Source organism: Gossypium raimondii, chromosome 10, assembly GCF_025698545.1.
Source record: "Gossypium raimondii isolate GPD5lz chromosome 10, ASM2569854v1, whole genome shotgun sequence".
Taxonomy (NCBI): Eukaryota; Viridiplantae; Streptophyta; class Magnoliopsida; order Malvales; family Malvaceae; genus Gossypium; species Gossypium raimondii.
In genome coordinates this window covers 7,406,082-7,476,560 of record NC_068574.1, presented here as the reverse complement: position 1 = coordinate 7,476,560, position 70,479 = coordinate 7,406,082, and the positions used below count along the sequence as shown (strand labels likewise).

General features: G+C 33.7%; 7 protein-coding genes and 1 non-coding gene across 27 annotated transcripts; 3 read left to right on the top strand and 5 right to left on the bottom strand.

Moving 5' to 3' along the window:
* Positions 1 to 3,056: 3,056 nt before the first annotated feature.
* LOC105777747 (protein MLN51 homolog) lies at positions 3,057 to 9,363 on the bottom strand. Of its 10 annotated transcripts, XM_052622635.1 has the most exons (13): positions 8,625 to 9,362; positions 7,387 to 7,489; positions 7,048 to 7,253; positions 6,563 to 6,954; positions 6,116 to 6,445; positions 5,506 to 5,620; positions 4,989 to 5,111; positions 4,159 to 4,214; positions 4,027 to 4,084; positions 3,848 to 3,913; positions 3,682 to 3,760; positions 3,464 to 3,550; positions 3,057 to 3,369 (listed from the first exon to the last, which is right to left on the bottom strand). In XM_052622635.1, exons 1-10 carry the CDS (start codon positions 9,158 to 9,160, stop codon positions 3,886 to 3,888), a joined length of 1,947 nt encoding a protein of 648 aa, XP_052478595.1. In that variant the 5' UTR covers positions 9,161 to 9,362; the 3' UTR covers positions 3,057 to 3,369; positions 3,464 to 3,550; positions 3,682 to 3,760; positions 3,848 to 3,885. The 10 variants fall into 10 exon arrangements, with proteins under 10 accessions (XP_052478595.1, XP_012456605.1, XP_012456610.1 ...); XM_012601151.2 differs by having other exon boundaries at positions 3,459 to 3,550; positions 6,116 to 6,954; XM_012601156.2 differs by having other exon boundaries at positions 3,057 to 3,336; positions 3,459 to 3,550; positions 6,116 to 6,954.
* Positions 9,364 to 14,572: 5,209 nt separating this feature from the next.
* Positions 14,573 to 25,127, bottom strand: LOC105775786 (coatomer subunit beta'-2). Of its 9 annotated transcripts, none has more exons than XR_008189899.1 (26): positions 24,969 to 25,126; positions 24,568 to 24,588; positions 24,386 to 24,447; positions 24,236 to 24,290; positions 22,772 to 22,808; positions 22,330 to 22,655; positions 22,093 to 22,224; positions 21,851 to 21,999; positions 21,171 to 21,239; positions 20,655 to 20,805; positions 20,465 to 20,530; positions 20,132 to 20,320; positions 19,621 to 19,761; positions 19,460 to 19,534; positions 19,164 to 19,340; positions 18,967 to 19,058; positions 18,743 to 18,859; positions 18,179 to 18,293; positions 17,953 to 18,024; positions 17,300 to 17,496; positions 17,124 to 17,217; positions 16,454 to 16,560; positions 16,050 to 16,179; positions 15,689 to 15,924; positions 15,113 to 15,179; positions 14,573 to 14,852 (listed from the first exon to the last, which is right to left on the bottom strand). XR_008189899.1 is itself a non-coding variant. In XM_052622018.1 (26 exons), exons 1-25 carry the CDS (start codon positions 24,969 to 24,971, stop codon positions 15,160 to 15,162), a joined length of 2,736 nt encoding a protein of 911 aa, XP_052477978.1. In that variant the 5' UTR covers positions 24,972 to 25,127; the 3' UTR covers positions 14,573 to 14,852; positions 15,113 to 15,159. The 9 variants fall into 9 exon arrangements, 3 of the variants coding, with proteins under 3 accessions (XP_052477978.1, XP_012453749.1, XP_012453750.1); XR_001127716.2 differs by having other exon boundaries at positions 14,573 to 14,849; XR_001127717.2 differs by having other exon boundaries at positions 14,573 to 14,835.
* A 10,696-nt stretch (positions 25,128 to 35,823) lies between these two features.
* On the bottom strand, positions 35,824 to 38,184 carry LOC105775790 (coatomer subunit beta'-2). 2 transcript variants are annotated; one of them, XM_012598300.2, is made up of 10 exons: positions 38,072 to 38,184; positions 37,777 to 37,797; positions 37,577 to 37,638; positions 37,447 to 37,501; positions 37,274 to 37,310; positions 36,851 to 37,176; positions 36,648 to 36,779; positions 36,403 to 36,551; positions 36,253 to 36,321; positions 35,824 to 36,167 (listed from the first exon to the last, which is right to left on the bottom strand). In XM_012598300.2, exons 1-10 carry the CDS (start codon positions 38,150 to 38,152, stop codon positions 36,089 to 36,091), a joined length of 1,011 nt encoding a protein of 336 aa, XP_012453754.1. In that variant the 5' UTR covers positions 38,153 to 38,184; the 3' UTR covers positions 35,824 to 36,088. The 2 variants fall into 2 exon arrangements, with proteins under 2 accessions (XP_012453754.1, XP_052477979.1); XM_052622019.1 differs by having other exon boundaries at positions 37,777 to 37,869; positions 38,072 to 38,179.
* A 6,605-nt stretch (positions 38,185 to 44,789) lies between these two features.
* Positions 44,790 to 47,365, bottom strand: LOC105775791 (uncharacterized). 2 transcript variants are annotated; one of them, XM_052622020.1, is made up of 4 exons: positions 47,202 to 47,365; positions 46,515 to 47,066; positions 45,618 to 45,844; positions 44,790 to 45,246 (listed from the first exon to the last, which is right to left on the bottom strand). In XM_052622020.1, the coding sequence occupies exons 2-4, from the start codon at positions 46,736 to 46,738 to the stop codon at positions 45,239 to 45,241; spliced, it is 459 nt and encodes a 152-aa protein (XP_052477980.1). In that variant the 5' UTR covers positions 46,739 to 47,066; positions 47,202 to 47,365; the 3' UTR covers positions 44,790 to 45,238. The 2 variants fall into 2 exon arrangements, with proteins under 2 accessions (XP_052477980.1, XP_012453757.1); XM_012598303.2 differs by lacking the exon at positions 47,202 to 47,365 and having other exon boundaries at positions 46,515 to 47,195.
* Positions 47,366 to 47,691: 326 nt separating this feature from the next.
* LOC105775789 (trihelix transcription factor ASIL2) lies at positions 47,692 to 49,951 on the top strand. Its single transcript, XM_012598299.2, has 2 exons — positions 47,692 to 47,907; positions 48,011 to 49,951. Exon 2 carries the CDS (start codon positions 48,479 to 48,481, stop codon positions 49,679 to 49,681), a length of 1,203 nt encoding a protein of 400 aa, XP_012453753.1. The 5' UTR covers positions 47,692 to 47,907; positions 48,011 to 48,478; the 3' UTR covers positions 49,682 to 49,951.
* Positions 49,952 to 52,053: 2,102 nt separating this feature from the next.
* LOC105775228 (serine/threonine-protein phosphatase 7 long form homolog) lies at positions 52,054 to 52,512 on the top strand. The gene has a single exon (XM_012597758.1). The coding sequence runs from the start codon at positions 52,054 to 52,056 to the stop codon at positions 52,510 to 52,512; it is 459 nt and encodes a 152-aa protein (XP_012453212.1).
* A 5,937-nt stretch (positions 52,513 to 58,449) lies between these two features.
* LOC105775788 (heat shock 70 kDa protein 14) lies at positions 58,450 to 63,854 on the bottom strand. The gene is made up of 10 exons (XM_012598297.2): positions 63,557 to 63,854; positions 61,258 to 62,472; positions 60,753 to 60,974; positions 60,515 to 60,610; positions 60,197 to 60,418; positions 59,810 to 60,004; positions 59,576 to 59,722; positions 59,346 to 59,495; positions 59,136 to 59,266; positions 58,450 to 59,037 (listed from the first exon to the last, which is right to left on the bottom strand). Exons 2-10 carry the CDS (start codon positions 62,425 to 62,427, stop codon positions 58,803 to 58,805), a joined length of 2,568 nt encoding a protein of 855 aa, XP_012453751.1. The 5' UTR covers positions 62,428 to 62,472; positions 63,557 to 63,854; the 3' UTR covers positions 58,450 to 58,802.
* A 2,507-nt stretch (positions 63,855 to 66,361) lies between these two features.
* LOC128034266 (U1 spliceosomal RNA) lies at positions 66,362 to 66,522 on the top strand. Its single transcript, XR_008190396.1, has one exon. It is a non-coding gene; the product is annotated as a U1 spliceosomal RNA (small nuclear RNA).
* Positions 66,523 to 70,479: the final 3,957 nt, after the last annotated feature.

Below are 70,479 nucleotides of genomic sequence, written 5' to 3'. Positions count from 1 at the left end.
TGATGCACCTTGATTGTTTTATATTAGTCTTATCACTTATTTATATTTTGTTTTGCATGATTATTTTACTTACATTATCATCATCATTTCATTACACCCAAATTTTTAGATTTCAAGAAAGAATTTTAAAATATAAGTAATATTCGATATTTTAAATCTTCGAAATAATCGAGCCCGAACGTATTGGGTTTCGATTTTCTTCGTTGAATCTAAATAATCGAGATTACTCTTTTAAGAATAATAATAAAAAGCTCATTATCGGGAATTCAATATGTTATGTCCTAACGCATTGGATATGACACGCTGTTTTCCTGATATGAGAATTTTTTCTAAAATTTTTTTTCTTCAAAATAAGGCAATATTTAGCGTTTGGAAATTCGAGAAAACGTGCCCTAAGGTGCTGGGTGTCGATTTTTCTCGCTTAACCAAATGGCTTAATATCCTTTAAAAAATTTTAAAATAATTTTAAAAATAAGGCAATGTTTTGCGTTTGGGAAATTCGAGAAAACGTGCCCTAAGGTGCTGGGTGTCGATTTTTCTCGTTCAACCAAATGGCTAAATATCCTTTTAAAAAAAAATTGAAATAAGGCAATGTTTTGCGTTTGGAAATTCGAGGGACGTGTCCTAAGGTGCTGGATTTCGATTTCTCGTTTAAACCAAATTGCCAAATATCCTCTTGAATTTTAATCCATGCCATTCGAGTTGTTTTTAAGGATCGTATTTTAAATTTCTTTAAAGTTTTCAATTTTCGACATTAAGACATTAAGTAATCAACTAGGTACCAATTTTGGGCGTATCGAGGGTGCTAATCCTTCCTCGTATGTAACAACTCCGAACCCGCTTTTTCAATTTCGTGGACCAAAATCGTCGTTTTAATAAAATTAAATTGTTTATTAAAACAACCACTTTTCAAGGTGATCCGATCACACCTTATCAAAAAAATGATTGGTGGCGACTCCCGTTTCATTTTTCAAAACCTAAGTCGACCCCGTTTTTATCCAAAAAAAAATGGTGTCAACAGTGCCCTCGTGGACGCCATTTCAGCACAGTTGGTCATGTAAGAAATAATTTTTTTTGACGTTTTCAGAGCAAATAGTATAAAATCGCTGATACCATGATGCTATATGAGAAGAAATTGTGAAACCGCCTCCCAGTTGCTAGATTGGGCAGACCCGGTGACTGGGTGCCCGTCCACCAGCAATCTCAAATGCAGATGGACATCTTCTAGAGTGATAGTGCACTCTCCACATGGAAGATGAAATGTGTGCGTCTTGGGTCTCCACCTCTCGATGAGCGCACTGATCAATTTCGGCTCCAACTTGCATCCCCGGCCTACCGTCGCCACGTGCCAAAATCCCGCTTCCCGCAGGTAGTTCTCTACTAACGGTGATGGAGGACCATGCATATTCCGAATATTGCATTCCAATACCCGATCTTCAAACTATTATAACAAAAAATAAATTAATATTTATCAAAAAATACATAAATAAAATTATCTTAAATAAAATTTAAAATTTAAAATACTTACCATTTTCATTTGCTCCACCCATATGTGATTCCTATCAAGACGAATCAATGATTCGGCCATTGCGAAAATATTAAAAATTTTAAAATTATTTAAAAAATAAAACATTTAAAATTTTCTTTAAAAAACTGAAATTGAATGGAAAAAGAAATTTAATATGGAGTTTAGAGATTTTTGAAGGAAATTGTGAGGATTTTGGAAGGAATTGAGAGTTTAAGAGAATTTTGGAAGAAAATTGAGAGAATTTTGAAGGACTTTGAGAGAATTTTTGAATGAAATTGAGATAGGATTTGTTTGTGAAAAATAAGAGGTAGGGGGTTTTATAGTTTAAAATTTCGACCGTTGGGGTACTCGTTTTCATCTTGGGTGTCATCATCGTCCACGTCAATGTGACTGCGGACGTGGAAGGAAATCGCTTCCTCAGGGACGTGATTTCCTTCCTCGTCGGCAGGTCGCTCTGACGTGGACGCGATGACCTGTCAAGTTCCCCGACATCGCACTGACGTGGACGCGATTTCGGGAAAAACGGCCCATTCTGGTAAATAATTAAAAAACCGGCCTATTTCGGTAAATTTAAAAAAAGGGCCTTTTTTAGTGTTTTGCCCCTTAAATCTCACACATTAAATCTTTATTAATTATAAAGCATATTTATTAATTATTAAATATTATCATATTTATATATAAAAATCATAATTAATTAATTAAATTTTATAAATTTTAATTTATCCAATTATATTTAATAATTTTATAAATTTATTAATTAATAATATATTATATCAATTTAATAATATAAAGAATAATAAGGAATATTCTCAGTTTATTCAAACTCATGTTTTTATATATTTATTATTATAGATTATAGATGACAAGATGTGTGTTGTGGATGGTCAGATTACGCGAACTGATGCTGTTTATGTAAATCAGACGGTGTACAAGTTCTGATGGTGAATTATCAGGGGGCGATGGCGTGTAATAGCTGGAGTTTGCTTTGCTGCTGGTCTCAAAACAATTTGGCAATTTGGCTTCGGGTATTTCGGGTTTTGTTGTGTGTTTTTTAGTTGCATTATTAAGAGGCGTCGGTTGGATTTAATTTATTTTTAATTATGGGTTGGAATTGCTTTGATTTGATTATCGAAGGTTTACCAAACCAAACTCTGGATGAGTAAATTTCATTACCTACATTTATTTATTTTATTAGTGGACAAATTGCAACTCAATCAATTCTAAATTATTTGGGTACAATTTGGCTTTCAATTTAAAAATAAAAATAAGAAAAGAAGATTTTATTTTCTAGCGGCTTATGCAGCATCAGCATCAGCTTCAGCTGGCAGCTGGCTGGCTGGCTGGCGTTGTCAAATGTCAAAACGGAGAAGGAATCAATTGCGTTGGGAATGAAAGAGAAAGGGCAGACCTTACCTCACCAAATTCCAAGACCTTTCTATCTGTAACGGTCCGACTCAGAAAGTCAATTCATTCATTTAAAAATCAACACCCCCTGCTTATTAAATGCCATCATAAATAATACTCCAAATACTGTAATGCTGAAATCCATATTAAGATGTGGTTTGAGTTTATATAAACCAAAATACACATTCATACTCAGCCAACCTTCAAATAAAAATATGAAAAATCTCAAACATTCATAATCTACTCTCAAAAACTAAAACCACATACGTAGGCTCACCAAAGAGAAATAAGAACCGCCATAACCATCAATCCAAACAGCTGCTGCTGCTGCTGCTGCTGCTGCTGCACTGCACAATCATTTCTTCATACTTTTTATGGAGAAGCCTGCTGAAATTTCTCTTATGCTTCATTGCAAAATCAAGCCACAAGAATAAAACCTGTTAACAAATAATAATAATAATACCACTTTTAGGAACTTGCACTGTAACTGAGAGAAAAAGAAGATTAGTTTCTCTGATATGCATACCGCACATTTAAATAAAGGAATGCCACCCGTCAAGCCACAATAATATTCTTAAAACTGAATGTAGCGTGATGAGGCATTTGTCATACACAACTCTGCCAGAATGAGAGAGGTTTAGGTTTAGAATGAATGAATGAAGGGAGGTGCATCTATATAAACTGCATTGTTACTAAAGATTTTCATTTTTCTTTTTGATCAAGTAGAGCATTAGTCAACCATGATTTACCTACAATATCCAGGAATAAATTGCAGCCCAAAGTTGTGCAAGTCAAAAGCTGGACGTCAGAAAGGGACTAGAATAAGGTCTGCACCACCAAGTAATCCACAAAATAAGAAATTTCAAACATCCACAAAGATAGAAAAAGCTTTCTTTGCAAAACTTTTACTTATACCAGTTTACTGGGGCAGGCTCCATCTTTAAATAAGAAAATCACTTGCTAAAGCTCATCTCTGAATATCTGCATGGAAATGAAGGATAAATAAATAAATTCACTTACATATAGCAGATGATAGAAACAAAGAGAATTTTGTTGACCCAGTCCATAGAAACAGCTTAAGAGTTTCAACTTGCCTGCGAGGCTGCTTATTAGGGTTATTTTGTCGTTGGCCAAGTTCATCACTCACAAGCTCTGCATAGGAGTCAACTTGTTTAACAACCAAAACATAAGAAACCAGACAGGTCTATGTTCAGAACTTCCCTTACCTGGTCTTTGAGAAGGCTTCCATTCATTATTTGGTTTTTTAGAAATGTTTTCTTTGCTGAAAAAGGAAATTTAAATTTTATTGAAAAACGATCAGCAAGTAACAAAAACTACATGTGATACTTTGTAAATAGAAAAAACATAACCAGTTACACTGTCAGTCATCTTAGATTTCATTAGTTATTTTGCCTCACTCTCCCTCACATAAACACAGGACACCCCAAGTATATAGAAACGAAAAAAGTCTGAGATATAGCCCTTAACGTCCATTATATAAACATCCATCTACCAGGGAGCAAGACTTTTTATCATCAAACAATCTACCAATAGAAACATTGCAATATGAAAGGAAACATCAGTGACCATTACAAAGATAAAATAACCACTAAAGCTTCCTTTAAAACATCTTTGAGCAATTATTATCTGTTTTGAACTTAACCTCTGTAAAATGCCAATAGTTCCATGTAAACTAACAATATTATCATCCTCCAAATGACCCAGCATTTCACACCAAAAGGATTGATGAGGTTTCTATAAAGATGAAGATATAGGTAGACTGAATAAACAAAACCCTGCACATAGCTAAAAAACACATTCGACTGAACTTAAACATGTCTAAATCCTGACTTCAGGGGTTATCTTGCAAGGGCTTTCCAACAAGATGCTATTATTGAAGACTGATAACAAAAAGGCAAATTTTGAATGCTACAAGTTTCTAAGACTAATGACAAAGTTCATATTTTCTTTCCCACTCTGGCAAGTAGAAGGAAACAAAGACAACAAAGGCTATTTGAATCAAGCAGGTTGCCGAAACCAAAACCGTGATACTAACCTTGAGGATCCCGTTGAAGATGTCTGCCCTGATGGACGAGCATTATAAGCCCCATCGACTGCAATATAAGGTGGACAATATGTTGGCCCTAATGCCCCAGCAGCACCAGTGAGTACAGGTAGCCTAAACGAGAAAATGAAAATAAACACTGCATTTAGCTTAAACAGATGAATAAATTAAAATAACAAAAAAGTGAATAAGCTATCAAGAGAGATTTAGAATTGCATTGATCGTCAAAAAATGTCCATGCTCAGTGTCATTCCCGCATTTGCCTTTCACTACTAGCAAAAAGTGCAGGAAATTGGAGAGTAGCCACAAAAGGCTTATCTGGTAGCTATGGGGAGTCTGATACACTGATTGATAATTCCAAGTTATGTTTTATTATGGGGATGTAACTTCCTCCATAACAAAATCAATTGGCCAGTTCAAGAGCTGACTAAGACATCACCCTCATTCTCCAAGGAAACCAGATGTAATCCACACAAGTAACTTTCCTACAGAAAAAGATTTACTGTACCATGTCATTTCTGAATTTCTTGTTCCAAGTTGTGGCTGGGCAACATATCCTGGAAATGCCATGCCAACAGCAGGAACACTAAGGCCACCAGAGTGCTGGCCCCCAAATTGCATTACTGCATGCCAACCATTCAGGAGGAAAAAAAAATGAAAAAATTGAGGTCATAAAAAAGTTTTACCAGGAATTAAGAAAGCAGAGAACGGTCCACAGAATAATAGAAGTGAACCTAAGCAACTATGTAGATAAAAGCTATTTCCAAACACCACATAGTATCAATTCCAAATACAAATGAACTCAAACAAACTCCAACCTCCAACCACCCCAGAAAAAAGCATATCCCTAATCAAAACAAACTGTGTTCAAGGAATTATATATCCATCTGATCTTAGACAAAAGGCAACTAAAAAAATGTTCAGATGAAAACTACCTCTTATATTTACTAAAACATTTAATGTAATCCATAGAAATTTCAGAAAATTGGGATTTGGTGCCCGGGAATTAGTATGCACTTTTCCAGGTAAGGCAATTTTCTCCATTACAAATTTTACCTTCTATGGTAGATATGTTATCCAGAAAAAATTGACGGTTAAAAACAAATGAAAAGCTTTACCAGGCAAAAAGGCAGGAAAGTTTTGATCACCATGGCTGATAGACATATTCCCTGTAGCTCCAATAATCTGAGCTCCACCATACAGATAAGAGCCCCTTCCAGCTCCTTGAAGATTGCTTTTTCCCTTGTTCACCAATGCACCCTCAGGTTTACTTGTTTCTGAAGATTCAACCTCTCCAGATTCATAGGAACTGACTGACATAGCTGTCTTTGGTGGAGAGGCAGCTTGAGACCCAATACTAGGATGCTGGCCTAACTGCTGAGTAGCTGCTTGTACAGAAGAGTGAGCCCTGCCTTGAGCAGGAATTCTCTGAACAGCATTGACCTGCACTGGTGGAGAAACTCTGTTGACTTGGTTATGATGTGGAGCTGGCTGATAAGCCTTGGGTCCTGGGTTAGCTATGACTCTACCCTGTACCCTGGATTGAGAGGGTTGACTAGTATTACCCAATGAAGATCCAGTAGGCAGCATTTGCATGTTGGCCAGAGGCTTCACAGAAGCCGATGTGGTGGAATCATCTATGTAAAGCTTTGCCATGCCGAGAGGATCAAGTACATTTTTCCCACGTAATGAATTGGATTGAAATAGAGAAAATTTCTCATCTGTAACAGAGGGGCGAAGATCCCTGCTGACACTTCCAGCTTGAGCATCCTTCCTCTGAGTCAAAGAAATGTCTTTCTTGGAAGACCCTGATGGATAAAAGGGTGGGGACGCAGAACTCAAACTTGATGCAAAAATATGTTTCTTAGAAGGAATTGATACAGTGTCTGCATTTGTTGCAGTTGTGGAAGCTCTACTTGAATTGGCTTGTGAAGTTTTCTCAATAGGCTTCCAAGAACTGAATTATTTAAATCATTCAATGTCATGCAAACTTAGTTTTAGCAGGAAGATATGGAAAACGAAAGAAAACAAATGCCATAGTAATGCTCACGGTTTGTTCAGCACTGGAGATGCCTGACAGCCATTTTTCATAGTAGGTTCGTATCTCTTAGGTCCTCTTCCTCTCACAGCCTTCGGAGCCTGGTTCTGATTGTAGTTTTTCCCGAATGCTTTGGACCTACTTCCTGTAGAATAACCATGATCTTGAACCGCATTCTTACTACGAGCACGATATCTACCTCTAGAAGATCTTCTTCCCTGAATGCAGGAGAAAAAACATATCAATATAGGGAAAAAATATCAAATGAGATTAAGAAAAGAAATACTGTTCAGGCAACCAAAAAAATAAGAAGCTCTAATCATGCAAGTTGAATATGTATGAAACCATTACCTCTTTATAACGCTTTCCTTGCAAAGTCATCTCCTCAAACTTGTCATGTCCCCATTTCCTATCATCCTTGGATTCCCACAATTTTCTTCCACCACGCATTTGCCTAAAACATACAAATCTGATTACACAACTCAAGACATTTATAATAACTTGAATGGAAGAAAAAGGAGAACCTAAGAATTGTAAAGAAAAACCAAAATATAAAATGAGGATTGAACCCATTAGAGCACAAGACTATATCATAGCTAGTCTTTACACACAAGCAAACACCCATATAACAATGATAAATGCACTAGAAACTATGGATATAAATAAAGATTTGGAGCCAAAAATAAGCCTACCATTGTTACTATTTTGTATGATTGTCACGGTATTGACAGTATAGATGAAAAGCATGTTTAGAATTATAACTTACTTTTCCCTTCTTATAAGCAAACAAAGTCGAGGATAAGTAATCATAACTCATAAGCACTTATAATGTCATCAAATACCAATGTTCCATTCTTGACCTATCAGATTACATTTGCTCTTATGTTGGGCCAGTCAAATATTTTACAATAAAGGTCCTGATCGACTAGCTTATGCCTGGATCAAATCTGGTAGCTTTAAAAGGTCCTAAAATGAATAAAAAGTGGCACAAAAAAAAAAGAAAACTCCTGAATAAAATATGAAAGCATCTGGAATGTAGGTCTACTCATTTAACATTAAACTAGATCATTATCACATTTCACGTCTTCACTGCTCATACCAATCCCAACTGTTAAAATTACGTACTTAAATTTATCAAGTCATAAATGTGTAGATGAGCAAGTAAGCTAAGCTCTCATGTTCATTACAACCTTATAATTCCTTATACCAGAAGGATCATGGAATGATTCAAGGTTCACGATAACAAAACATAAAACAGCTGCATGTAGAGCATGGGCATCATAGGGTCAAAAATCTAATAAGCACATTTCTTGCCTAAATGAACACGCTCAAAAGTAATAAAAAAAATCATTTCTACTATCTTCAAGGAGAAGTACAAGGTGTGACAAGTGAGCATTCCAGTTTCAACCATGACATGTAAAGAAAAAAAGAAAGCTAAAATAGGCATAAATAATTAGTCCTATAGAAACGCACCATATACTTTTCTATAAATTGCTAATTAATTACTCGAACAGTTAACAAACATTATAAATTAGCATAGCAATTACCACCCAGAAAAGCAACGAAAGCAAAAAAACAAAACTGAATACCTATGACGACCGCCAACATTGTCTCGAAATCTATCATCGTGCATATAAAACGCCCCAGCAGTTGGCACAACAAATGGCTCATTCTCCTTCTTTTCGTCTTCATCTTCCTCTCCCACATGATTATTACCATTACTAATCTCCACTCCCTCATCCACATTCCTATTCCCATTATCCATCACTGCTGCTCCTCCAGTTCTCTCAGCATTCCCTTGCACTTCCCTTCTTCTCATTACTTCTTCTATCTCCTCCTCATCAACATCCTCTTCCTCCACTCCATCATAATTTTCTTCTTCCTCCTCTTCTTCTGAGTACAATTCTTCTTCTTCGTCATCGTAATCTGCAGCACCGCCCTGACTGTCGGATTCATCGGAATGAATCACGGCCCTCGGATTCATCCTCACTGCATTATTATTATCCACTTCCCCTTCGCCTTCCTCATCATCACTGGCAGCCTTTCTCCTCTGCATGGTCAGCGAACACTTCACCTCCTCTGGATCACTATAGTACTCCACCTCATCTTCTCCCGTCGTAGCCATCACTTCCACAGGAACCAAAGTCGCTAAAACTCCAAAAAAATTATTACGAAGAAAAAAGGCGCATTCAAAACCAATCGCCTAAACACTCCAAGAGAATCAGAACCCTAAGAGCCTTGAAATTGAAAGAACAAAAATTATTTGATTCTTAAATTATAAATTTCGTTGGAGAGGTCGCGGTTTTTAGAAAGAAGGAGCTTTTTGGATAAAATTGAAGGGAGATTGGGGGTCGTGGATTGATTACGTGGAAAGCATAAGGGTATTTTAGGAAATTCGAGAGTTTGATTCTGATACGGTCGTAAGATCTCCTACGGAATATCTTTTAAGGGAGTTTCATGGCTGATAACCAATGGCGTGCCGCCACGTTTTCATATGGAATTTAGATTCCTTCCACTTTAGTTTTAAAGTTTGCATTTTTCTCCAATTCTTTCACCCGAATAAATAGGTGTTCAAAACAAATATCTTAATTTATTGTAAAACTAAAACAAATTATAGTAAAGTATAAGAAACAAAAATTTAAGGACAATTTTGTTTTTTGATGCAATAAATCTATATATCCGAGTTTCAATTATCATAAATTACAAATATATAATTAATCAATTAATTAAACCATCTTATAAATCCTTTTGAGATTACAAGAGAGTAATTTTGTAACCCTCTATTATTATCAATTGATTTATTACATTTTATCAAACCAAAAATATGTCCAATTAAACTTTTGTTAGACAATATCTCAGTGAGTTAAAAAATTAAGGAAAGAGTCGATTGAATATTAGCTTGATTGGTATGGATATTGTTGTCAATATAGGAGGACATAGGTTCTAGTGCATTGAAACACATTATCCTCCTATTTATGAATTAGGGAGGAAACATGAATAATTCTAAGTATTGTATATAAAAAAATCTTTTTCTTGAAATCTCTGTTCTAAAAATTTTTATTCAAGAATGAAATTTTATTGGAACTATCCAATTTATCATTCGAAACTATATCATATTCGAATATAATTAAATAGGATGAATTAAGATTATGCAATAATTTTAACTTTTATTATAAGCTAGCTCGCTAAAAATTTTTACTAAAAAACCTCAAAGAAAGAATAGAAAAAGAATATACCATATTTTACTCTCCCAGTAAAAACCTTTCAAATGTTGAAGTTAGTAACGCTTCCGTGAACAAGTCTGTAACTTTTCTATCATTTCTCTTCTCATGGCAAAATAATTCAATGTGTCTTGTACTTTGGACCTTTAACTATCGACACGTGGCAATTTCCAGAAAAAAGTCTGACATTTAAAACCTAGGGGCTTGCTAACAAATTGACCATTTTGTTTATGAAAGCAAAAAAAAAAAAGGGGCGGACAAAAAACGATGGGACATTCCTTGAAACAAAACAAAACATTTAATATCCATCAGAAAAAGTGTGACTGATAAACAAAACACAAAAAAATTAAATCAAGTTTCATAACCTTTGATCTGTAATCCCTAACCATTCCCTTTCCCCTTTTTCCTTCAATCTGAAATCCATTGTCATTCCCATTCCTTCTCATGCTCTTGATTTTTTTTCCAACCAATCTAACACCAGATAACTAAGATTCACTACTGTTGCATTAGGAAAAATGTTCCAATGAAAAAAGAACCCATTTTGCATGTTATTCATTTCGAAATATCCCACCTTTATTGATCTTTCAGTGTTTTGATTATTGAAAAATCTCGTATTTTGGTCGAACTATATTTCCATCTATCGAACATTTGATCAGTTCACCACTGAACCGTACTTTCAAGTTGCTAAAAACCCACCTTCAAGTGAAATACATTTTCATATTTCGAGAAAACCTTACTGAAGTGAAACCCTGCTTTCCTTATATTATGGTAAGACCCTATTTTCGTTATGGATATGCGATCAAGTTTCGTATTATTTTGGTAAAAAACCTAATTTGTTCCTTCTTTTTTACAGTGGTTTGTCTGTACAAGGTTATTAAAAAAAGAGTATAGTGGGTTTGTAAGTGTACATAGGGATATAGACAAATTAGGCCCCTTTAATTTATCAAATCTGCCACTTATTTATGCAAAAAAATAATGGACTTCTAATCAAATGTTGTGGATGATGCATGTGTAATATTTAATTTAATTGTTAAATTATTTTCTTTTGGTGTGTTTATGTGTTTATTTAATTGTTAAAATATGAATCTATTTGTTTATGAATACCGGTGTGTTGATTTAATTATTAAAATATTTTATTCTGATAAAATGTTGTGGATGATGCTTGTAATTGATTGTGCAGTTTGAGATGGCCTTCACAAAACTCATGCATTTAGGTGATACATTTGTTGATAACCCTAAGGTAGATTATACAGGTGGGGTTGTTGAAGTGTGGGATGTATCCCTGATTATTTGTGACATGGAGATCTGTGTGAGTTGGTTATAGAGTCACGGTGTAGGGGTGTTAAAAATTTGTATTATTTAACACCAAGGAGTAGTTTAGATATTGGTTTAGCTCTGTGTTTGGGATAATAACTCTTTTAATCACATGTAGATGTGTGAATAAGCGAGAGGTCAGCAGGGGGAGCTTGCAGCATTAGCTTGCACACGCTAAAGGGAGTTTGCGGTTTCAGCCCGTGCATACACAAGGAGTACATGTGTCCAATATGCCCGAGGCTCGCTTAGAATGTCAGTCCTATGAATAGTGGAGTCAAATTATGAACAGTGGAATCAAGTTATAAACAGTGATAACATGTATAAATACTGGATTGTCCCCTTCAATAGAAATGAGTTGCGAGCTCCTCCTGTTGACCTCTTGCTACATGCCTCGCGCACGTTCCTCTGGCAGAGTCTATCCGAGTTGCGGGTAGACGACCCAGATCTTATTTGGGTTTCGGGTTTGTGATCCTTAGCGTATAACAACATTAATGAGAATAGCGAGGGTGTAGATCCAAATTGTGAGGGACGTGAGGAATTTCTTAGAGAGTGCAAGGGGGTTGCGTGTGTTATTATTGTTTTTAGGTGCAGGTTTCACATGGTCTAAGACACAGCTTGCGACACGGTCGTGTGTCTTAAGTCAATATGTAACATGGTCTGGCAAACGGTCTATGACACGGTCGTGTGACCCAACATCGAATGCACACACGGCTTGCGACACGGTCGTGTGTCTTAAGTCAATATGTAACATGGTCTGGCAAACGGTCTATGACACGGTCATGTGACCCAACATCGAATGCACATAGGGCTTGCGACACAGTCGTGTGACCCTATTTTGAATATACACACGAGATAGGACACGATTGTGTGTCCAGGCTTCGAACGTCTACAAGGTCTGGGCTATGTCATACGGGCCGTGTGACCCGTATTTTTCAAAATTTCATGTTTTTCCAAATTTTTCTATTTTGCTTCAAATTTACCCTTAATTGTTCCCAAGTTAATTTTTAAGGCCCGAATGTGTTTGTTTACTATGATTAAATTAAGTCGTTAATTATTAATATTAAGATATATAATTGTTTCTATTTTGATGTTAAATGTTCTAATTTGTACAGTAATATTTCGTAACCTTAATCTGGTGATGAAGACAGGTTTTGGGTGTTATAAATGGTCTTAAAAATTTAAATGTGAGGGAATTTATCCATTTTAAATAACTTTTGGTAAATGGATATAAAACATTTTTTTTATTTGTTTATGCAACCTGGAATGAAGAGTCAGAAAATATTGTGTTACTCGAGAAGGACTAGGCCTCCAATGCCAGTTACATACTCTCTTATTTCCCTTGCCTAATACTTATTGACTTTGGAAAGGAAATGATCTAATAGAGGGGTTCATGTTGCTCCTAACACACGAGAGCAATATTGGGACAAAGAAACAAAAGAAAAGTGACTGTGACATGCGTACGAACATCGAGCAGAGATTTAGCACTAAACATCAAGAATTAAAAGCGGTTTGATTGCAATTGACATTTTAGTTTAATATTTATTAGTGTTACAATGAAACATACATTTAAGAGTATTTCAAAGATTGAATTCAAAAAAATCAGACGATAAGGTAAATGATAATGATCAAGCATGCAATTAAGAAGCCTAGTTAGTTAATTACTAAGTATTATATTATGACAATTCATCATTGAAGGTTAATTAAGCTACACTATGATTAAAAGAACTAAATTGAATAACATTTAAAAGTGAAACAAATATCAATTCAACGAGATAAAGTGGTTAATTGACATTCATGTTGCTAGTTAATTCTTAGATTAGGGATTTAAATTGCTCAAACTTCTAATTGGTTAAATTTTATCTGTCGGTTATCATTTTATTCAATTAGACAATTTAGTTTGATTTATTTTCGATCTCAATAAACAAAATCGGAACAATCAAATTGGTACACAATAGAATCTCCTCTCGATCTCACCTATTTAATTGTGCACTTTGAGGCATTAATATTAGATTTTGAAATTTATTCGATTTAATTTTTCAAAAATTAGCCATTTAACATTTTAATCAATCAACCATCATAAAAGTTAATTCTTACTCATCACCAAAATACAAATACCAGTCAATTTTATGCTTAAATGTTTATCAAATAACCACAAAAGACAGTTTAGAAAGTGCTAATTCTAAAATCCAAGTACCAGTTCAACTCAATACAATACAATGGATCAATACATATTGACGAGTAGAAAAATATTTTCAATTCAAGTCGATTTGACAACTAGTGTTAGAGATCATAGAGGAGAGTTGTTTGAATTTTGATTTGCAAATTTATGATATCTAAAGTCATTTTATGAAAAAAAATTGAACCATAAAAGAGAATAAAAATAATTTTCAATTGGTACAGACAATGTAAAAAGTAACATCAATTTTAACAACCTAGTAACTTCTTTTCAAAATTAAGTTACCAAAACGATGTTTTTAGATATTTTATTCAAAATATAAAATTTTAAAATTTAATATTAAAGTTGACGAATAGTTGAACTACGAAAAAAAAGAAGCAACTCCAAAATTCTGGCATCCAAAATAAACAAGTGAAAAGAACTGAGTTGGGCATATTAATTTAATTTTTAAATTATGTGGCTTGAAAACAGGTAATTTGTTAAGAACTTGGTTACGGAACCGCCCAGTTCCAAGTTAAAAATGACACTCCTCATTCAGCAAATCATATTTAATTTTTACGATCAAATTTCCAGTCAAAAAGTGGCAAAACATTGTTCTGCATTTTGGGTTCCACTTCCTATAAAAACAGTTGATTGTTGAGGAGAAATTGTAAGAACAATTAAATATTACGCCTTTTATGTAGATGTTTTTAACAGTACAACTTTCGTATGGAGAACCAAAAATTAAAAGAAAAAAATAAATCCCTACTACCCAAACAGTTGAATCATTCATGCCTCCACAGGGAAATAAAATACTAGTAGTAGTAGTAAAAGTAGTAATAGTATCTAAACTTTAAACAACATAAAAATGGGCTGCAATTGGGTAATTATCATCACTAATTCTCGAATTCTTTCTACATTCACAATGGCACATCGGACAAATTTTTTTAGGACAATGCCTCAAAAGAATATTATATATATGCTAAAGATTAAAACAAGCAACTAAAATCATAGTTCCAAAGCTAACCAAATACTTGTATATGCCTTCCCCATGCCCAAAATCAATGTTCTCAGTGGCTCCAAACCACCAGGTATGCAAGATGATCAGACCTTTAGATCAAAATCTGCTGGTTATATACACAGTTAAAACAATGACGATGATAATGCTAACTGCACTTTTTGAGTAAATTATTATTTTGTATCTCTATTCTAGCAAAACTTGAAATCTGAAAATACAATTTTTTATCCTATTGAAGCACTCTATTTAGATTTATTTGGGAAGGATCAAATAACCGAAGGTGCATGCACTCTTTTAAAGGGCCATTCTAACCAGAAAACCTACAAAGGCTTTCTCCTTCAAGATATAATAAGAATATCGGTTTCTCACCTTAAATAAATGCTGAGTAGAGCTCGAAATGAATGTCTTCATGGGACCTAGTGATCTGGTGTTAGCACTGCCAACAGCACAAGAGAATGATAAAAATGTTAGAATCAAGGCACGATATAGCAAAAGAACTGCCAAAAACAACGTATATAATAATAAAATCAAAGATTCATATTAATGTTCTATGGTATACAGGATACTATTATTAATTTGATGTTAGAATGCACTAAACTGCTACAGAGTATAAGAGGGATTGGAGGCCAATAAATGTACATCATATTAGTCAATATCAAGAGGCGTCAAATTAATTTGATCTTTGCCTAAGTTTCGGAAACAAATCTGTTAATATGGAAAAGAAAGGTGCAGTTAGTAATATCATAATTTTGCAAAAGTATAAGGTGCATTTAGCAACCATCAAAAAACATGTGCCCAACTCCAAATAGCAAAACAGACTAAAACAAGTCAGGAATACTGTTTAATGTTCAGCTGGCGGTACAAAGTGTTACAATTAGTGGTGTGATAGAAGAAATCATAGAAACAAAGTTAGAGAAGCCCAAAAGGTAAAGGGGTTAGAATGACGTTTTAGAATCAATTAATCACCAGAGACAAAATTTCGATTTTCACACTGCCCCAACCAATAGCTTTTAGGCTGACCGGGATCCTTCATTATTCGTACCCCACTCTTCTTCAGGCTCGTTACCATTGACAAGTACTGCACCATCATTAGAATCAGCATCCACAACAACAGCCTCCTCTTGGCTACCCTCTTCTCCATTCTGCTCTGAAATCTGATTACATCCATTTGGTTCTGCAGACTGAAGTCCACAAATAAAAGATAAAAACAGTAAAATCAGACTGGAGTCCTGAACCACTCAGGGCAGTTCCTACATTTAATATGCTGCCGACTTAAAATAGAAACATGTACATATTGATTATATACCTCATGGTAAAGATCACCATTTTCAAGTGGCTCCTCATCCTCTACTTGCATGTTTCTGAAAGCTTCCACAAGTGTCATCTGTGATCTATCAGCATGGTTCAAATAGCCCGATGCAGGAGGATAAACATCCCTACAAAACAATAAAAAATTGATAGCATATCCATCTAAGACAAAAAAATAGGATGCACCAACAAGGCTTTGCAACCAAAGCAAGAGGTAGAAGAAAATCATAGATCAACCAAGAAGGCCAAACCACTGGAATCTGAAGATGATTTGTCCAAAGAGATCATATAAAAGTGATAACAATAAATAGCAGTGAGGTATACTGTTTGACAAAATTAACTAGCGAAATAGTAACCAATAACAACTAACACTAACTGACAGAAAGGATTCCTGTTCGATACCTTGTTTCTGCCAGTTTAGACTCAACAGAAAGAGAAAGCTCCCAATCCTCAAACAAGTTAGGATACTCTCCAGGATCAGCCAAAGATTCAGCAGCTTTGGGATTAACCTGCAAACAATGTAAAAAAAACTTCAAATCATTTTGCAATTTATAGCATTAATAAATTTAATAATATAGTCAGTTTTGACTTTTAAGTATAATTATAGAAACATGCAAGTCCAACTGATTCATGTTGCAAGAGTACAAAGAAATTAAATATCATGACACTTAAGTAGAAGCAGGAAGATACTAAAATGCTGCACCAACAATGACTTATCAAGCCAATCTTTTCCAGAAAAATGCCGTGTTATATAATAACATTAACCATCAACTTGAACAAAAGAGAAAGATATCAAACTACACTAGTTTATATCTGGGATAAAAAAGAGGGGGAAAGTAGATATGTTGACAAGTTGAGACACATGCATAACTCATGAACAACAAGCTTAGAGAGTAAGAAGTATATAGCTTTTATATCATTGATTATATAAACGTGATATTTTCAAATCTAGTAAACTATTCAGAAAATCAATCAAGCAGAACTGAATCTAACAAAAGTTTAAGATAAAACTAACCCAACTCGAGAAGAAGAAAGCAGGATAAGGAACACCAGAAATACAATGGGAACTAACCTTGTAGAGGTCTTTTCTCCAAATTGTCACTATCTCTGAAACCTTGCTTGGAAGATAAGATCGAGCCATAAGAGCAGCCTCTGGTATCCGATTGCTGCAAAAGGAATACTTCAATATATCATGACTACCGAGACATATGGCAGTCTATTTTCTTCAGGTACATGATAAATAATTACCTTTCCACTAAAAGCTGAAGGCAATCCTCCAATTTACCCAACATGAATAAACAAAGGAAAGCAACATTGTTCTTCCCCTGCTCTTTGGAAAGGGATGCCAGTCTTGATATTCCTTCGGCATCGCCCAAAGAGGAATAAAGCAGCAATAAGCCACTCAGGTCCATTGCATGCTTCATGCATTCCTCAGCCATTGCTAGCTGCAATGACAATGGAGAAGTTTAACGTAACTAAAGGAAATGAAGGAAAACTAACAACATATATGACATTTTTATGTCCATTGGGCTAAATTAAGACAAACAGCATGTTATACAATTCAAAATCTACATCAGAAAATTGTAATGTACATCTGGCATTGAAGAAGATGCAAAGCAAACCTAAGGCTATCTTATAATTCATTTATCAATTAAATACCAAGTCATAGCTCACATCAACTGAGAAATAATAATTAAAAGGGAAGCTGTACCTTTCTACATCCTTAAGAGATATTCATTCAAGAGCAAACACATTGAACATTTTCAAATTGTGATTTGCAACCACGTCATGACACTAGTAGAGAATCAAAAGCTACTAAATAAGGGTGATAGGAGAAAGACAATCATAACAGAGTGAAATGGCACAGGAAAAAAGTTGGCAAATTAGAGAACACACAACACCTTTCCAGTGGACAAAGCCAATTTTCCCAACTGTTTCCATTTAGACTCACTCTGAACTTCTGCGGCAATTTCCTGCACAATTGAGCATGAATCTCCAGTGACGATAGAAATTTCTTAAAGATACAATTAAAGCTCAACATAAAATCAAATATATAACTCAAAATATTCAAGCAAAGAAAAGATTTAAGAAGTACTTCCATCCCCAAACCAATTAAATAACTCTTACCTTAGCAATCTCTAGTTTACCAAGCTGTATGGCAAGCTCAAATCTGTAATCAGGGTCTGTAGCTACTTCTAGTGCATCCTCTACCATGCCTCGTGATTCCAGGAAATGAGCCACACTATCAATCAACCAAACCACAGATTAAATCCAAAAAGCATTTCAAAAATCACAACTTAAATAAGGGGAAATTGAATATAACAATTTTAAAAATAAATAGCGTTCAGGGAAAAGGAATGCCCAAAGGGTAAAGGGACTAGCTTTAGATTAAGTTACTTATGGCTACAGATTAGAGTTGGAATTTGGAGTTTCTCAACACATTCAAATATGATAGAGATATTACCAAAGATGAAGACAAATTTTCACCCACAAGGGGCAAAAATATTCAGCATGAGATGGCTAATCAAGAACCCAGAAAAATGACACATAGGAATAAGTGAAAAGAATGGGAAGGGAGAAAAAGTAAATTCTACCCCTGCAGCGCAATTTGGAACAGTTGAAGAATACTGGAAACATAACCATCTATATTCTTTGAAAATGGAAGGAAAATATATTGAGGTGTATGCATACCTATTATGGTGCTCTTTGGGAATAGAAGGTAAAATTTCATTGGCCCTTTCCAAGTCTCCACGCATCACAAGAGTCTTGTACTCAATCAGGCTGAGAAGTAACGTGTATCCCATAACACTGTACAATATGACACATATGAGTGAAGATAGACATTAAAAATGCCTTTTCAAAGCAAAACAAACATGCAATTTTATATAAAAATTAGCAATCACTAGCCAACTTACTTGAACTCTTTGTCTATCAGATATACCCGACTTTGGCTAGCAAGATATCCCAACAAGTACATTGGACGATCCAAATGAAACATTGTCGTTACCTAAAATCATTAAATCATCAAAGTGAAACCATCAAAACCTACAAAACCCAATGCATCTAAATGTATGGAACAATTTCAACCCAAGGATAAACATATAACAAATACCTCTCCACCGACACAGTAATTAAGCCTCCAAGAAGAGTTGTTGTAAATGAAACAGTCCCCAACCCAAATGCCGGTCCTGACACGTTCATTGGTTTCATGAAGTAGTTCAAATGCATCCTCAACTCCTTCTTCATCAACCGGTCTTCCACTATCTAAGTAAGATTGAACTACATCTCGCTGCATCATGAAATTATCAAAATTCATTACCACATAACTGTAAGAAATTGTTCATTCAACAAAGGAAGCATCCGCTGGTTTTGCTGATCTAATAAGCAGATTACATGAAGGAGACTTACATTGTACTTCAGGATATAAAAAGATGTCTCACTAGCGATTGCCACCAAGTCACCACTATCAGCCCAGTAGAGATTCTGACATGTTCAGTAAAAAAAAAAACACATTTAGGATGCATGGTGGCTAAGAAGCAAATGGAGCATGTAGAGCTATTTTAGCTTACTTTCACAGTAACATCAATTCGACGAATCAACCTGCATTCAGCCCAATCGTAAAAACAAATAAAATCATTGGAGCACATTGCCAGTAGAGTGCCCCCAAAAATACGCTCAGCAGAGAAGGTTGGCCGGACACTCCTCTTTTCCTGGAAGTTTAAATCTTTGTCAATACCACTACATTGTAAATATGGAACTTGAATATAGCATTAGATAAAACTCCTTAACAAATAGAACAACATTATATACATAAGATATTAATCATATAATTATATACACTCCTACAATAGCAAGTCAATTTGTTCAAAGTTTAAATTTCCTTGAAAAATGAAATCCCTTTCCCCAACCAAAATTTTATTCATCCAATTAAGCCCAGCTCTCCGGCAGCAATAGATCTGTTGCGTATATCATATATCTTTCAACAACAGAAAACAAAGTCTGCAAGCACACTAACTTTTTTATATGAAAAAAAATACTTTCTAAGGTAAGAAACCATCTACATGAAAAATTAGTACAAACCTGGAAACTTTTGCTGAAAATCTTAATCTTTGATGTGCTTTCTCTAACAGCATACTCACCATCAGCTGACCAAACACATTCTAACGCAGAACCAAATGACCTATTTCTCCAAGCCAAAGCTGTATATATAATGTACTCACCATCTCCACATACAACAACAAACCTCCCATTTGGGTTATGCTTTAAGCTCTGAGAAAAACAAGATAAAGGGTAAAAGATTACGCGTAGACATACACAAATACAGCTCACAAAAAAATTAATCAAAATATTTTAGTAGTGGCCCTTAAAATTATGCACAAATTCATTAAATGATGCTAGAAAGCATCAACTCACTTGAGGGTACAGATCACAGGTCCCCAATTCCTTAACAGCTAAGGGCAATCTTTCTCCATCAGTACCCTAAGAACCAGAGAAAAAAATGAAAGAAAATAAAAATTTACACCATCATCTTAAGGTGAAAAATGCAATATTAAAGGTCACACCATGAGTGCAGAAAGAAATATTTTTATGACAAATACACTACCTCAAAATCTGCTCCTACACTCTTAATATTCACAGTTTGAATTTCATTTTGCTTAGCCCATATGATTTTCCCACTGTTGTCCATACTTGCTACAGGTACTTCACGGCCAATTTTCACCATAATAGTTCCTTCGTCATACCCAATCACAATCCTGTAAGAAGAAAACAGCAAGAGTTTTATCCTGACATGAAAACTAATCAAGATCTCAGTTCAGAAACCCAATATCATCAATTTGCATGCAGAAAGAAACATCCAACTAAAGAAGTCAGGTCAAGCAACCTAAAACAATGATGGTTATAATTGATTTCTCACATTCTTTTGAAGAAAGTTTTTAGCTTATTTATCACATTGTTTCAGCAAATAGACATACTCTAAACTAAGCGACAAGCTGTTCTAGCATTTAATGGCCAAAATATTCGTCCTAGTATTTAAGTATAAATAACCTAGAAAAAAAGTTAAAACCTGAAAAATGAAATAAATATAGAACTGTTGCATGATTTAACCAAAAGAAATTACCTCCGTGAACCTTTCATATATCCAATTGCCCAAACTCTCTCAAGACCATAATTCAATGTATTTTCTAGCCTGAAAACAAATGAATTGTTTAAAAAGGTCAATAAGTTGAACAACATAAGGATACCATCGTGTACGTCAAAGACTATTAAGATCAACATATCTTAGGCAAACACTAATGTATCATGCAAGTTAAAAATATTAATGGTGAAGCACCAAAGTGGCTCCAGACCATGGATTTCTACATCTATCTTAGGATTAGACTGGTCCAGAGGCCACGTGGCCCAGAATTTCATATTTTGCTTAGCCATGCTTGTTCTGGTATGGTTCCAAAACCCAAATTTCTGTTAAATATAATAATAAAATATTGAAAATATTTTATATTGATATTTATATATTTTAATAACTGAATCCAATATATTTTCAAGCCCAAAATACAATTTCATTCCCCAGGGCTTGGCCCTTGGACATGTTTACTCAAGATGCTCATCCCAACATTTTTCTATGATAAAAAAGCATAGTCATGCTTTAACCAATGCAAGAATGAGACATGAAATTGAAAACAGAGGTGGAATCTTGAATTGTGATGCAGAAACAGAACTGGATAATGTTAGTCTCCCTACAAAAAATATGGGCACTGGAAATCAGAAGGGGCGGGCATGCCAAAGCAGAAATATTCCTACCTATAAGTGGTAGCATGCCAGATACGAACTGTCCCATCCTCAGAACCAGTGATAATAATGGGAAGGTCAGGATGGAAACAAACAGCAGAAACATTGTGCGTGTGGCCTTCCAATGTCTGAACACAACTCTTTGTCTGGTAGTCCCATACCTGCAGCCATGTAATGTATCTGAGAATAGTTCCTCAAGATTTATTTATGATCAAAAGATAACAGAATATAAATAGCAGCTGTAAAGTGTATACCTTAGCAGTGTGGTCATCAGAACCAGTGATCAGATAGGGCTTATCACCTCCTGTAAAGTAATCAACACAATTTACACCTTTCTGATGGGCATCCAGAGTAAAATTTGGGTCGGGGGAGCCAAGGTTCCAAATCTAGAAATTTCAAAGAGAGCCAAGACTGATTTAGCAAAGGTTATATCAAATGAAGTAAGAAATAAAATGGAAAAAAAAATACAAACAGAAAGGTGTCCTTTGTACCTTTATAGTACGGTCAAGAGATGCACTAGCAAAAGTATTAGTGTCCTTGGGATTAAAGGTCACTTGCATGACATAATGGGAATGTCCCTCAAATATCTGAGTACACACCCAACCCTTATCCCAATCCCAAAGCTTAATGAGCATATCATCAGATGAAGACAACACATAAGGAAGAGTAGGATGGACAGCGACACATCTAATGTAATCGGTATGTGCCTCAAATATTTTGACCTTATCCATTGTGTTGTAATTGTATACTCGAATAAACATGTCATCAGCTCCAGCAACAACCCATTGTTTGCGTGCAACGAACTTGGCTGACCTAACTGCAGATGGGAAATGTCAACTTCAGAGAATGGTAATAACTTCATCATGATGAAAACAGACGGAAAAATAGCATCAGTAGACACAGATGAATCACTGAAAAGAAATGAATACATACCTGGCAACTCAGTGACTTCAAATGACTTAGCCATGGTCTGTACACCAAGGACAGATAAGTTAACTCTAAAAGATAGGTAAAATTCCAAACAATTCAAATTCTACATATAATGACTGGGAAGTTTAAAAAAAAAAAAAAAAGCCTAATACTGATTCAATAATATGTTAAGAAATCAAAACCTTAAACCAAATAAATTCCATGAAAATAATAATAATTTCTAGACTTATATTATGAAGTAATTATATCAACGTGCAAAAAAAATTATTGTTCATTGAAGAAACAAAAAGAAAAAGATACAAAAATATGTTCCACAGATAAAGGATAAGCCATGTACGTAGAGAGCTAAAAAGATCCATGTTCCCATTTTCCATGGATTTAAACAGAGTTTTATGCCAGTAGCCCTACATACAATATAGCACCCATAGATGAGACTAAGGATGATAGTTTAATCATAAACATAACTAGAAGAGCACTATACAGTCCAATGATTTTAGGTTAAGCTCCAATGTATGGAGTGAAATTCAATTATAATTAGAAATTGAAAAAAGGAAAAAGGAGTCAAATAACAGTTAAGAAGTTTGTAAAAGGGACCTATTTCATCAATGAGTCTCAAAGTTCAATTACTCCTAAGCAGGAGTCAAAGGGGACTCTACTCATAAGACTAGAGTGAGTGAAGTGATTGGAGAAGTGCCAAAAGATGCTCCATAATTGTAAGATAATACCAGTACCAAGTCAAAAGTCATAACAACAGGATACTAGCAATATATCCACAAGATGAGTCAGAATAAAATGAAGAAAACAAATAACCATAAAAGAAGTGATGGAATAAAAAATGGAATTATTCATAATGAAGACAGAGTCAATCCGAGTGTCACACAGCAGGCCTAAAGTTGCTTTAACATAAAAGAAATTCTCAAGCTAAGTAAAGAGAGAGGTATGTTTTTATAACACATTTGTTGGTGTGATAACTAAGAATATTATTATTACTATTATTATTTTGTAAATAAGAATTAAGTACCTTCTAAATCTTTCAAAAAGAAAAAAGCGTTGGAGTAATCAGAAAGGACAAAACCAGTATGTATTAAGGCTTACTTAAACTAATTGAGTTCTGTGAATGTTTTCTATAGAAAAATAACCATCTAAATACTCCAATCATAATTTCTTGCATAGCATCCCACAACACCCATGTAAGCGCACTGTGACAGATGGTGGAAAAAATGTTTCAGAGTAACAAAAGATAAAGCCCTATTATGAACTTTTCGAAATAGCTTCTTTCCATCATTACTTCAAAATATAGTTACGACAAGCATTAAAGAGAAGCAAACAGGATAGTTATTTATTTTATATACTAACTGAAATCATCATGTATATCCATTTATTCAACCATTTTTTCAGATTCTGGCAATGCACTAACATGTAACACGTCAAACCTTCCAGTTTTGGCAATCAATAAAACTCTCATACCTGTGACTGGTAGTTCCAGATGCACACAGTTCCAGAATACAAACTTGCTAGAATCCTGCAAAAAGATTTATAATAGATCACATTTATTCTTCAAGCTTGAAAAGGCCAAAATTCAAATAAATGGGAAACCGAATAAAGAGTAGCAATTACCATGGTTCTGTTGGATGGAGATCTACGGATTTTACTCTCTCTGATTTTTGAGCAAGTTTCCTCTGATCCAAACATCACAATTAAGAACATTACTTACACATTTGCAAAACATTCACACAAAAACAATAAGAAGATCTATCCCGCACATAAAACTGAAGTGAAATGAAATTGATTACACATACCTTAATTTCGAGTCTGAGAGGCTGTAGAAAAGAAAAAAACACGCAATTAGTAAACTGAACAAAGGTCTTAAATCAAACTCATTGGACGAAGTAGGAAAGAAATCAAAACTGGAATTGCAACATTCATAATGAACGAGTCAAATAAGGAAAAAAAAACAAATTCACTCGGCAGATCTCAACTATATTCAAATCCCTAACACTCCAGCTTGGCTGAATAGTACTGAAATGAGAACAACAAAGGGCGACGTAGAAAGGCGGTATAACTGGGGCAAAACATAATTGAAAAACCTTCCCATTTCTGTTTCCATAAATTAAAGAGAAGATTGGAACTGGGAAAGCAAGCAAAGGGGGAATTGAATGAGATCCAATGCGGAACGAAACAGATCAAGAAATTAACTAACCATTTTCGAAGACTAATTAAAGAAGAAGCCTGGATCGAGATCGTGCTTTTAACAGAGAAAGAGGTGTTCTTTGATTGGTGCAATGTAAAAATAATAGAGACAGAGAGCTCGCCCCTGTTTCGTGCGTTTTAGCGTAAAAATATGAATTAGAAAAGGGACGAGACGCTTTGGAGTTAAAAGGGATAGATTATTTACGGAAGTGCCACTCCCCGCTTTTTCTTTTTTCCTTTAAACAAAAAAAAGAGGCACCAAATGGTATTCCTATACTCATTAAATGAAATGTCATTAGAAAGGACGTGGCTAAAACTGAAAGAATCAAATTTTGCATTGCTCATTGCCTGCAACAAACTTGAAGCTCACTGCTGAAGATAAGGCATCTCATTTGGATAATGCTGTGCGTGCATTTTAGTTGAATCTTGTTAAGAATTCTTAAAAGGCTTTTGTTTAAACAAAGATAATAGAAAACTTGAAGACCTAAAACAGGAAATTTCCAGCAATTAATAGTAGACGAAAACTAAAGTGTCACCATTTTGTTGAAGTTGGTTTTTGCGGCAAAAGAGAAATATGTTTGAAAGCTGAAATAAGTTCTTGTAATAAATTTGAAAAGCCAACAACTGTTTATGAATATATAGTATGGGGAGGCTTTGCCATTAAGTAAAATGATGATGCACTTACAGATCTTCCGTTGCCAGAGACTTTTCAGTCTCCCACTCTCCCTCTATGCAGTATCATTCCTTGCGGTCTTGTCCGTTGATTACTTGGGGCGTGCTGGAATTAACGGTCAAGATTAAGCTTACACGTTGTTCACTAATAGTTTTGACTAAAAATAAAAATATTTAAAAACGGAGGAGCCAGTCGCGTTATTTCGGGGAAGCAGATGCCGTGAAGATTACCATATGTAACAAACAAGGCTAGATTATAACACTTGGGTGAAATTTTCACATAATAAATTTATAAAATATAAATGATATTTTTAATATGTTTCAAATCTTATTTTTAGCACAAAAAAATTTAAAATTTAAATTTATGATAAAAATAACCCAGAAAATTGCATTGAGACTCTGCAAAAACAACATGGGAATGATCTCTCATTCATAGTATCGAATCATTGCCTGTCTAAAGGCTAAAATTGCAAAAAGTAATTTACTCTAAGTGCTTCAATTCCTTAATTTGATAATTGACACATAGTCATGACTTATCGAATACTTATTTTAAACCTTTCAATTTTGAGGACTCATTAATAGATTTGTATATAGTCGGGTTATTTGGCCCGACCTCAAGGTCCGCCAGAAAAGTAGGAGAATTTGGGTAAAATATAAACCTGAAAAATAGACTTGGACTAAAAAATAAGACTCATTTAGAAAATAGACCGAGCCTCAAGTAAGGCTTTTTTGGCCCGGCCCGAATATCTATTTTCTTTTTTTTTTTCACTATTTTGCTACAATTTCACAATTATGTTGTTACTATTTTATTATTATTATTTAGATATTGTATAATTCTTGTTTTATTGTTAATTTTATTATTATCTTAGAGGCATTTGCTTGTTAAATTGCACATACCTTAGTGTTATTTAAGTATACATATTTTTTAAATTTATTTTCAATTTATTGAGAAACATTTATTTTAATGTTTTTAGTATTATTGATGTATTATATATATTTTAAAATGTATATAAAAAATTAATATGGGTGGGTCAAGTCTGAATTTTAACATTTTTATTCGGGTTGGGCAAAATTTTAGGTTCATTTTTGGGGTCAGGTCGGACTTAAGCCTAACAAACAAGTCTTAAATTTTTGTTAAACCCAGCCGGACTCATAAACACCTCTGCATCATTAATATGTTTTTTCTTTGTCATGCATACCAAATTTTGCTAGTGATAAATTTATTTTTGCTTTAAATACTTTTATCATTTATGAGTTTATAATAATTTTGTCATATATTTATGTTTTTTCTTTAAACCTTGATCTAGGTTTTGGATAAATATTTTTAAACAAGCTTGAATTGTTTTATTATTACAATATTAAAGAGAGGGGATGAGATAATTTTAACTTGTGTCTTATAAATACTAGACATAAAATCTAACCATTGCTTCAATCAATTCTTAAATTCTTTTAATATACTTCCAATAATTGGAATCACTCTAATCTTATGAATCAAAATTTTCTAAAGTTTTAATTTATTTCGTATCACTTTAATTTTCATATGTCAAGTTACTAATTAGATATTTGACTTTCATTATACCTTTTGACTTCCTTTATGCTTTCATTTCTCAACTACGGGTTATCTTCCGAGTTAAAATTGTTATAAAATAAAGAGAGATGGTGAGAATAAAGAATAAAGAAAATATGAAAGCAATAGAGAATAGACTTTATTGATCAAAAGGGATGATTACAATGCTTCATCAGAGTCTCTATTTATAGGCATAAGAAGTATAAAAGAAGTAGAGATCTAATTCTAATAACTATTAGAATTTAAAGTATATCAAAACTTTATCTTGATCATGATGGACATCCACTTAATAAAATATTCATAACACTCCACCTTAGATGTCCATTGATAGATAGTGTGCCTCGTTAAAACCTTATTAGAAAAAACCCTATGGGATAAAAACTAATGAAGGAAAAAGAGTACACAATCTTCTATTACAAGTTGCCTCATTAAAAACCTTTACTAGGAAAACTCAATAGAATAAAATTTTGGTTAAAGAGTACAACTTATTTTAGACTCCCCTAATGGCAACATTACATTACATCTTTGAGTTGATGCATTTCAATTTTGTGCAATAGTCTTTCAAATGTTGAAGTTGGTAATGCCTTAGTAAAAAGATATGCTAAATTATCACTAGAATGAATTTGTTGAACATTTATATCATCTCTTTTCTCAAGATCATAGGTGAAAAATAATTTTGGCGAAATATGTTTCGTTCTATTACATTTGATGTAACCACCCTTCAATGGAGCTATACATGCTGCATTATCTTCATATAAGATAGTTGTCATCTTTTCCTATAAAAGCAAATTACATATCTTCTGAATATGTTAGGTCAATAACCTTAGCCAAACATACTCTCGACTTGCCTCATTTAATTTTACATGATTTGAAGAAGTGACTACTAATGTTTGCTTTGTTGAACGCCATGATATGGTAGTACCCCCACATGTAAATAAATATCCTATTTGAGATTGACCTTTATGTGGATCTGATAAGTATCCAGCATCAACATAGCCAACTAATAAGGATTTTGAATCATTTGAATAAAATAACCCCATATCAATGGTCCATCTGAAATATATAAATACATGTTTAATTACATTCCAATGTCTATGTGTTGGAGAATAACAAACTCTTGTTAACAATTTTACAATGAAAGTTATATCAGGTCTTGTGTTGTTTGCAAGATACATCAATGCCCCTATGACACTTAGATATGGTACTTCAGGACCAAGAAACTCTTCATTGTTCTCACAAGGACGAAATTGATCTTTATTCACATTTAACGATCGTACAACCATCGAAGTACTTAATGGGTGTGCTTTATTTATGTAAAATTTCTTTAATATATTTTCCACATAAGTTGAATACTGTACATGAATTTCATCTTTTAAATGTTTGATTTGTAAGCCAAGATAAAACTTTTTTTTCCAAGATCTTTCATCTCAAAATCTTTCTTTAAACAATTTATTGTATTTTGAAGCTCTTCAGGAGTTCCAATAATATTTAGATTATCAACATAAACAACAATTATCACAAAATCTGATCCAAACCTTTTTATAAAGACACATGGACAAATTGGATCGTTTTTGTAACCTTCTTTTAACAAGTATTCACTAAGACAATTGTACCACATACGTCTAGATTGTTTTAATCCATATAAACTTTTCTTTAATCTGATCGAGCAATTTTCTCAAGAAACTTTATATTCTTTTTGGGATTTTAAATCCTTCGGGAATTTTCATATAAATTTCACTATCAAGTGTACCATATAAATAGGATGTAACAACATCCATTAGATGCATATCAAGTTTTTTCACGTACTGTCAGACTAATAAGATATCTAAACATGATTGCATCCACCAAAGGAAAATATGTCTCTTCATAATCAATGTCGAGCCTTTGCGAAAATCCTTGTGCTACAAGGCGAGCTTTATATCTTATGACTTCATCAATTTCATTTCGTTTTCACACAAATACCCATTTATATCCTATCGGCTTTACACCTTTAGGTGTTTGGACTACAAGTCCAAAAACTTCACGTTTAGAAAGTGAATTCAATTCTGTTTGAATTGCATTTTTCCATTTTGGCCAATCTTTTCTATTTTTGCATTCCTTAGTAGATTTAGGCTCATGATCCTCATTTTCTTTTGTTATTTCAGTAGCAACATTATAAGCAAAACTGTTGTCGACAAATACATTTTTTTTGTTCCATCTTTTTCTCGTATTGACATAACTTATTGAGATCTCTTTATTTTCATCATTTCCATTTTCACTTTTAGGTACCTGAATCTCTTCTTGAGTTTTATAATTAGTTATGTCATGGGTCTCTTCAGGAACCCCCACCTCCACTATATGACCATATTGAATGTTTGCTCCTTTTTTTACGAGGAGTTTTTATCTTTGGAACCACCGGTCTTCCACGCTTCAGGCATGAATTACTTTCTTTTGCACTAACACTTTGCCCTATTAGGACATCAATTTGTATTGGAGCATTTTCAGCTGGTATGTGAGATTTAATGAATTTGGCAGTTGATTTATAAAATGAATTATCTGTTGAACTTCTAGTTCACATTGCTTTGTACGAGGATCTTAGATATTGATAATTCATTTCAAGTATTTTATTAATCAAACTTTTTATTCTCTCCCCCTAATGTTGGGAAAACTGACAACTCATGCCATAACCAAATATCAAATTAATAGTTCAAAAATATTATAAGGAGACTCATATAAATATAGATTCTCAATCTCTTATGGTGACCTATCTTTGTGCGTTGTGGTGGAGTAGTTGAAACATATACCGCACATCCAAAAATTGTAAGATGGGAAATTTTTAGATCTTGACCAAAAATCAATTATAATGGGGAGTATTTATAATTTATTGGCTTGATGCGTACAACATGTTAATCAATACAATATCATGCTGAAATAGAAAGTTTTGTTCTCATAAGTAATGATTTAGCTATTAGTTAGAGGAATATGATAAACAATTCAGCTAAATCATTTTGTGTGTGAACATGAGCTATAAGATGTTCAACATTTATCCCAATTGACATGCAATAATAATTTAAAACTTGGGATGTAAACTCACCAACATTAGCAAGATGAATTGTTTTAATTGCATAATCTAAAATTAATCATTTAAACAAGCAATCTTGCAAACAACAAGTTGCGAGTTGATAACACATGTGATTATTTTGTAGATGCATCTACCAAAATCATATAATGTCAAAACCATCCACATCATGGATGAATGGACCCATATTCATTTTAGAAATGCAAGACATTAAATCTCAACTTTAGCTAATGAGTTTCTAAGAATTAATTTCCATTGAGAACAGGCAACAAATGAGAATTCTTTAAATTAAAGAATCTTCTGGTTCTTTAATAAATGTACATATGAATTCTCAATTAATTTTCGCATCATATATGATTCAGGATGGTTTAACTGGTCACGCCAAGTAGTAAATGCATTTGTATCAGTAAACTTCTGGTTTATTTTAACATGTGTTTCAATTGTACTAAATTGTAACAAATTGATAATTTTACTATCATTCTTTTTAATTTGTATCCACATATAAGTACTGTAATACCTAAATTTTACCCGTCCCTTTTGTAAATAAAAAAACAGCCATAGTGTCCAAATACAAAACGGGCTACAATGCCCAAACCAAAATAAAGTGGTGGCCCAATTAAAAACAAACTGAGGCCCAAATTGAATAGTGGCCCAAAACTGATCCAGGAAACCCTAGGGTTTCCAGGAAGCAACGGCGCCGCAACCGAGCCAAGGCCGAATCTCCCCGACCTTCACCTGCAAAACAAGGAAAGAAAATAAACAGTATATGGAAAATGAAATCAGAGATTTGCAAATCAAATCAAAAGAAAATAGATATTGATTCTTCTTTTATTCTTTTTCATACGGCTATATAAAGCCATTGTAATACTGCAAACAGGATCCGACTTCGAAAATCAATAAAAAGGCTTTATTTTTTTGCAACACAACAGAGAAGCAAACAAAACTAAAGGTTGTTACTTGTATTTTATTTTTTTCTGTTATATGTATTTATTTTTGTTGTTTATATATAAAAATAATAGAAGAGGAAAGAAAGAACCTGGGTTTTAAGCCCTAATCGCCGTGAACAGCCGAGGAGCCGTCTTTGAGGAAAGACGGAAATCGAAAAGTCTCTCGGGCTTTTGAGGCATTTCCACGAATATTTGGAGGATTTTGTGCCCGGATTGACGCTTATAGGCCTCGAGGGAATCAGATCTGAGGATTTTTTTTTCCGGTCACCGCATACGGCGGTGATGGCGACGGAGAACGGCGGCCGGCACGGTGGCCGGTGACCGTCCGATGACCGACCGATGGTCGGAGGACGAAAAGGCTGAGAGAGTTTTTTTTCGAAAAAACTTTGTTTTTTTTTAAAGGGGTTTTAAAATGAAATTTGGGCTTAATTTTGGCTTAAATAGCCAATTAAAAATGGCGCCGTTTTGAGGGGAGGATCCGCGCGTCGACTCGAACCGGACCCAGGATCCGCGTGTTTTTATGCGGAGGGGCAAATTGCACTTTTAGCCCCTCAGCCTTTAAATGTCTTTATAATTAGGTTTTTTTAATTTTTTTAATTCGCTCTTTAATTTATTTTAATTTCAATTTAACCCTTCTTGAACGACACCGTTTTAGAGGAGAAGGGAAAATTGCCCTTCCAGCCCCTCCATATAATTCGTGCGTTCAATTTGGTCCTCCAGACTTTATTTATTTGCGGATTCACCCCTATTTTTTTTCTTTCTACCCAATTTAGTCCTTTTTCCATATTTTTTCTTAAAATCAGTATTTTTAATAATTTTTTAATATATATGTATATTTGCTGTTTTATGTACATATTTTTAACGAATATTTTTATATACATATATTTTATTTTTATGACAATTATTATTTATTTTTTTATTTTTACGTAATTGTATATATTTAGTTTTTTCAAAACAAGTATTCTTTTATATCAATAAACACGCATATATCTATTTTTTATTTTATTTCTAAAACGCCTAAATACCTATTTTTAAACACATATTTTATATGTATATATATAAATATTTTAAATACATTGTATATTTTATATAAACTTTATAATCTAGAATTCTACATGTAAATTCATATATATGCCTCTTATTCCTCATAGTTTCAGTATATATTATAAACTTTCTATTCTTTATTTATTTTGTTTGTTTTCTTCGTTCGCTATTTTTATTACATTCTTGTTTTATTTATTTTGCATATTTATGTGATATTTTATATGTCATTAGTTATTTTTGCCTTTATATTAATTTTATTTGTTTACTATTCATGTTATTACACCATTGATGTATTTATTATGGTACTTGTTTTACAACAATTATGCATACGTTCAATTTAACATTACATGTTTTACTCGATTTATTTTTAAAAAAAATCAAACTCTTTCAAAATGGATATTCTTTAAATCAAAATAAACTCATTATTGGGAACTCAACACGTTGTGTCCTAACGTATTGGATGTGACGCATTGATTTCTCGAAATGGGAATTTTTTTAAAAAAATCATGAAGGAAATGTTCCGATTCTGAGTTTGAGATTCTAAAGGAATTGTGCCCTAACGTATTGGGTGTGATTTCTTAAATCTTGGATAAGTGGATGTTCTTTTAAAGTAAAGGAAATATTCCAAGTTTGGGATTCTAAAGGGATCGTGCCCTAACGTATTGGGTGTGGTTTCTTAAATCTTGGATGAGTGGATGTTCTTTTAAAGTTTTATTGTTTAAGTATTTTGACCTAATTCATTTTGGAGGAAATTAGAATGTTGTGCCCTAACGTATTGGGTGTGGCGTTTTTGCTTCTTTGAACCGAAAATGGTCTTAATACGCAACGTTTTAAGTTTTTTAAAGATTATATTTTTCCATATTCTCGACCTTAAGACACTAATTAATTAACTAGGTACCAATTTTGGGCGTTAGAGGGTGCTAATCCTTCCTCGTACGTAACTGACTCCCGAATCCGTTTTTCTAAAACTCGTAGACCAAAGCCGTTTTTTTAGGTGATCCAATCACACCCTAATAAAAGATTGGTGGCGACTCCCAATTTTCATTTTTTCGAAAACCTAAAAAAAAATTTATTTTTCAAAAAGATGGTTTCGATAAGTACCATTGTGACATTTACTATTGGAAATGTCTAAATCAATGTGAAGTCTATAATGCCACTAAGTCAATAAATATAATTTCTAAATAATTATATGAAGTATTCGCTTCAGAGAATATGTCAAAATCTTCAAATGTCCAAAAATCTATTAATAGCAAACTTTAAAAGTGGATCTTCTTTTTCAGGTGTAGAACAGGTATATAACCAATGACTTTTCGTACATAAGTTTTCTCTTTTATAAGTTCTCATCAGTAATTGAGAACTTATTCTGAATACTGTAAAGTTATACTCACCATTTTTAAAAACTTGCAACTTTAGGTGCATCCAACCATAACGAGCTTTATCATATTCTATTGCTCATAAGTAGATCTTTCACAGTCAAATATTTTGCTTTCAACCCTTTAATAGGGATGATGACAAAGGAATATCACAAAGATTATAAAATAAATATAAATTAATAATCCAATCTCCTTTTTATTCATATAAAATATAATATTTTCCTCATTCACAATCTCAATATGAGATCCATTATGAATATATTTTAAAACTAATGCATTAACCATCACAAACTTTGTGCTTTTTAGATTTTGATATATTAGCTCTTCTAGAGCTTTTAACTAATTTGGTACTATCAAATATTGGAATAATATTTATTTGTTTTAGTACCAAATAAGATAAATAGTTTCTATTTGTAATGATAGAATTCATTACTACATTTTCATATCATTTATCAAAAAATATTAACAAAAACAAAATATTTGAGCGTACTCCACATATGTGGCTAATAATCTTTCATATCACATTGATGACATAAGTTATCCTTACCCTTTAAAGAGTTATCTTGAGAACTCTCATTGTTCTCTTATTTATTACTTTGTTCCCACTTTTAGTGATCCATGATTATATCTTTAATTTTCTTTATGTTTGCGTTCACTTCAAGGAATGCAATAGATTTACTAGGACAAACTTATAAATGCCCCAATAGATTCTTTATTTTATAATCACCATCGTAAACATGCGTGAGATTTCAAATTAATGTTGTCATGATTAGCCTCCAATTATAATAAACATAATATAATAAATAAAATATAGTAAAATATACTTAAAGATCTTTAACATCATTATCATCACCATGATCCATTATGAGGTTAAATCTTTCAACATCCTGAAGGTAAAGTTGTAAGGGTGAAAGTTTAATGTGAAAGAGAATTTGATCTATGGGACGCTTCAAAAGATTTTGAAAAAATATAAAGAATCATCGTGCTGATAACGTGTTATAAAATAAAGAGAGATAGAGAGAATAAAGAACAAAGAAAACATGAAAGCAATAGAGAATGTACTTTATTGATAAAAAAGGATGATTACAATGCTTCATCGGAGTCTCTATTTATAGGCATAAGAAGTATAAAAAAGTAGATATCTAATTCTAATAACTATTAAAATTTAAAGTATATCAAAACTTTATCTTGATCATGATGGACATCCACTTAATAAGATATTCATAACAAGAATATAATTTAATTCTCATGTTTTTTAAATTGGTGGTATATTTGATAAATTGAAAATTAAGTATTAAAAAATTAAAAATAAGTATGGAAAATTAAGTGTTGAATTTAAGTTATAAAATCGGCTTAGTCTATTACTTAAAATTGAATATGGATTATAATTAGATTATTTGATAAATAAAACAATTAAATGTATTCATTGTTAAGTGATAAAATGTCTCTATATACTTATATTTTTATACTTTTTTGGGAAAAATCTATCTAGTAAATTTAATTGTGGGTTATTAAACATGTTTAAAAAAATTAAGGATGTGTTTGATAAATAGGTAGGAAACTATGTAGAAAATATTAAGTTAATTTTATTTTTATTAAAAATTAAAATAAATTATCTTTTTTCAAAAAAGATATATTCAAATTACAATATGTATATTTTATTTAAAATTATTGAAAATAATATAAAATATTATATTAATAAGATTAAAATTAAAAATTCTTTTAAAATTAATATTTACTTTTATCAAACAACATAATTATATTCCATACTTATATTTATTAATTTATTAAATAATTTTTAATATAAATTCAACACTTATAAAATTTAGCAGTAAAAGCTAATACTTAAAATTTTAATTTATTAAGAAAATATTAATTTTCAATTAATTGAAATTTTTAATACTTTATCATGGCCTTATTTTAAGAGTTTTCACTCTCGGAAAGTAATTATTTTTAGAAGTTTTAGACAACGAAAAGAAATTAGTAGTTTTATAAAATAATTCTTTAAAAAAAGTTCTTTTTGAGGTCAATTGACCCACAATTATCTATGGTACTCCGCGCCATTGTGGATTATCTTAATAAATTAATCCTCAAGCGAAGACCAATTGTGGAAAAGATTAGCAGGATTGCAAGGAATTTTTGGTGGAATCATAATCAAAGAAATTGAAGGATACATTTTGTAAACAAAATGGGAAAATAAAATATCCAAATAACATACTTTATATATATATGTATAAGAACTGCATTGCGTCAATATTTTGCATTTTTTTTATAGATTAATACAATAATAGGACTTTTATACCCTGGAATTTTATAGCATTAACAAGCCAAAATATGAGCCTATAAATTACAACACCAAAGAAGCCTTTATTGGTTGCCCCACACACTAAACATAGAAACCGGTCGGTGTAATAAATTTGCATCTTCAAGCTGATGATAAACAATGCAATCCAGTACGCCTCCTTGCCGTCAAACATCAGCAGAATCGGAGCCATTAGAGCCACTAATTTTGACCACAATCGTCCCTTTATCGCACCCAAACACGACTCTGTTATAAAACCAGGGTCAGAACCAGAAACAATTGCCTATAAATTCGACAAGTCTATGAGAGAAACCAATTTCATGAAACTTACTTGCTGGAGTCTTTCATGTAAGCAACAGTCCAGACTCTTTCAAGACCATATGCCAATGTGTTGTCAAGCCTGTAAGTTCGGGTTCGAAATTCTCAGACATTATATGATCGTAGAATGTAACAAAAGTTATTAACGGCAAAAGAAACTCACCTGTAACTTGTTTTGTCCCAGACACGAACAGTTCCATCTTCCGAACAAGTAATTATAATGGGAAGCTGTGGGTGGACGCTTGTTGCAGTAACATTATGTGTATGGCCTTCTAGTTTTTGGACACAACATTTGGTTTCATAGTCCCATACCTATTTATCATCATATTCAACAGCATAGTTGAGATCGGATTGCAATTTATAACTGAAAATGCATGTCTCCGTAACTAAGAACTTTTTGTTACAAACCTTAGCAGTGTAATCATCAGAACCACTGATCAGAAACGGTTTATCACCGGCCATGAAGTATTCAATGCAATTAATCCCTTTTGAATGAGCATCCAATGTAAAATCTAGAGATCCAGAATCCATATTCCAAATCTGAAAATAGGGGACATTTTCAGACAACATAAACAGAACATTTCGATTCAGAACTAATTGTTGTTACGTACCTTAATGGTGCCATCAAGTGATGCGCTTGCAAAAGTGTTGAGGTCATTCGGATCGAAAGCAGCTTGCATCACATAGTGTTGATGGCCCTCAAACACCTTACTGCAAATCCAGTCCTTCTCCCAGTCCCATAGTTTTATAAGCTTGTCGTCCGATGACGATAACACGTACGGAAGGGTCAGATGAATAATCAGACTCCTAATGTAATCTGTATGTGCCTCGATGTCTTTGATCATTTCCTTTGTATCATAGTTGTATACACGAATATGTCCATCATCAGCTCCAACAACAATCCAGTTTTCACGCACTAGGAACTTGGCTGATCTTACTGCAATTCCCACATTTTTATTTACATGCACGTTAGAGACTATATATCCCTAACTAGAGAAAATTGCTAGAAATGTGAATATTTATTAGAGATATACCTGGTGATTCAGTGACCTTGAAGGACTTTTCTATTTTCTACAGATGGAAATTCGAGTTAGTATTAACAAAAATAAAAAATCCTTGTAATGTTAAAAAGCTTAACAAGCTTGTGTTTTAATTCCTCATCAACTATATGTACTGTCAGCTGGGAACAACATTAGAATTGCCTTACCTGTGAGTGGTAGTTCCAAATACAAACATTTCCGGAGTACAAAGCGGCTAAAATCCTGCACCAAAATTTGTCTAGCTTTAGTAACCTTGAAAATTGCAATTGGAAAGTATTAAGAAACTTCAATGAATACCATGGTTTGGATGGATGTAGATCCACATATTTCACCCTCTCTGAAGTTTGAACCATTTCTTTCTGCCCAAAACATAAATTTCCATCAAACTGAATGATCAGTAAATCACCTTCATCTTATATATATCATTATATCTACATAATTAAGTGTATATGTATATTCCAAACAAGGAGAAAGAGAAGATTATAATGGTCCTATACCTCAAATTTAAGTGAGTGGGCCTGCCTCATTCCAAATATTCATGCAAAAAAGTGGCAAAAACACAAATTAAATTATCACCGAAAAGTTGACACCTACATACATTTCAGTTAAATTTTGTTAAGAATTCATCCATATGATTAATGAATTCTTTTATGTTTAATCATGCATACACATATATATATATATACGTCATGGTACTTGATAATTTGTTTATGTTGATTTAGGATAAAACAAAGTTAATAGACCCTAAAACTCAGTAGAAGAAATATAGGAAATACGAAACTAAAGTCTCACCATTTTGTTGAAGCTGTAAAAGAGAAATATGCTTAAAAACTGAAATACTTGCTTGTAATCAATGAATCGGATTGAGAGCATATAAATTGGAGAAGCCGGTAACTGTATATATAGTATGGGGAAGCTTTGCCATTAAGGAAAATGACCATGCATTTATCGAATATCTTACAGTCGCCAGAGACTTTTCCGTCTCCCTCTATGCAGTGTCATTCCATGCGATCTTGTCCGTTGGAATTAACGGTCAAGATTAGGTTTATTAGGTGCATTGTTTTGACCATGTTATAAAACAAAAAAAAAAAAAAAAATGAAGGAGCAAATCGGGTTCCTTCAGGGAAGCAGGCGTCGTGAAAATGATAGAGGAATAATAGAGAAGGAGGGTTCCTTGCTTCCTTAGTCACCACCGGCAAGTAGTCCCATGTTTTTGGATCTCTTATGTTTCGATCGTTTCAAGGCTCTCTCAAATGAGTTTTAAAATCGTGTATTATTTGCCATTAACCCAAAATAAAGAACATTTTGCCTCGTGAATATTTTCAATTACCAAAATTACGAAAATATTTTTTATATTTAAAATAAATTATATTATTTGAAGATATTTTATTTTTTATTTTTTAAAATCAATAAAAATTACATGTGATAGTATTTGAATCCATACAAATTTTATTAATAAAACTTCAATTTTACTACTCAATAAAAACTTTATTTTAATTTATTTTATACATCTTAATTTTATTATAAATATTTTATTTCATCAAGATACTTTATTACATTCATTTTGTGTCACAAGTTAACTCGACATTAACCAAAGATTGATAAGATCATGATAAACAATCGTAGTGCATTAATATGGTATTTATGTGCTTAAATTTTATTTTACTCAGAATTTAATCTATTTTTTAATATTGTATATATTGCATGTATTATTATTAATTAGTTACAAACCATACGTGTAATGCCCTCAATCTAATCCGATTAACCGGATCTTGGGTATTACCACACGAATATAGGCACAAGCATAATCTACTCATACAATTTACAGATAATTACAACTTACTTAATTACAAATTTCAAACTATAATAAATAAGCAAATACAACAAGTAATTACAACTTCAACTCGAGGTAATTAAATTGCAACAATACCTTAATTAAAAACTTAATCTATTACAGATACCCAAAACATGGATTTCTAAGTAGCAATTTAAACTTTAAATGCACCGCTAACTCACTCTGTATGCATAATGACTCGATATGCCACTTCTTGGCGTAGTCTTGGCATCACCCCTCTTGGCGCAGACTCGTATCAACTTACCTATAATATATCACACACAAATAAGTTCGTAAGAACTTAGTGAGGAAAATGTCCTTTACCTGCACAATGCTTGCACATTGTTACTGAAGATTTGTTATGATGTTCTTATTATTCTGGTTTTCAACTTGTTTCTAGTGAATATTTTTCTTAGAACTTCATTCATCATTTTTTTATGAATATCATGGCCTACACTGAACTCATTACTTATCCATCAACATCATCGGTACGCTACTTACCTTTTTCTATCTGATTTTTCATAAGTCTTTACCCATTTTCTTTATAGAGGTGCATTCGACCAAAACACTATTACTCTTGTATACGTAATGTTAAGCCATCATTTCACCACTTCATTGTTCACAATTGAATCATGGTCTTGCATAACACTTTACTGTAGCCCATGAAGACACTGTGCCTTTTTGATATTTCTAATCACACTTACAAGCCATACTAATCGCACCAAAATAGTTTGATACAAAATCCGCCACATGAATCATTCGTTTAGGGTAAACCATTGACAGCCTCAATATGATATGCCACAAGGGCACTGTTTCATAATTCTCCATGTAAATTATTCCTTCACAGTGTGCTGCAAGGGCTTATCTTTCAAATTATTGCCACAAGGGCTATCATTGCAGGGTTTGCCACAGAAACTATCCCTTCATGCTTCACCACAAAGGCGTTCTTTTCATATTACGCCACAAAGACGTTCATTTCATAATTTGCCACAAAGACGTTCCTTTCCTGACGTGTTTACAATACGAATTTGCCTAAACTCATGTTATGTGAGGTTTGCCCATTATCGTCTTGGGACACGCAGAGAACCCCATTAGGTAATCACCGTCCTTTAGTTCTTTTTGGAAGGTGCCATCCTTCAAGTTTTATATTAGAGATCGTGTTTTTAGTCCTGACAGACCCTTTTAGACTCTACCGCGGTAAACAAATACAGACTCACTTGACAAACCTTTCATGCATTGACACAATTCACATTCGTCTTTAAAAACCACAATTTACTCTTCACAAAGCATACCCATAATGTACATCTAAGACACATATACGACCAAACCTAAACTTCTCACATTCTATACGATAACATGCGATCTATCCTCAACAATCATTCATATAGTTGCATGACCATCATAATATACTTTTCTATCTTTGATTTCATCGTTCATCAGTTTCTATAGAAATATCTCATATGAATAGTATTCATGCAAGAGTCAGCTTAAAGATTCACCTGACAACCATGGATAGCAGTTTGAACTCCAGATCCAACCTTCATCAAGATATTACAATCACCACTACTTATAAAATAGAGGAACATCATTAAAGCTCATTCGAATAACCTTACCATCATCTCAAACCCAGATGAACCCCATACAAAGGCTTACTTCTTCATCTTACTATTCATGCACTCTTACAGACCTACTCGTTCATAGCATAACATGCAAAATCATAAAACTTACCTTGACATGAGGTAATCACTGATAAAATTTGGGATCTCAACTTTAGCTTAAAGAAATTTCTTCGATTCTTCAAACCTCATATAATCATAGTTTTTTAAGAAAGAAGAAGAGAACTCCTCTTTCCCAAACTTGAATATCCATTATTATAATCTAGGTCCTTATGAGAACTTGACAAATATCACATCATTACTGAATTGTCTTATCAAAAAGTCTACAACCTAAAACCTAATTGAGTATCACCTTATCTTTTAACTATTTAGGTTCACAGCCAACTTACCTTGTAACTAGCACAATATCACAGTTAACGAGCGCACTATATCCTTGACGTGAACTCATACTCTTGATACCATTTTACTTGGCCGCTGATCTTATTCCAATTAACATAGCCACCTAACAAGGACAATTTATTAACTTGACCACATAACTGTACACACTCGCTCTATATGCCGAAAGATGTACTTGAGCGAAAACTACTTTACTAAGCATACTACCTTAGGACTATATGCCAAACCTTGTACCTACCAGAACTGGAGTGTTATAATACGTTTCATTATTTATTCTATGTTATTTTTAAATACACTTTTGTGTTCTAAATACATTTTAATTTTTTTTGAAAATACATACCTTTTATTATTATTAATTTCAAACATTCGCTTTTTTAAGGTAAATTGCACAGATAGTCACCCAACTATAAAATATTTTCATTTTAGACACCCAAAATAAAAAAAATTACAATTTAAGCACCCACTTTATATAGTTCGGTCATTTTGATCACTCCAGCTAAAATCATAAATGACAAGCTGACATGGTAGTTAGAAAAAATCGGTATAATAATAAATTTAGCCTTCAACTTTTACATATTATATAAAGTTAATCATAATTTTAATAAATTAACTCTTAAAATTTACAAATATTCTCAATTTAATCCTATTTCTTAAAAAAATAATATATATATACAAATACGTAAATATTTTGAAAGAAAACTATATATTTATTTACACACATTAAATTTTGTGGAGAAAAGTGAGGGTGGCGATGCACAATACAAGTTTGAGAATGGAGTAGTAGACTTCCCACCGCCACCAGCACTAGTGGACAAAGAATCTCTACTACATTAATATAACATTTAAATTTATTATTATTTTTAAAACATATTTATGTATTTTTATATTTTTAAAAGTTTATATATTATTATTTGTCAATAATTTTTAATTTATATATTAAAAAATATTTATGTATTTTTATATGTTTCTTTAAAATTTTTAGAATTATGATCAAATTGAGACCATTTATAAATTTTTAGGATTAGTTTTTTTAAAAATTATGACTAAATCGATATAATATGTAAAAATTAAAGGCTAAATTTGTTATTGCACCTAGTTTTCAACTGCCACATCACTCTCTCGTTAGTACAATTAACAAAAATGGACCAAAAAACAATCTTGATTAGATGGGTAACCAATTTTAGAAAAAACATAGTTGGGTGACCAAAAAATAATCTAATAATGGATTGTTTTATATTTTTTTAATAGGTAAACTTTTTTCCTTTGTCTTTATAACATAACTACAAAAAACATTTAAAGTTTCAAAAGTTGTTTTCTTATAAATTTTGTTTGTTGAAACTCTTGGGGGAGTCCAATTATCAAATCTTTGGGGAACATTTTAATAATGTTATTCTTGTTCATTAACAATGTTATTTGAGGTTTGGTCAGACTTTTGGGATTGGTTGGAGGGAAAGCTTGTAAAAGAATTGGTTCTTCTAAAGAAAAGAAACATCTTTTTGTTTTCATATTTCCTACCGGGGGTTCTACTATCAAAATTTCTAGATTACTACAATTGCCTATAGGGATACTCTGTCCTTAACATGCCTAACCCACGGCTAACTACACTGTGTATCAATACTCAGCAAAAATAACAATACATTAACAAAGACAGTTAAATCAGAATTCAAAAATATTGAAAATAAAATTGAAGATCTCCAAAATTTAGAATTACCTATTCTTTCTTGGCTCGAATACCAGATAATCTCGAGGATTTGAATTTTTACATTTTTTTCTTAAAATTGTCTTCTAAAATTTGAATTCAATGCTTGTTTTTAATTTAAAGTTTAGTTTATTTACCAAAATGTTCCAAACATTTTATTGAAAAAATTTCAATTAGATAGTGAGGCCTAATTAATCAAATAACACATAAAATTTGTCATTGCAATGAGGGATGAATCTTTAATCTCTTTATTTGAATAATATTGTGCTATTTTTGATAATAGATTTTACAAAATTCAATAATTTTATATTTTTAAAAAAGTATTATAATTTTATAATTCTTAATAAAATTTCACAAATTTTAAGATTTTTCAACTTTTAATATTTTTAAAAAATTTAAATTTTTAAAATAACTTTTACTATTTTTTCATTTTTAATAATATTGATCAGTTAAAGGTCATCAATCATTATTGATTAACTTGTCATGTCATTAATAACATGACACATTTTGATTAACGAACTTTTTTTTATTACCGTCGTTAACTATTGAATACCAAAATGTAAAATTTAGATATCAAAATAGAATAAAATATTCTATAAATGTATAAAAATAAAATAGTACTAACTTATTTACTGATCGAGCCTATAAAATAGTAACATCGTATTTACCCATAAGCTCGAGTGACCTGAGCATCGAGAACATATAACATACTGAAAAACAATTTGACATTAATAAAAAAAAAACCAATAATTCAATGTCTTCTAAGCGTACTTGGTATCGAAATTTTATGGCTATAGACCTTCAAGGCTTTTGGTTTTCATTTCATAATCATGATCTTTTCTTATTTAAAATCACTCTAAAATTAAGTTTTTTATTGCTCTATTTTTTTAATTTGATCATTGTTGTTAATTAAATTAACTAAATTAATCTCTCCACTATTCAATTCACTATTCCACGGTTAAGTACATTTATTTATTATTTTATTTTTTCCTTCCCTTAATTCTTTTCCTTTCTTTCTTTTCCATTCTCTTTAAGTACATTTAGTTATTTTTAAACCCTAGATTTTTATTCTTGACAAAAATATAGTAAATTGAGAGACACCCATTTTTATTTTTCCTCAATATTTACGTATGATTTGAGATTTCACAATCTAGGGTTTAAAAATAACTAGAAACTAACCTAAAATTAGAACTTGAACCAGGAAAACAATCCTCTCGCCAAAAAAAGTCTCCAAAAGAAAAGAAAAGAAAAGAAAAAAAAAACCGTCCTCTTTGCCTTCCTTTAGGACCTTGGTTAACCCATGAAACCCTTTATCGCAACCCTCCATCGCTAAAACCACCGTCCACCTCTGTGTAAACCATTAAAAAATCTCTATTCTCTCCGCTTCCTCTAATTCTTCTTGGAAACTTATCCATTGCAAACCCTTTGCCGGGTAACCTTCAAACAATCCGCCCAACTAGAATCTCATCCAAATTTGAATAAACACAATCGATTTCGGCTCCTTCATTTCCGTCAACGTTGGCGGGTAATTCGTGGCAACGAACAATGCTTGAGTTTCATAATTGAAGCCATGAGGGTATGCAGTTGGAATGATACAAAATGATCCCAAGGTATATTCAGAACTTTGACCCCTAACCAGAATTGCTCCTTGCAGACTGCACAACACGGTTTGTTGTTGATATGGATTTTGCTTATTTCCATCATCGACATTGCTTTCGTAGCCACTTCAAACACCAACGGTTGCTCATTCCGCTCAGCATTCTGGATTTTCATTTGGGATAACTGTCATTGCATTTGTGTGTTGGATTTGAGGAAGAATATGGGGAAAAAGGAAAGGAGAGAGAAAGGTAAGAAAAAAAGAAAGAAGAAAATAAGGAAAGAATAATAATTAAGAAATAAAGAGTAAATGGATTTAACGTGGAGCAACTAATTTGATCAATTTAATTAACAAAAAATAAATTGGAGTGATCAAAATAAAAATATCTAATTTTAGAAGTTTACCCTAAAATCAAAGATATTATCCACTAGCAAATCACATCATTTATACTTAACATGTGTGGCAAATGCTTGAAACCAGAAAAGGAAAAAAATAAATAAATAAATTGTAGATCAAGAAAATACTTAGGTCAGATAACCCCAAATTTATCTAATCATATGCAGACTTAAAAAACTAAAAAAACTAATCAGCTATGCAGCTAAAATATGAAAACAGTCCTCAAAGGTCAAACCCAAATGCATATGCCTTCAGCTTCATATCACCTCAGCACCACTATCCCAAACTTTCATGGTTGCTCTCTTTCATCTTTCTCATTGCGGATTATATTTGGTTTTTAAATAATTATATCCTTCAAAGCAGTGGGAAACAATGTATTTTAATGCCACAAGGAATTTCTTCATACCTGATTCTTTATCAGTCAAACATCTGCATCAGATAAAAGTCAGTCAATATACTACAATTGAGGAGCCAAAGAAAGAATTTTTAACTGAAAAGAGCAAATGTAAATTCTAAGTTCAACCACAAACTAGAAAGGTCTCAGGTAAGTCTTTGAATCATTTATGTTTTAACTTGACATAGTTCAACAACTTCTATTCTTTTGCTTATTTACCAGATACAGAATTAATGTGGCAGAAAAAGCATTGAACAGAATATATTAAGTAGAGCAGGACAATGAATAGCAATCTGACAAATGCAAGAACGAATAACATGGATATATATATATATATATATATATATATTCTACATTACAATTATCTTAAGAAATCAATTTAACATATATAGGAATTATTTCTTACTTGATCGATATCGTGTTATGGGAATCTCTCTGAGTTCCCGTCTAATGCATAAATATTCACCTAGCAAAGCCATCACTGCAACTCCAGTACCATTCACAACCCACCATGTTATTGAGGAAGGCCAACCTCCATATATGATGCATATAAAAAGATGTATAATATAGAGTGTGGCTGAAAAATCTAAGCATTTCTTTGCCCTTTCAATCAAATAAAGCATATACCCAGCGCTGCATAGATCCAAATAAAGCAAAATTGAAGTTAAAATGAGCTCAGTTTAGAAAACGCCAAATATTATTATCATCTCAGAACTTCTTATATAATTTACTTTAAGTGACATGTATCTGAACATATAAAATATAACGTTCTTCACAGAAGCAATATCTAGTTCTGTATACTAATTCAGAACTAAAAACACCTCCCTCATACAGGACACAAACTGTATAAGCAAAAATAACCATAATTAATAACTTTTCAAGCTTAGATATTCTTATGTTAACTTTTATAGATAACATAGAACAAATGACACAGACAAATATCACAACTATACAATGTAATCCGTACATTGATCCAAGCCAGTCCTCAAATCTATAATCAAGGGAAAAAAAAAAAGAGAAATGGAGATTTTTTAGTTAAATCATAACCCAAAGGTGCTATAAAGCACACAAACTAGTTTTTAAATAAGTTAAGCCTAGTTCTGCAGAACTTTTAAATATCATTCATATATGAAATCAAGTATTCATGTTCAAGCCAATTTAATAAGTAATAAATCTGAAATGCAGCAAATTAAAACCCTAGCATTTGTTCTATAAATACAATCAAAATTTCAAGATAGCAGACCTGAAGAAGCATACAAATGAATCATAGTTATAAAAGACAAGATTGAAATTGTATTCTCACCCCGCAATTGAGCTGAGCAGAAAGGAAGCAATGACACACCAGCCTGTAACGGTAGAGGTAGTAACCGATGCAAAGTCAAAGAAATAGACCAAACTCATACGAGAAACGCGAATGCCAACAAGAAACGACAAGAAAACTCCAAGAGTAAGGTAGTATAAACATTGAAGGCAAACAATTTGGGCTACAATAAGCCAAGGATCCCATACCACCGCACCATAGAACATGTCTACAATTCAATACCCCTTCAAATTCCGGATTCTCCCAGATCAGCACAAAACCCAAACAATTTCAAACCAATTCCTCAATGTACACTAAAACTTTCCTTATACCCAAGTGTCAAACCCTAAAAAGGAACTAGTTCCTCCAATGCTTTTTTTTTCTTGGAAACCCTAATACTCAGAAGCAAAAAAGGGATTAGTAGAACCACTGGTTGCCCAGCTGGAATTTTTCGAAGTTACAAGAAAAAACCCAGTTTTTTGGAGAATGAAAATTCAACGCCAGTGTGCCCAAAATTGAGACTTGGTGAACTCGGATCTGGTAAATCAGTGAGTCCTGAGAGAAACAAACCCGAGCCTAAATGCCTTATATTGGAAGGAAGGTGAGAATAAAAAACCGGCTGTTATTTGAGAAAAACTAATACAGGTTTTGATTCAAAAGAAAAAAAAAGTTGAAAGATTGAAAACTGACCGTGGAGGCTGATAGAGGGGAGAGGCGTATCCATTTAACAAATTCTGCAATTTTCGCTTCTAAGAACCTTCTTTTTCATATTAATAAAATATTATAAAGCTTCAGCTCAGCTGGACTCCACCCTCCGTGGAACCTTCTTTTGAGAGGGATTGAAGCTTAATTTTTTTTTGTAGTAATTCTTTTACCTGTTTGTAACAGTCAGCTACATTTCAACGGAGGGAAAGTTAATTTCTCTTTTTTTCTTTAAGCCGAGTTAATTTCTTCTTGTCGAAAGAATCAAGCTTTTCCTTTCACCCAATGGGCTGAAAACTTTTGATTTCACTTGGAAAACCAAGAAGTTAAAATGAAAAGACAAAACAACCCAGTGCCTACGTTATCATGAAAACCCATTTAACAATCTACTTACCCAAATGGGCTCCTAAATATCAAGGCCTGTTATCCAATCATATTACGAACAAGGCGTGCAATTGCAGCAATCCTCGTTTTATACTCTCAGTTACCCCTTTTATTTTTTCTTCCAAGATTTTACACTCGCCTCCGTCAGTGTCTGTTTTTTATTCTCTTTTCGTGTTAAATCTTCTTCCTGAGAGAAATAGAAATGAAGCCTTTCAATTTGCCTTAATTTTTTGAGTTAGGGGTTTCTTGGAGCTTCAATTAAAAGTTTGATGATTAAGAGAAGTTATAAGCATTTTTGAGAACTTTCCAGGTAAGTTATGAATCGTCTGATTTGACATTAGGGTTATTTTATTGATTTTGAGGTGATGTGTTTAATTGGAATTTGATTTTCTTTTTTCTGTTGGTTGGTGAAGGATGAATCAGTGATCAACAGCTGGAAAGTAACAAGAGAGAAAGGAAATTGAATTTTTATTGGCTTTTCCTTTTTTGTTTTTGGTAAACAAACATGGTGGGGGTTGAATTTTGTGAACTTGTGTGTTGAAAGTTTAAGAATTCCTTGATTTTGAGTTGAAAAACTTATTTTTTTTTCCCTTTTTTATATCAATCTGTTATGGGTTTTTGTTATTTGATTCAATAATGACTTCTTTCCTTTTTATCAAGAAAAATAATCGAGGGTTTTAGGAATGTTAATGAGTGCTAGTGGGGATTGTAATTGGCAAAACAATAATGATTGTTGTATTGTTGTCAAAGATTGATTGGATGGGGAAGAGCAAATTGGGGATTGGAAGTATCTCCAATTAGAAATTTTATTTTTGAGATTGGCTTGGATTGTTAAGGATACTTTAGGGTTGTCTCATTGTTGAGCTCAGTTTTTGGTTCTAATGGATGACATTGAGGATGATGCTAGATATCCTCCAAATCCTTTTGGTGTTAGCTACCAGCAGGGGTATGGTTCTTCAAATCGCCAAAAGCTTCCTCTAAGAAATATTCCGAGTTCTAGACCAATTAGGAATCAATATGTTGACGATGATGAAGATGGGGAGGACGAAGTGGAGGATTTGGGAGAAGAAGAGGAAACTCTTAACAGAAGTAATGGTGTCCGGTATGTAGGAAAAGGCATGGATGACGACAATGAAGATGATGATGACGACGACGAAGATGATGACTTGCTTGATGATGATGATGATGAGGATGATTATAATGAAGGTGGTGATGATCGAAAGAATGTTGTTGCCAACTTGGGGAGGCACCCAAAAAAGAGGAAATTGAAGAGTTTGGTGTCAAGTTATGAATTTGCTCCTCGAGTACCAGCACCAGCAGTTTCAGCTCCATCAGTGTTAAAGTCCTCATATGGTGGGAGGAATTCTCTTACGGATTGGACTGAGCATGAGACATTGGTTTTGCTAGATGCCTGGGGTGACTGCTTTTTGCAATGTGGGAGGAAGAGTCTGCGAACCGAGGAATGGCAAGAAGTTGCAGAGAAGGTTTCAGAGATTTCGAAGATTGAAAGGACTGAGACACAATGCAGGAATCGGTTGGATACATTGAAGAAGAAATATAAAAAGGAAAAGGCTATGCTGACAGAGACTGGTGGTACCACTAGCAAATGGGTTTATTTCAAGAAGATGGATATGCTGATGTCAACTCCTCCACAGCAGGGTCGTCTCTCTTGCGGATTTGACTCGGGTGAATACGTATTTATGAACCCTCGAGTTTATTTGAACCGAGCAAATGGTTTGGATGAAATGAGGGATAGTCCAGCCAATTCTGAATTCGCTGACAGTGAGGAGGATGTCTCAGATGGACTACCACCTAAAAAGAGAAGATTTGGGAGGCAATCTGGCGAGGATTCTTCAGTCAAATTGCTTGCAGATTCTATCCAGAAATTCAGCGACATATATGAAAAAATTGAGAATAGTAAAAGGCAGCAGATGTTGGAATTGGAGAAGATGAGAATGGATTTTCACAGGGAGTTGGAAATGCAGAAGAGGCAGATCATGGAGAGAGCCCAGGCTGAAATTGCGGAACTACAGCATGGTGAGAATGAGGCGAATGATGCCTCCGGTGAGAATGCTAGTGGGTAATATATGCAAAACCCAGTTATCTTCTTTATAACATTCATCAGATTTTGGCTGTTAAATGTTGTTGTATGGTATATGGGAGCCTGTTGCCAAATGCCGTTGTGATAAACAATAATAACACGGAATACATGCTGTTATCATTCAAAATCAAGTAGAAACTTGTACTGAATTTAGTGAAGATCATTACTCCCATTCCATGTTATAGTTTAACTGATGCGTCATTTTTTCAAGGTGAATGAATGGCCAAGTGCCTAGATGTTTTGTTCTTGTCTAGTTGAGTTTCTTTTTCTGCATAAGTTGTCCTCAAAATTGATAGACATTTCAAATATACATAACAGGTTATAGGAGTTTTGAATCCTCAATTTTCTCCAACTAGAATACAATAAGGAGAGACTTGAAAACAGAGAAAAATACATGGTATATGAGGAAGAGAGGCAAAATGACCATTACCCAAAATTTATCCCACTTGATTAATGTAATTATTTCTAAGAATGGGAACATCCTTCAAGAGCTGATTAATGGTACCTATAATGTTGTTTGACAAGAAAAGAACACCTTCCTAGAAGCTCCTCTGATCATTACTTCAATAGTACGCTCACACTTTACAAAATGTTTTCAACATATAACTCTAGCACTGGTTGTTCCAAAAAGGATACCCAATTGTCTCTCGCTTGAGAGCTTCTTCCTCGCTATTTGCATGGGCAATCACTTTCAATCTTTTACCCTTGTCTTAATCTCATTCTTCAACCCTAACCTGGCTTTTTGCAGCCATTTTCTTCCTTTTCCTTGCTTGTTTCTCATCTTCTTCGACTTGTTCTCCCCCTCCCCCACTCCCCCTCTCACTTCCTTGCTCATTTTTTGTCCCATTGCTTCGTTGTCCTTATTTCGGCCTATCATCTTTTTTTTTTCTTTTCATCCCTTGCCTCTGTTTTAACTTCTGATCTAAACAATTGAATCATCTTTTTTTTCCTCCTACTTTTAATCTCTTATTTCATTTATGATGGTCATCGCAGACCACAAGCCCCAGCTTTAATGTGTGGCTAATTCACTTCCCTTCAGAACCTCATCCAACCCTTTCATTTTTCTTATGTAAGATAAATGCAGAGCAGTACCTTTTATTTGTTGTTTTGTTTCTTCCCAATATGTTATTGTCCATCTCACTCATTTAATTCTGCCTGTCATCCAGTTAAAAAGCGCAACATATCCATAAAGCCTAGTCCCTTCATCTCCTGGACTTGTGCTCAAATCTTATCTAGCTTAAAACAGATATCTATTAAGGTTGTATCATATTTGATGTAGGCTGCAATCCATTCTCCTCCCCTGCGAATGACAAAATCATATATATAGAGTACTTGCTGTTGGATGTCGGCCCCTAGCTACCAACGTAACGGGTAAAAGCCAATTTGACACAAATTCTATTAAGAAACACAAACACGCACATACAAAAGCTGAAAAGGCTCTTTGGAAAGCTCACTCACCTCTTAGCTTGACTGATCCTCTCAGAGAGAGTAAGAGTCTAAATGAATCGACTCGAAAAATGAAGGCCTCATCATTTTCATTGACAGCACCCAACTTTGCATATCAGATCGCAGCTGGTGGCTTTAAAGCTATAAACATCTAAGCAACTTAACCAAACGAGCAACCATAACAAATTGAATTAATACTTCCTTCTCATATATCATTTTCTCCGCAATTCAGGAAAATATGGGGTAAATAAACAAATAACGAACCATTTTACCAAGGCCCATTTACAATTTTATTTACGGAAATGGACCAATTTTTTCATTATTTATCAGAAATGGCTGATTTTAGCAAAAGACATCCACGTAAGAGCCTTTTTTGGGAAAATTTCAGTAAAACGCGTCCCTAGGGGAGCAATTTTGCCATGTCAACATAAAACGCGCCCACGTGAACGCGCTTTGCTAGCGTGGAAAAATCGCTCCCCTAGGGACGCATTTTAGCCCGTATTTTTTTCCCCAACGGCTATTTGATTTTTTGACTCCCCAACGGTAAAAAAAAACCTACAAAACCCCCTCCTATTTTTTCACACATTATTTCTTCAATTTCGTCTCAAATTTCTCTTAAATTTCTCAAAGCTCTTTTTAATTTTGGCAAAAAAGCTCTCTTTAATTTTTTTCTGAATTAGTATTTTTTTTATAATTTCAAAATAATTTGATCGTGTTAGCAATGGCCAGGGAATTAATTCGTCTCGATCATAAACATATATCCGTCGAACAAATGGGAATGGTAAAGGTTAATTTTAATTTTTCAATATTATTTAATATTTTTTTCATTTATGTAATTTTAATTAATTTTTATTTTATAATTTTTTATAACAGTCTGTAGAACGAGTGTTATAATGCTATATTCGTAATATGTCCGGTCCTCCATCACCGTTGATAGAGAATTACTTGCGAGAAGCGGGTTTTTGGCACGTGGCCACTATAGGCCGAGGGTGCAAGTTGGACCCGAAACTCATCAGCGCGTTGATAGAGAGATGGAGACCTGAGACACACACATTCTATCTTCCATGCGGAGAGTGTACCATCACTTTGGAAGACGTGCAATTACAATTTGGATTGCTGGTGAATGGGTTCACACTCACCGGGTCCGTTCAATCTGCTGATTGGGGAGCCGTATGCTACGATCTTTTGCGTGCGATTCCGGATAATATTTATGGAGGTTGGATCGAGATGGGCTGGTTACGAGACACAATCCCAGAGCCGGGGAATGATTCGACTGAAGTAGAAAGAATACGATATGCTCGAGCATACATTCTTGAGATGATTGGAGGTTATCTGATGTTATACTTGTCACGAAACCTCGTAATCTGAGGTGGCTACTGAAACTCGTTGATTTTAGAGCAGCTGGCGAATTTAGTTGGAGGTCTGCCGTGTTGGCAACATTGTACCGGGAGATGTGCGGGGCGACGCCACCAACTAAAGCCAAAATCGGAGGTTGTCTATCACTACTACAATCATGGGTTAGGTTTCGCTTTCCATTTTTACGTCATCGAGTGGACCACCCATATACATTTCCACTCATAACGACATAAAATTTATATTAGATTGTACAATTATTACATAGATTTAAAATATAATTGTATGCTAAAAATTTATTTAATAAGGAGAAATCATTCGGCGATTTATGTTGGAATACCTACCGTTCTTGAAGATATACGGCTTTTATTAGACCAACGGCTGGAAGCGCAAGTAAGTACTAAATAGAATATATATACATAAAATAGCCGTTCCATATTTAGCATTTAGTATTATGTATATAACTAATATTTTTATCATGTTCATATAGTTTCAATGGACACCATACGAGGATCTGAAAATTCATGTAGTAATTCCGGATGAATTCTTTCAAAATCTGAACATTTGGCATGTGAAGGCCCTATTGGTTAACTATGCTACCGTGGAGATGCACCAGACGGATAGAGTGTTGTGGCAATTTGGATTTCGACAACCAATTCCCGTGGCACCGGAGGTGCTCGATGATGAGCACAAAATTTATTTACGGCAATCAAATATGAATTGGCCGGTATTTTAGTCGGAATATATCGAAATATGGAAAAATCGATATGATCATATACCTACTCGAGAACCGATCATCGTTCCAGAGTTAGCGTGTACGTCGGATTACATGCCATGGTTTAGGATCCATAGCAAGCCATATTTATTGTCGGAAGAGCAGATGCATCGGCAAATTTGTGTCGAAAGGGAACGGCGGGGCCCTTTAAATCCAATGAGAAGGGATGACGGCACGGGCCCATTAACAGCGCCCACACAATCCTCGGGCCTAACACCTCAATCGACGACACCCACATCACAGCCTCTTTAGATTATGCCAGGTGCGCATCCTAGCCCTTATATGTATCCTAACATTTATATATTTCCTTTTCCCAATCCTATGCTAGGTTGGAATGTATGGCCTAGTGCATCTCCTTTCCTGATGACTCTGACTCAACCGATGATATATAGGCCATCGTCGTGGAGGGATCGCACGAGGCGCCGTCGGGGAGCTCTTCTCATTACTAATCTCCATCGCCTTATGTGATTCAAACACCTTCACCGTGGGTGATGCAAACACCTCCACATTTTTTATTCTATCAAGGTGGGTCATCCTCCCAACACCCACAACCACAACCCTCGCCGGAAGCTGAACCAAGGAAGAATCCAGCGTGTAACCATCGACGACCCCCATATGGTATTGATTCCGACTGGTACCAACATTGATTTTTTTAATATATTTGTACAAACTATTTTTATATTATTTCATTTAATAAAATAAAAGTTGTTTTTAATATTTTAATAGTAATTTATTTTTATATTTTTAATATATTTGTACAAACTATTTTTATATTGTTTAATTTAATAAAATAAAAGTTATTTTTAATATTTTAATAGTAATTTATTTTTATATTTTTAATAAAATAAAAGTTCTTTTGAATAATGTAATATTTTTAATATTTTTAATAAAATAGAAATAATGCAACATAGTTTTATTACAGCAACTATCAACTATTTCGATTTGGACATGATCGAATTGTATGACCTGGGTTCCTACACCATCCGCACAACTTCTGTTGGTTCGTTCTTTCTTGGATATCCATATTGTTACGTATTCTACTTGAGCAAGGTCGACCTTTTGGTTTGCGACGCAATTCTCTATCCCATAACAACTTAAACGGAGCAAGCGATACAGACGACCACTTACGTTCATCTGGGACTGGTGGGAATACGTGTCTCCACATATTGTACATGTATTCTATTTTGTACACTTCGTCGACGTATCTGATGGGATCTAAACAGAGATTTTGACAAGCTGCAATTGCATGAGCGATGGATAATGAAGTGCGTCAAACGTCCCATAGTCGCAGGTTCTATTTCTCAGGTGTACACATGATATTGTCCACCTGCAATACCTTAGTTCGGCTTGTCAAACTCTGTCACACGAAACCATAGGTTGTTGCGATCGTGACATACTGTGTGCATGGTGTTGGCTCGTGCCTTCACCTTTTTAATTTCTTGCAATACATTCCGGCACCATACATGGCCTCCCTGCATTTGGCCTTTATAACTCGCTGCTCGGTTTGAAAATAGTGCCACTAAACGAAAATATGCCTCTCGCATAACCGAGGTTATTGGCAATTGACGTGTTCATATGGCCATGTTTGAGGTTTAAGGTCATATGGCCTGAAGTCATATGGCTATATCGTAGGCTACCGTCGTATGCTTGTGTCCACTATTCGAAAAGTATGCTACAGAGGTAGTCCGCGCCTTGTTCATTAACTGAACGCAAAATCGCCAACATCTCATGAAACCGATCCTTATTGATCTCGTACCCTACTAATATAAGTTGATAGTGAAAATTACATACCACTCTTCTATTCAGAATAAATTGAATATTACAAATGAAATTATATTAATAGAGATTAAATACCCATGTTGGTCACTTGTCATCGTTCAGTGGTAGACCGATATTGCCCGTAGTAGTTGGACGCAACGTGCTTTAGACAATACCGATGATATGTATGCGATCCTATAGGCTTTCCTATCGCTCAATTGCGGCTAGTATTTCAGTGCCCCGATCTGATATAACGCAGATATCAGGTTAGGGGCAGACATGTCTCCTTAACCTAGAAAGAAGGAGATCACAGTCATCACCTGACTTCCCCGGTGTTATTGCAAACGCAATTGGAAGGATTCTCCTACAGCCATCCTGTGCCACAGCTAGCAATAGCCGATGGGTATATTTACCATATATAAAGGTACCGTCAATTTATACCAACGGCTTGCAGTACACAAATGCGTCCCGGCATCGCTTAAAGGTCTAGAACAGATGCTTGAACACTTGGCATCCACAGAGCAATCGGTCGTTGTAGTACGCCTATGCCGTTTCAAGATTTGTTATGCAACCTGAGACGTACCTCTTCAACACCTGACACCACTGCCACACGTCATTATATAAAGCGTCTCACCCACTATGCATCTTTTCCAATACCTTTTGCTTAGTTATCCAAGCCTTGCGGTAAGAGAGCGTGTGCCTCAATTGACTGTGAATATTGGCAATTAAGACTGATACAGAAGTCTTGAGATCTGTCTTTACCGTCGGTAGTATTAAACTAGCTAACATATCTGAATCCATCTTGGGATGATCTTGTGAAACACCTGTCAATAAAGTACGTTAAATAATGCAACACTACGTAATAATAATATCATTCAAAAACCTTAAACACCCAGTGATACTGTACCGACAACACATGTATGTGGACCTTTATACTTTTTTTATCTCCCACAAGCCTGTCTTTTTCCTAATTGAAGCCATGATTTTCCATGAACATATATCATTTTGCACTGCACACTTGGCTTCAAACTTTTTAGATTTGGATTTAACCACGTTGTTGTTAACCCCGTTCATGATGCTATGGCGTTTCAATGCACCAAGAAAACTATCATTACTGGAAAACTCCTTACCAACTTTCAATTCACCCAAATTCAATGACAAACTTGTACGGTCATGCCTTCTGTGTGGTAGATTTGGAAACCCCAACGCATCATTTGCTGGTAGATCGACATTATGCATGTGGGCTGGAGGCGAGTACGCTCTGAACTGCGGATCTTCTTCTTCTTCATTTGAACCCCTTCAACAACTTCAGGTTCGGTTGGAACAGGCCCCGATTCAGAAAATAATGCAACTTCTACACCATCGGGGCTGAGTTTTCGAGGTGGATCCATGTTAGAGTCATCATCCAACCCACTATCATCTGCTACGTACGAGGTTCCCTCGCCCGTGGACGTCGTCGGGAGTACATCACCCCTTCTTGTAGACATCTCATAACGTCTCTAATTAGATGTGGATTGCCAACTACTAAAAGTTGATGTCATTTCCCAGTACGTATGTCCAACATCGAACATTGACCCATTGAAGTGCATGTCTCATCCACTAATCGACTGTCGTGCAGGGGTTGTGTATTCCATACTGCTACCAAACACGGGTGCTTCCGTGTTCTACCTCCCACTAACAGAGTTTCGGGCAGGAGTTGTGTATTCTTCTCAAACAACAGTAGATGTTGAAGTTACAAATGCTTAATTTGGCGATGAAAATTGTGCATATAACTCAAGATAGGGTGATCCACTATTGAGATGAGTCTGCACCATTGCTTCCAAGCTACGACCACCTTTGATATCAAATGAGTCATATGTGACGGGATCAACCGAAGCACAAAATTGATACTTAATAGATGAAACTCTTATTGGCGTCGTTTCGAAAATTTTACGCCTAATTTTTTTACGAAATTCTGTCAAATCTATGTTCTGGTTAAAAATCAGTCGCGTTGTGTTCTCCGATAAAAAAACATTGTTCTCGGCATCATGGACCTCACCATGATAGTAAATAATAACACTAATACGTTCACTCATATTCAATTTTTATTTTACTTAGCCTCCTTAATTTTTCTTACTGTAACTTATGCAACTTGAGAATGAAATTTGGCTCATTTATAGTCTAAGGCCAAACAGGAACTACTTTAGAAAAAGATTGTCCACATGAGATCTTTTTTCATCAATTTTACTGACAGTGTATTTTGGTTGAAGCGTTTTTGACACCGTCTGTTCAGAACCGTCTTCTCAAAAGTAACTTTTTCAGGAACTATTGTAGAAAAAGAGCATCCACGTAGGAGCTTTTCTCAGTAATTTTGTTGACAGAGCATCCTGCTTGAAACGTTTTTTACATTATCTTTTTAGAACCGTTTTCTCAAAATTATTTTTTCAGAAACTATTGTAGAAAAAAAAAGTTTTTATATTGTCAATAAAATTTTCCCTAAACCCTAAACACAAAATTATTTTAAAAAAACTAAACCATAATTTAATTAATTTTCTTAAAAACCCTAATTCCTAATTTAATTAATATATTTAAAACCCAAAAACCTAATTTAATTAATTTAAAAAAACAATAAATCCTAAATCTACTAAAAACCCTAAATTATTTTAAACAAAACCCTAAAAATCCTAAACTAAAAAACCCTAAGGACTAAACATGCAAAAAGCCCTAACCCTAGAAAAACACTGTCCCTGGGGGAGCAATTTTGCCACATCAGCAAAGTGCATCCACATGGGCGCATTTTGTACTGATATGGCAAAATCGCTCTCCAAGGGACGCGTTTTGCTGAAATTTCCTCCCAAAATACTCCTACTTGGATGCATTTTGCTAAAATCGACAATTTTCAATATATAATGAAAAAATTGACCAATTTCTGTAAATAAAATTAGAAATGGCCTTTATTGATAAAATATCCAGATTACGGCTACTGTCTATGGTAAAAAGAAAGTTTTAGGAAAAAAATCATAATTGCAACTTTTTAAGTGGACTTCAGTGACATACTGAAACACCAACAATTTTAGAACGAAAAAAACAGAAATCTCAAAATCTGATCCCAGCAAACTTGTTGCAGTTATTAGTTGGTTTCTATTTACATAGAGAGAGCTTGAACAGATAAAAGGAATCAAGAAACCACAAAGCAAGAACAAGATTTTTTTTAAAAAAAATTACCGCCATAATCGAAGAGATAAATTTGAGGGCAATCCGAAAATTAGGAAAATCTGGAGATGGCTTGAGGCTCAGGCTATTAGTTTCAGCTGTGGGAATTCCCTTCAATCATCGGCCAACTCAACTTAGAAAAAATAAGTTGAGATAAAAGAAGACACCCAGACTAGACGGCATCCATAACGAATTGAAGATTTTATGAAAAAAAAAAAATCCGACAATACCCACAACATAATTTCACTAATCCCAACACAACCTAAACATTTAACACTCGAACCCTTTTAAAGTGTAAATTTTTAGCCTCCCACTAACAAAAAAACATGTTAGCAAGGAAATCACAATAGCAGTTCTATTTTCCCTCTTAAAACCGTCTTTTGAAAAACCCTCGGTCTTCAATAAAAACAAATCTCGGAAGGCAATGCAAAAAGATGGCTTTTACAATCTAAAAATTATGACCCGAATAACACAGCCGAACCCAAGCCTTTCTTAAAATAGCGGTTCCGAAAATAGCGGTTGTACATAGGAACGGAAATTTTGGCCACATATATCATCAACAGACCACCAAGCTACTGAATTATACAGTAGTCGAAGCAGTTTCCGATTTGTCAGTTTCCATTGGTTCTGCAGAAGCTGGAGCTGCCTCACCACTGCCTGCCGTTGCATTTTCACCAGGCACATTGTTGTGGTTAGGGCTTGCATTGGCATCCGCTCCTTGGGACTGACCCTCTCCCTGAGGTGGTGGGTTAGCTCGTGTTTCAGGCGAGGCTGGTTTAGTTGGTTTAGGTTTCGTCATTATTGGCCTGCAAAACCTGTTCAAGGCAAATCCACGTATCAGCACCTAATATAGATAAAACATATATAACCATATTTAAGATAGGCATGGAGGTAAGCATGTCAAATAATGTACCTATCTAGTGCTTCAGCCTTCTTTCTCACATCAGCTGACAAGAGAACTGGAGTGGCATACTTGGGAAGTTGATCCTGCTGCTGCTTTTTCTCTCTCAACCAGGCCTCAGCTTCTACGCACTCATTCAAGACCTACAATTACAATCCACCATTGACCTCGTCACTAACAGAAAGAAGTGGAGAGTGGTAAAGATAGGGACCAAGCAACTACCTTTTGCTTTTCAGCAAGTTCGATGTGATCAAATTTGGGATCATTTGACATTGCTGCCTCCCTGTAACTGTTAATACAGTAAGCAAGTTGATCAATGACAGTTCCCCTCTCCATATACTCTTTGTAACGTTCTTCAATAGGATCCCCTTGCTTTTCAAGATCATGACAATTTGTCAGGTATACAATGCATACAACAAAACTTGACAAGTCAAGAGAAGAGCAAGAATTACCTTCTTAAGCTCTTCAAGCTTGGCAACATAAACACCCTTTGTTTCATCCTCGCCATCTTCATATAGCCAATCCTCAGTTTCCTGAAGCTTGGCAGTAAGCTCTTCTTTCTCCGGAGCAGTAACAAAATCATGATATTTATCACTAAGCTGAAGACACGACATTTAATTAGTTTTACAATCATAACAGCCAAGAAACAGTTCAAGGTTTCAGTAAATTAGCAGACAACATTGTACCTTATTCCTCATGTCATAAACATAGGCCTCAACAGCATTCTTTTTATCCTTGGTTTCTTCCATAACCCTGTCTTGCAAAGCCATTTCAAACTCCTTCTCTACTGCCTTTTGAACATCTGCAGGCAACATTGCACCATAGACTAGCTCTGCCACTGGTACATTTGTTTTCTTCACCTTCTTCTTGGGAGCCTCAACCTACATGACAGCCAGAACAAAATGCATAAACCAACCAACCAAAACAAGCAAAAACCCAAGAGAAAGGCTGTAAAAAAATACCACATAAGTAACCCACACTAAAAATTCTGGGAATCAGGAACACACTGGCCTAAAAGGCTACAATGTGAACTCTGGCAATTCATGTATATATTGCAGAGAAAAATAACTTACTTTAGTATCAGTCTCCATTTTCACAGGCTTGTCGCCCGACTTGGCAACACCATTGTCAGCCCCTGCTGCATCTGCTGTACCCTTAGCATCTTGCATGTTGACATCTGTCTCATTGGCACTGGGAGCAGCAGTACCACCAGGTGCTTCATCAGTCTCCATCTTAGAATTGTCTTTTTCAGGCTCTTTTGAAACCGGAACTTCAACTTCTTCCTCTTCCAAGAGCTAAGATTACAATGAAGTAGTCAGGAAAGCAAGGGGAAAAAATGAATTCAAGTTGAGATATAATTAAAATTTTAAAAAGCTAATTCAACAACTTACTGTTGCTGACTCAACGGATACAATCCCATGCAAATTCAGACGAACTTTGACCTTCAATTTTGGCCGTTCACTTCTTATTGTCGGAAAAGGCCCAATCTACCATTTAAGAAATGCCACAATTTATAACAAATGAAAAAGCCAAGCAAGAATTTAGCATAAAAAACAAGTAACCTAACAAGAAGTAAATAGACTAAAACAAAAGATACTGTGTCTTATACAAGGTCTATGAACTAATTACCGTGTATGTACTGATCTTTGGAGGGGCCTGCAAATCACTAACATCGGAATATTGAACATCAACAGTGAAAGTACTTGACTTGTGGAATGTCACAGCCTTGATACTGGGTATCGGATTTCCTTTTGGAAAGACAAGTTGTTGTTGTTCTGCTCCTCCAGCCTGAGAATCTGGACCAGAACCTTTCCATGATAGTGAGACTGGGAAAGGGAAGCTCTCATTGACCTTTTTCAAACCAGAGAGGTTAAGAGGTCAGCTGTGTTCAGGGGAAAAAGAGTAAAAAGGACACAAATTTGACAACAGGACACGCAGCAACAATAATGGGAATATAAGGAATGGAAATACAAGGAAAAATCTTGAATTATTCTGTATTCGGGAGAATAAAGAAAGCAACACCTTAAAATCATACTACAATGCAACCAAATGCATACACAGCTGAGATAACATTCAACACAGACAGCAAAATTATCATGATAACTTCGTAAAAAGTCAATTGGAAAATACACACCTGAAACTCTCGAACTTTGAATGTGGGACTGAGAATTGCACATTCTAAAGCACAACCCCTTGCAACACATTCACTAGCATTCATTGTACGCCTAGGCTCTTTACCAAAGAACTCTGTGAGGATTTTCAACATAGCAGGAACCCGGGAGGCTGAGCCAACAACCTCAACCATATGAACATTTTCAACTGCAAGTCCAGCATCGGCAAGAGCCTTCTCAAGTGGCCTCTTCACACGTTGCAAAATTGGAGCACTGATCTGTTCGAACTCCTCTCTCTTGATGAAACCCCTAACATCCTTCTCATCCATCAAGCACTCAATATTCAAAGGGGCCTCAGGATTGGCACTAAGTATTTTCTTTAGCTTCTCACAAGCTGTCCGAAGCCTAATACTAGCCCTTGCATTCTGGAGGACATCAATCTTGTATTCCTCTTTAAATTTTGCAGCAAAATGCTGAAAAAGAACTTCATCAAAATCCCTACCACCCAAAGAGCGGTCAAATGAATGAGCCAAGATAGTGAGTTGCCCTTTCTTGAAGCCAGCAATACAGACTTGCATGCTAGCATGTCCAATATCAACAAAGGCAACATTTAATTGGTCATTTTCAGGTAAATCAGTTTTATAAATACCATAAGCCAATGCTGTTGCAGTAGTTTCATGAATCAGGCGAAGAGGGTGCAAGCCTGCAATTGTGGCTGCATCTAAAACTGCTCTTCTTTGAAGATCAGTGAAGTACACAGGAATTCCAATACAGCAATCCACTACTGCTGCATTCAAATTCTTCTCAGCTATGCTTTTCAAATTCAACAAAACCATTCCCAAAATTTGGGTTGGGGTAAAAGATCTCATTTCACCTAAGTACCGAGCATGAATCAAAGGATATCCATCAGGACCCTCTGTGACATTGAAGGGCAATGACTTGAGATCTCTTTGCAACTCAGGATCTGAGAACTGACGGCCAATTAACCGTTTTATCTGAGAAATTGAGTTTTTAGGGTTCATTGTAGAAGATGCTGCCCCTGCAGTACCAATGAATCTCTGCTTCTCCCCAAAGCAAACAATAGCTGGAGTTTCGCGCTTTGATTCATCATTAAGCACGACATCAATCCCTCTCTGCCTCGCAACTGCAACAATGCAGCTCTCATTGCCAAAATCAAACCCAACCACGCTCATCTTAAACAGAAATTACACAAATTTACTTTATAAAATAAGATTAACCTGGCATCCAACAAAACAAAAAGAAATTAGATTATATATAAGTACTTAACCAGGAAAGCAAAAAAAAAAAAATCATAATCACGTTTTGAATCTAGCCAATTGGAGCACCGTGCAATCATAAGTATTAAAGAAGTGGCAAAAAATGATAATCACGATTTTAGGAATCTAGCTACTGGAGCACCATACTTTGCACATTAAATAAATAACACATTGCATCAATCAAGGTGATATAAATATGTCATGGGCAACAAATTGCTGCTCAATATTCCATGTCAACTTCCATGGACTTGAACACATAATACCATTGATATAACAAAGATCATAACAATATTCAATAAACATTCCTCCTTATGTTCCCATTTAAAGACACTTATTACATTAAAAAAAATCTTTAATATAAATAACAATATCTAATATGCATCCCCCCTTATGTTCTCATTTAAAGACTCAAAAGCGCTTCTTGAGTTGATCATTCACACAAGAACACAGGCCAAATAACTACATAAGGGTCAGAGGCAAGTGTAAGGGCTAAACAAATGCAAGCGGATATATAATGCATTTCAAATCAAAACGAAAACACTTCAGTTAAAGGTTAAAAAACCAAGTAGTTCACATGCATAAATCAAACAATTGGAAACAAACCCTACAAACCTTTACAATCAGATATCAACCCAAAATTAACACTCCTTCAAATAAAATTAATCAGAAATGGGAACTCTGTGCAATGACCAACTCGAAATCGCATTCAAATAAACCTAAAACAACTAATGTAACTTAAAAATAAATTCCAACGATGAAAAAGCGTTGAATCAGAATAATAAATTCACAAAATATAAAAATAAGTTAATTTTTTTCCCAAACGAATCGAAAAAATAGAAATCAAATAAGGAAATTACTTGATTCTCTACAAACAGCCAAGTCCAAAGAGAAGCAAAAATCAATGCGAAAAAAAAAAACATCGACCGACGTGGCGAATATAAAACAAAACAGATCTAAGTTCATGACGGAGAATAAATGCAACAACGACAATTAAAAAAGAAATCGAAAGAAGAAAAGCACAAAGAGCCAAGGGCGGCGATCTTACCTTTGGAAGGGAAAATTGAGGCGAAAGCAGTTCTGGAAATTTCTTTTCAAAAAGACCTCTCTCTTTTTTGTGTTATGTTCTTGTACGTTCGCGAGAGATAGCATACGAAAACAACCTCACACTCGCAGAAGCGAAACAGAGAGCTTTGGGGTGTTGGGGGGGGGGGGCTTTTATTTACGAGGGTTTGTGTGGAATTTTCGATTTAATAATTTATTTGCGTTTTGATTTAATGAAGGTTTTCTAATTTTAATTAATAAAGTTTTGATTTGGAAGGAGTCATGGAATGGAATTGAGTGGTGTCCATCCACGACTAGAGGTGTCTAGAGATACCATGGCTTCTGGAAAGATCTCCCCGGAAGAAAAGTCATGGAATTCTTTAGGTTTTTGGTGAGTTCATGGGTTGGGCTTTCATTTGGGATTTTGATTTTTCCCAAATGAGGCCTTTCTTTTATGCACTGATATCTATGTATTTTTCATTTTTTTGTGATTATATTGTATATGATTTTACGTGATTAATTTTTAAATAATATATATTTTAATTATTATAGTTATTTTTAAATTTTAATTTTAAATACAATAAAAATAGATTAATTTATTTAACAATTCAAATATAATTAAAAATTTAAATATCATATTAGAAGATTGATATTTTGTTGATCAATAAATTTTAATAATATTAAAATATTTCAAATCATAATTAAAACCTTCGTCAACATACAATACGATTTTACTTCTTGTAATCAATATTTGAAATAATAACTAATAAATTAAAAATATTAATTATTTTGATAATTAAATATAATACTAATAAAAATTCCTATTATTAAAGGATTTGTACAAACAATAAAATATATGATATATTGTAAATAAACTCTTTACTATTCAATTTTTATTTTATTTTCTTAATAGGTAATAAATTGATTAAAATAATTTGTAAACAATATATAAGAGGAGGATCTATTTACACTTTTAACCCTTCCGCATGTTTTTGTACAATTAATATTTTAACGATTCAATTATTGAATTTATTGATATAATTTTACATGTCATGTATGCAAAATTTTTAACCAAATTGATATCTCTATCATATCGATCTAAAAATATGTTATTAATACTTATTGAACGAATCAAATTTTTTTAATATAAAATAAACAATTCAAAATTTTAATTTATATCAAATTTGACATGCATGATCTATATAAATGAAATATGAAATATGAGGTGGATCATTAAAATATTAGTCATACAAAAATATACAGCAGAGTGTAAAACTAAAAACTCCGGTTATAAAAATACATCAACATTTATTTTAATTATAATTATTTTAATTAAAATGTAATAAATGTAAATTAAATTTATAATTATTTTAAATATGTAATTATCACAAATTCTATTGAATTATAATTATTTTAAAAGTCAATTTAGCAATATGATAAAAATAGAGGTATTCTCGTTGATTCAAAAATTTTTCAACCTCGTGCTTTTAAATAAATTATAGATAGATATAAATAGATTATAGATTAAAATTATTGTGTTGTATCTCAAATTACTTGTTTTATCATTTTAAATTAATGGGTCTAAAGAGAAAAATATGCTTTGAGGCATTCCTTTTTGTGAAAAAAAAGTGAAGATGTGAATTTTATTAATTTAATGATTAAGCTACAAAATAAAAGAGTGATTGTGAATTATTACAAAATAAAAGAGTGATTGTTATTATAACTAGCAGTAGTTTTCTTTAGCCGATTAATTAAATTATTTTAATTTTTCTTAAATATTGTAATACGAAATTAAAATTTAATAATATACAAATTTAATTTTAAAACATGATTATCAATCTTAGATTGAATTTAAATAAACAATATTTTGGAATTATTTTAAAATATAAACATTATAATAGCATATTGTGCAAAATTTATTTTATATATAGTTTTAACTTAATTTTAATTATTAGTTAATGAATGTAGATTGCTAATTTAATTTAAATATTCTGACCATTAAATAATTAAATAATTAATTGCAACATTATTTATATTTAAAATATGTAATTCAATTTTAATAGTATATTTAATCTGTAAAATGGTGATAATTTAAAAGAATTTTTAAATAGTTTTAAAATTTACAATGGTTTATTGTCTAAAATTATTAGTTGAATTATTAAATATAGACAAATTGAAAGAACTTATTATAAAAATATGACTTGCAAAACACAATTAAAAATTATATAAAGAAGGTAAAGTGGTTTATGTTGCAATTTTCCCTCCACAAAATGTTTACTTTCTTCCTTATCACATGTCAAAATTTTATAATGTAAACACATTAAAAATTTAAGAATTTTGTAATATATATTAGTTTGCATGAATAAGATGTAATATATAAAAATCAAAGTATTTATTCGTTCTATTTGTTTGAATAAAAAAACAAATAAATGTTTAATAATTGTGTTTGATTGGAGATTAAATAATTTTTCTTAAGTTTTAACGTATATATATTATTAGAAGTGTATTATATCTGACAACAATGCACATTCTTTTATATTTATGGGTATTTTAAAAGACTGATATTTAGTACTGATAAATATTTAACACATCACTATAAAATTAAGAATAATGTTAATAAAATAAAACAATATTATTATTTACAGAAATCAAGATTGGGAAATGTTAATTAGTGTTTAGAAGCATTGAAAGGTAAAAATGTTTTAGATCTTTATGCCCCCAATGCAACCTGAATCCCACATTGCTGGCATATGGTAAACAAAACATAAGGAGTGGTGTATAAAGAGAGAGGACAGGGCAACATTATAACATACTTACCTGGACGGGCTCAATGAGTGATCGGGAAGACTCATGGCCTAGAGCAGTGACCTCCATTGCACTTGGGAGGGGTGCTGCTTTAAGGTCTCCCCAAGAGGGAGAGCCTACGTCATAATTTGTGGCAGTGGGGGCTTGCGTTCGCGCAGCCCCTATCAATCTTAAGTTTTAATTGGAAACCATTTGTAGGATATAATTATTATTTCCATATGGGTAATCAGCTTCAAAAGTAGTTATATATGCCCTCTCCTTATGCAGCACCTTTTGGTTTTGTTTGTCATGTAGTAGGGATTTAGGTTCAAAGTCGTGGGCTTAGGTTGTGTTAGGGGCATAAAGGTTCAGGACAGCTTTCAATGCTTATAAGCACTGTTTAACATTTCTCAATCTCGATTTTTATCTATAATAATATTATTTTAATCAGTTAGCATGGCTGATTTTATAAAGATGTATTAAATATATTTTAATATAAAATATTGGTCCTCTAAAGCCTAGTACCGCAGCCACCAACATCATTACCTGCCCCCTCCGCGCCGCACCTACCACCACCTGCTCCCATCACCACTGGCATCTGCAAAGGAGAAAGAAGCAAGGAAAATATATCAAAAACAGTAACAAAAATAGGCTTTAAAAGCCAAACTTGTAACATGAAAAACGGGCTTTTTCTTGGAAAAAAAAAAGGCTATTTATGTAACACAAAAACGGATTAAACAAAGATCTTAAGGTGATTCCTTTTTTTCTTTTCGCATCTTTCCCTTTAGATATGTTTTTTTTACTTTTATACATATAATATACATATACTAATAAAGAAGAATAGTTGATATTCGCGAAAAAAATACCTCTTATGAATTTTCCGGCCACCGCACGTGACGCCGGCGCGACGGAGGCACGGTGGTCTCCTTCGCCGGATTCTGGGTTTCTGCCGGAGGAGGGGAAATGTTTTGAGAGAAAAAGGGGTGAAGGGTTTTGTTTCTTTTTAAGAAATGAGAATTTGAATGTTTTTTTTTAGTTTTTTTCACTTAAATATCATTAGTAAAACGACGCCGTTTTGGGTGAGGGGATCCGCGTGTTGACCCGACCCGCACCCAAGGATCCGCATGTTTTCATTTAAGGGTCTATTTGCGGCGCAGTCCCTCCGACTTTGAAGCGCGTTGCAATTCGGCCCTCTTTGCCTTTTTTGTTATTTTTGATTTAGCCTCATAATTTTATTTTTGCTTCAATCTGGTCCACTACAACGCTGCGTTTTGGGGCTTTGGTTTATTTACTATTTTGGTCCCTCTATGTTTGGCGCGTGTTGCAATTTAATCCTTTTAGTGTTTATTTATTTCGAAATCGCCCAGTATTTATGTTTTTATTTTGATTTAATCCCTTTTTAGCAATTTTATTGTTTAATTGATTATTATAGTGTTATTATTATTATTATTATTATTATTATTATTATTATCATTACTACTATTATTAATTATTATTGGCTTTATTTTCTGTTTATTCAATTTGTTACTATTATATTAATATATTAAGTAGTTTATATTATTTTCAACTTCATTTTAATTTATATATATATATATTTATGTATTATGCTTGCTCATATTTTATAATAGCTTACTTTTATATATGCATAAACGTATATATGTAAATATTTTATATTTATATTCTATAATTATATATCCATAAATCAATATATATTTTCTATACATTCTATAAATACACGTATATAAAATATGCTTTCATACACCTTTATTATATATATACGTTTACATATACTTTATACGTCCAAAATATATCTTGTACATATTCTTTACGTTTTATGACTCATATATACCTACACATATGTATTTTTATATATTTAATGATTATTATATGTATATATGTATGCACACACATTTACATGACTTTTAAATGTATAATAATTCAAACATGTACATTTACACACATTTTTCATATTCTCATTATTTATTTATATAGATGTGTTTATATATCTTTCATATTTGCATAATGTTGTTAATTTTGTTGATTTATTTGCACGTTTATTATTGTTTGTTCTCTTTCTTTAGTTCCTAATTATTTGTTACCTTGCCCTGATTATTTTTATTATTTATTGTTTGGCTTGTATCATTTTATTTACATTGTCACCATTATTATTTTACATCCATTTTACTCGAATTTATTAAGAACAAAAAATTTCAAAATAAAAGCAACACTCGGTATTTGGGATCTTCAAGAGAATCAAGCCCTAACGTATTGGGTTCCGATTTTCTTTGCTGAATCTAAATAATCGAGGTTTCTTTTTTAAAAAACAATAAAAATAAAAAGTTCATTATCGGGAATTCAATATGTCGTGTCCTAACGTATTGGATGTGACATGTTGTTTTTTCGAGATGAGGATTTTCTTAAAAACAACCAAGGCAATGTTCAATGTTTGAAATGTTGAGAAATTGTGCCCTAACGTATTGGGTTGCAATTTCTTCATCTAAATCGAACAATTGAATATCCTTTTTTCAATTTTTATAGTAGGAGTTTTTATAAGCAACCTATTTTATACAAGTCATTTTAAGATAAAGGATCGTATTTTAAATTTCTTTAAATTTTTTAATTTTCGACATTAAGATATTAAGTAATCAACTGGGTACCAATTTTGGGCGTATCGGGGGTGCTAATCCTTCCCCGTGCGTAACCGACTCCCGAACCCGTTTTTCTAGATTTCGTGGACCAAAATCGTTGTTTTAATAAAAAACAAAATCGTTTATTAAAACAACCAGTTTTCAAGGTGATCCAATCACACCTCATCAAAAAGGATTGGTGGCGACTCCCGTTTTATTCATTTTCGTCAAAACCCAAGTCGACCCCGTTTTATCCAAAAAAAATGGTGTCAACAGCTTGGCGACTCCACTGGGGACTTTAAATAAGAGAGTCAAGCCACGAGTTGATAATTTCTTATCTTTTTGTCGAAAGTTGAAAATTTGATTTAAATATACGATCCTCTCATTGCATTTCATTTGTTTTGAGTTATAGTTTTCATCATGTTTTGTATTTTAAATTTTTATATCTTTCTGCATTGCATTACATGACCGTTGGTCACACCTTTTAAGTGGGAGTGAGAAGCTAGTCCTTCGTGAGGTTTTCACCTCCGTGCAGGATAGTGGATGGCTTTCGGGATACATCCGTACCTATGTCTTCGTGAGATTTTCATCTCCGTGCAGCCATAGGGAAATGTATTCCCTTGAACTGAACTCGGTCCGTATGAGCCTATAATGGGTGAGGATCGAGGAATCTGCTGGTTCGGGTACCTTTTCTTTAGAAGCCAAACCACATATAGTGAACCTTAGGAACCCACCCTAGGTAGAACCACTTCAAACCCCTAGTATATACCTAAATAGGTGCTTTATTATTTATTGCTTGTATTGGATTTTATTCTTGTACTGATTTATTGTGTTTTGTTTTGACTGCATGGCATACATGGCATTTCATTATAAAAGGCGTTGATTCACATTCGGTTACTAGATAGAAAGCTAATCATGGAAAGTGAATTTCTTGATAAAGTGGAAGATAATGCGGTTGTCCGAATATGGTCAGAAAAAACGCAACTCGAGAAAGGAGACAGCTTGACAGAAGGGTACACGTCAGAGTTATCGGACTTCACTTATATCAATGTAACTCAGAATAATTTTCGGGAGTTGAAAGAAATATGGGCCCAGTGGGATGATGAAGTCAAACAATTGTTTTACTCTAATTATGGTGACTTGCCTTATTTGCTTGATATTAAAGTGAACGAGCATTTGTTTCGAGCTCTGGCCCAATTTTGGAATCCCGCTTATAGTTGCTTTACTTTTGGGGAGATAGACTTGGTGCCTACCATAGAGGAATATACAGCCTTACTGCGTTGCCCAAGGTTTCAGGCAGATAAAGTATATTCTAAAGCCGTCAATGTCCCGACTTTTGTGAAGAAGCTAGTGAACATCTTGGGAATGAGTGAGCAATGGGTCTTAGCACGGGTCAAACAAAAAGGGGAAAACAAATGTATTCCTTGGAGAAGTCTGCGTGATTTGATTTTAGCTCACCCTGATACAAAGAAAAGAGTCGATGTTTTTGCTTTGGGCATTTATGGGCTGATGATTT

What these genes read in the sequence shown, in the direction of transcription:
- LOC105777747 (XM_012601151.2), bottom strand. Translation starts at nt 9,160, where the DNA reads ATGGCTACGACGGGAGAAGATGAGGTGGAGTACTATAGTGATCCAGAG. An exon ending in AAGGAAAGCGTTATAAAGAG is followed by an intron (nt 7,254 to 7,386) that starts GTAATGGTTTCA and finishes TCCTGCATTCAG; the next exon opens with GGAAGAAGATCTTCTAGAGG. An exon ending in TCTCCAGTGCTGAACAAACC is followed by an intron (nt 6,955 to 7,047) that starts GTGAGCATTACT and finishes TAAATAATTCAG; the next exon opens with TTCTTGGAAGCCTATTGAGA.
- LOC105775786 (XM_052622018.1), bottom strand. An exon ending in TGAAGTCACTGAGTTGCCAG is followed by an intron (nt 22,656 to 22,771) that starts GTATGTATTCAT and finishes TCCCATCTGCAG; the next exon opens with TTAGGTCAGCCAAGTTCGTT. An exon ending in CTCTTGACCGTACTATAAAG is followed by an intron (nt 22,225 to 22,329) that starts GTACAAAGGACA and finishes TGAAATTTCTAG; the next exon opens with ATTTGGAACCTTGGCTCCCC.
- LOC105775790 (XM_012598300.2), bottom strand. Translation starts at nt 38,152, where the DNA reads ATGCTCTCAATCCGATTCATTGATTACAAGCAAGTATTTCAGTTTTTA. An exon ending in CCCACTCACTTAAATTTGAG is followed by an intron (nt 37,639 to 37,776) that starts GTATAGGACCAT and finishes TGTTTTGGGCAG; the next exon opens with AAAGAAATGGTTCAAACTTC. An exon ending in TACATGAAAGACTCCAGCAA is followed by an intron (nt 36,168 to 36,252) that starts GTAAGTTTCATG and finishes GTTTTATAACAG; the next exon opens with AGTCGTGTTTGGGTGCGATA.
- LOC105775791 (XM_052622020.1), bottom strand. Translation starts at nt 46,738, where the DNA reads ATGTTCTATGGTGCGGTGGTATGGGATCCTTGGCTTATTGTAGCCCAA. An exon ending in CTGCTCAGCTCAATTGCGGG is followed by an intron (nt 45,845 to 46,514) that starts GTGAGAATACAA and finishes GGATCTATGCAG; the next exon opens with CGCTGGGTATATGCTTTATT.
- LOC105775789 (XM_012598299.2), top strand. Translation starts at nt 48,479, where the DNA reads ATGGATGACATTGAGGATGATGCTAGATATCCTCCAAATCCTTTTGGT.
- LOC105775228 (XM_012597758.1), top strand. Translation starts at nt 52,054, where the DNA reads ATGTCCGGTCCTCCATCACCGTTGATAGAGAATTACTTGCGAGAAGCG.
- LOC105775788 (XM_012598297.2), bottom strand. Translation starts at nt 62,427, where the DNA reads ATGAGCGTGGTTGGGTTTGATTTTGGCAATGAGAGCTGCATTGTTGCA. An exon ending in CAAAGATCAGTACATACACG is followed by an intron (nt 60,611 to 60,752) that starts GTAATTAGTTCA and finishes CTTAAATGGTAG; the next exon opens with ATTGGGCCTTTTCCGACAAT. An exon ending in AAATGGAGACTGATACTAAA is followed by an intron (nt 60,005 to 60,196) that starts GTAAGTTATTTT and finishes GCTGTCATGTAG; the next exon opens with GTTGAGGCTCCCAAGAAGAA.